The 71475-nt window shown below is 41.3% G+C and overlaps 6 protein-coding genes and 1 pseudogene across 8 annotated transcripts in view; 2 read left to right on the top strand and 5 right to left on the bottom strand.

Annotated features, from left to right (window-relative positions):
• Nucleotides 1–11505: 11505 nt before the first annotated feature.
• Nucleotides 11506–41084, bottom strand: LOC134034664 (zinc finger protein 208-like; annotated as a pseudogene).
• Nucleotides 26669–31202, bottom strand: LOC134034951 (uncharacterized). Of its 2 annotated transcripts, XM_062479693.1 has the most exons (3): nucleotides 30754–31202; nucleotides 27931–28396; nucleotides 26669–27825 (listed from the first exon to the last, which is right to left on the bottom strand). In XM_062479693.1, exons 2-3 carry the CDS (start codon nucleotides 28384–28386, stop codon nucleotides 27166–27168), a joined length of 1116 nt encoding a protein of 371 aa, XP_062335677.1. In that variant the 5' UTR covers nucleotides 28387–28396; nucleotides 30754–31202; the 3' UTR covers nucleotides 26669–27165. The 2 variants fall into 2 exon arrangements, with proteins under 2 accessions (XP_062335677.1, XP_062335670.1); XM_062479686.1 differs by lacking the exon at nucleotides 30754–31202 and having other exon boundaries at nucleotides 26670–27825; nucleotides 27931–28539.
• A 6158-nt stretch (nucleotides 41085–47242) lies between the features above and the next one.
• Nucleotides 47243–57450, bottom strand: LOC134037244 (zinc finger protein 271-like). Its single transcript, XM_062482537.1, has 2 exons — nucleotides 56277–57450; nucleotides 47243–48526 (listed from the first exon to the last, which is right to left on the bottom strand). Exons 1-2 carry the CDS (start codon nucleotides 57189–57191, stop codon nucleotides 47969–47971), a joined length of 1473 nt encoding a protein of 490 aa, XP_062338521.1. The 5' UTR covers nucleotides 57192–57450; the 3' UTR covers nucleotides 47243–47968.
• Nucleotides 57451–59154: 1704 nt separating this feature from the next.
• LOC134035131 (zinc finger protein 658B-like) lies at nucleotides 59155–65864 on the bottom strand (the record flags this gene model as incomplete). Its single annotated transcript, XM_062479988.1, has 2 exons — nucleotides 59155–59993; nucleotides 65247–65864. Coding segments are annotated over 2 exons (1326 nt in total), but the record flags the coding sequence as incomplete, so codon positions are not given.
• A 1820-nt stretch (nucleotides 65865–67684) lies between these two features.
• Nucleotides 67685–68543, top strand: LOC134035232 (cilia- and flagella-associated protein 70-like). The gene is made up of 2 exons (XM_062480168.1): nucleotides 67685–68122; nucleotides 68273–68543. Exons 1-2 carry the CDS (start codon nucleotides 67886–67888, stop codon nucleotides 68447–68449), a joined length of 414 nt encoding a protein of 137 aa, XP_062336152.1. The 5' UTR covers nucleotides 67685–67885; the 3' UTR covers nucleotides 68450–68543.
• Nucleotides 68544–68922: 379 nt separating this feature from the next.
• Nucleotides 68923–71475, bottom strand: part of LOC134035239 (galectin-2-like) — a 3532-nt gene continuing 979 nt past the window's right edge. Inside the window, exons 2-5 of one of the 2 annotated variants that reach the window (XM_062480191.1) lie at nucleotides 70235–70316; nucleotides 70046–70125; nucleotides 69689–69860; nucleotides 68923–69095 (exon numbers count right to left, since the gene is read on the bottom strand). In XM_062480191.1, coding sequence (XP_062336175.1) covers nucleotides 68952–69095; nucleotides 69689–69860; nucleotides 70046–70125; nucleotides 70235–70237 — 399 coding nt within the window. In that variant the 5' untranslated portion in view covers nucleotides 70238–70316 and the 3' untranslated portion in view covers nucleotides 68923–68951. Of the gene's footprint in view, nucleotides 69096–69688; nucleotides 69861–70045; nucleotides 70126–70234; nucleotides 70320–71475 lie in introns of both variants that reach the window. The other variant, XM_062480183.1, reaches the window with a different exon arrangement.
• The window catches only part of pick1 (protein interacting with prkca 1), a 6620-nt gene continuing 5893 nt past the window's right edge, over nucleotides 70749–71475 (top strand). The window contains exons 1-2 of the mRNA XM_062479612.1: nucleotides 70749–70935; nucleotides 71425–71475. The exon at nucleotides 71425–71475 is cut by the window's right edge and continues 14 nt beyond it. Coding sequence (XP_062335596.1) covers nucleotides 71449–71475 — 27 coding nt within the window. The 5' untranslated portion in view covers nucleotides 70749–70935; nucleotides 71425–71448. The remainder of the gene's footprint in view (nucleotides 70936–71424) is intronic.

The raw sequence follows: 71475 nt of genomic DNA, 5'->3' as shown, positions 1-71475 counted from the left end.
TCCTGCTGTGCTAATCAATGGGTGGTTTACGGAATTCACAAACTGTCAGATGTCTCTACTCAACATCTGAAAAGTTAATTGAGCTGGCAGATGCACAGATTGCTGTCAGTAAAAGTCTCCAGGATCTAGACCTTGGTATTGAAATCAATAAAACACTGAGGAAACTGTATCTGGAGATAAAGAAACTAGAAAAAGAAGTGACTTCAATCCACACTTAAGCATATCTGTAAAACAATGTATTAACCTCTCACGTCTGAAAGCACGTCTCAATGCTTCGTCATCCAAAACTTAGTTCAGAAATGGGCATGCCATGGTGCAGTAAAAACCACAGGTGAATGGGACTTTATACACTGCTCAAAAAAATAAAGGGAACACTAAAATAACACATCCTATATCTGAGTGAATTAAATAATCTAATTAGCCTAAATACGTTTTTCTTTACATAGGCCTAGTTGAATGTGCTGACAACAAAATCACACACAAATGATCAATTATCAATGGAATCAAAGAAAAAGTTTTTAATTAGATTATTTTATTCATTCAGATATAGGATGTGTTAATTTAGTGTTCCCTTTATTCTTTTAGCAGTGTATATCGCCCTCATTACTGACTTAATTGAAATCACCGTTGCAACTTCATCAACCATTTCTAAACAACTGCAATAGTAACAATAGTGCAATAGTGACAAGTAATGCATGTTAATAAAAATAAATAAGAACACATTCAGAAGACAACGGAATAACTGTTAAAAGCGATTATTTCGGATCAGCGCGGCAGCTGATTTAACACAGGAGACTCCAGGATTAATTTTAGCCTGGCTGTTAGCCAGCTGCAAAGAATAAATCTCCATGGTTACTTGGCTGGGTTTAATTCAACCTGTTTTCGTGCAACCAAGTCAAAGTTAAATTCATCCAGGATAATTTGAATATCCCGGCTTAATCCCTTATCCTGGTTTCGTGCAATAGCCCTCTGATGACTAACAGAACGGTAAAGGCTAGCGTAAGGGGTCCCATTATCGTCCACCTAGCTCTCGACGCTCGTTAGAAAGTTTACCAAAATGTCGATATAAAACAAATTAAAAACGTTATGTCACAACATTGTACTTTATATAGATACACACCTATAGTATAACATTACGATTTTAAAATCCAATAAGGATATGCCTAGAAATGTCATTTTCCTGATTTTAGCAGTTAGCCAAGGGGCCCCATTATCGTCCACCCAACCACTTTCAATGGAGAAATGTCAAGTTTGACGCTGCGGAAGGCACACATACGGTTTGAGATCGTATTTACAAGTAAGAAGCTGTAATTTTGTGTGCAGCATTATAAGATGTGTACTCATCGATGAGTTAATTAGGATTCCTCCCTTAGGAGGAAACCTGAACCAAGGGTTATGTGCTCCTGAGCTTAATTTAGCAGGGTATAGATCAAACTTCAAACATCAAACAGTATAAAAGTAATGAAGTAATTATTATCTTTAATTTTTGTAAACTGATCTGTGGTTTAAGGACAGACCTCTTCACTGCCCACAAACTCCTTCTGAAACCTAATAGGATGAGGACATCCTCTGACAAACTTCTCCTTTTCAGGAGGGGTACAAGACCTGTGTGCCCTGTGGGGCTCAGGCAGAACTTGGCTAGGCAGAACTCTCTCTAAGACTTCTGACAAGACTGTTCTCACAAAGGCCTTTGTCTTCTCTACCCTAGCGAGACTGGTAACATTGACTGGTATCGACAATCTAGATTGAGACACCATGGTGTATTGTGTTCATTGTTTGATTTGCATCATTTCTTATCTTATTTAACTATAAAGAACTTGGTCTGGCATTTAATCTTGTTTTCTTCTCCACCCAAATTAGAACCTCAACAAAATGATGACCTCCGACGTGTTTGGGGGAGAGAGATCTGGACGAGTAGGTCCCCGAGAAGGGGACCCAGCAGACAGAGTAAGGGAGCAGGGCGGCGGTGGTTGACTGACACTCACTCGGGCCCATCATAACAAGGTAAGCAGAGCCTGCTTAAACTAAATCTGCATAGCTTACGACCCAGTAACTTTAGGAGTGAGTGTCTGTAAACTGCTGTTAGGCCTGTGACCAAAGGCTGCTAGAACCAAATTGACCCTGTAAAGATACTTGGAGTTGACATAAACATTGATGCAAACTCAAAGATAGATCATAATAGATCCCTGATGTAATTTTTATTTTAAAGAACAGCATTTTTATTTAAGAGCAGCTGGCAGACAGCATTTTTATTTCAGAGCAGCTGTAGGAGTGTGAGTGTTGGAGCAATAGAGGATGGAATACTAGCCCATATGACTGGGGATACAAGCAATAAATAGGGTTGGTGGGGGTGAGAACCAGCTGGAAAGGTTTTCAGTAATCAGAGGGAAGCCTGTTAGGGATTGCAAACCAAAAAATGTGTAACCCTTGAAGAGGTCGGCGGTTGTCTTATGCCTGCATGGCCATAAATGAGTTATTTGTCAGGTGCGACTAGGAAATGCCTGTGACACTAGGGTAGGTCAGAGGTCACAATATTACTAAAGTGCATAATGCCATGCAACTTTAAACAAGGAAAATAGAAGGAATGTCAAGGTCATTTCTAGGAGCACTATCTAAAGACCAAAACAAAAGCTATCTAGCATGCAGTGTCCTTTTGTCTATGCTTGCGTTATGTAAATCTGACTTTGGAGGTAAAGGGTCAAAAATACAGATCCTTGATCGCTAATTTTCCTGGCAGGACTACGCCGTCTCTACAGTGATTCTAAAAAAAAAATGCTGTAATTCAATGCATTCTGTGTGAAAACAAGGAAAAAAGTATCCAAAGTTTAGTCCACAGACTTGCTGAGTTAAGTGTGTGCTAAGAGTTTTGTAATTTCAGAACGAACAAATGTGCTAAACCAATTGTAATGTTTTTGTTGTTGCTTGCCACACTGTTTTGCTAATCTTTTTTCGATAGGTCACCGATGTTGGTACAACACCTGTAATGTTTGCAGTCTCAGGCAAGGGCAGAGATAGTAGAATTCAACAACTGCCACAGGTAATATAACTTTATTTTCAATTTGACCAAAGACCACAGTGTTTTATTCTACATCATTCAATGTATTTTTCCTATACATAAATTAACCTCGCAATGTCATCGCAGATTAAAATTACCATTCGAAATATGTATTTCTTTCATGAGGAGGCAGCAGAACCACAAAGGCTCTATCGCTTATTACCTGATGTCCAGTGTCCTTGGCTTGAGCACTCACAACACCAGCGCAACGGGGCTGAAGGGGTGCATTGACGCTGAACAAACTTGATGGGTACGTTTTGGGGGTAGGTCTTGCCTCATAAAATCATTCACAGTTAGTACACTTAATGATTCTCTTAAAGGAGAGAACTCTAAAAGAGAGAATCATTAATGATTTGTGTATCTCAACACTTCAGTTGGCAAACTTAACAAAAAAGGATATTACATTGTACAACATTGTATCCATAGAGGGACTTGACTCTGAAAGTATGGTGTCCAAATGAAGACTTTAATTAGACAATCAATGACAACATGACCATAAAACTATAAACACTATAATATAGTAAACAATAATAAAAAAAGGTATAAATGACATATTTTTTCTTTCATAATGGGCCACTTTGCATATGTACCGTTGATCATTTGGTGAGAGGTGTATGTTTCTCAGTTTTATTTTTACTGGAGAAACACAAAACACTGTGACAAAACTTCTTTGGCATACAACTCCTCTTTATAGTAATTTGGTTTTCTTCAAAATTATAGGCTATATGATTAGACATGGTAAAAAAGAGACACATGTTCGTTTTACAGGGCAAATAAAACCACAGAGACATATCTGTCTGTGTTTGTAGTCTATTTATTCCATTACCTTCATGTATCTTTTTCATCCTGCAAATTTAATTCAATTCAATTCAACTTTATTTCGCCATGTATACAGATACTAGGAATTTGATTTGGTATTCTCCATGCACTCCTGCACGAGATCTCCACGGCCGCTACACAAGTGCCGCTACCTTTTACAAGTAACAAGGGGGTAGAACTTTCAGCATAACATGAGGAGAGGGAGGAGAAAAAAGGCAACCCCCAGACTATGCTCCTAGAGGAGTACAGTGTGGGAACAGGAAAAAAACACCTCATCACATAAGCACCTACATTTTACAACATTACAGAAACTCATGAGAGTAACAAGTCTCTAAGTAAGAGTCATTGTGATCCTGGAGGAAACTAACATCATGTCCAGCAAATCATTCCTAGGTACCGTTGTATTCCTGGAACAAGTGCATCTTGAGCCTTTTCTTGAAGGTGGGGAGACAGTCAGTGTCTCTGATGGAGGTGGGGAGTTGATTCCACCATTGGGGGGCCAGACAGGAGAAGAGCTTGTGTTGGGACCGGGTGCTCTTGAGCGGTGGGACCACCAGACGGTTGTCAGAAGAAGACCGTAGGTGGCGGGTGGGGGTGTAAGGCTGGAGGAGAGACTTGATGTAGTCGGGTGCAGTCCCGTTCACCGGTAGGAAGGTCAGTACCAGAGTCTTGAATCTGATGCGGGCCGTGATGGGAAATGTTCTGGTATACATGCCTCTGAGGACAACACAAGACTCCTCTTCTAGAACATTTTAAGCTGCTGCGACGGGACGTGTATCACTGCATTTCGTGGCCTCGGGTGGGGATTTCATAAACAATTTATTCCACACATGACATGGTACATGGTCTGGTTGCATGCATTACCACAGTCTACCACTAGAAAGCAGCGGTAGCCTGTATAGATGTGCAACAGATGCTTATGTACTCACTGTCAACTCATCGAGAATGTCTTCTGTGCTGTGAATTATATCCATAGGCAACACTCACACACCAATTCGTATTTTAAGTCTACATTGTGATCCTTGCAGGTGTGCGCCAGCCGCCAGACCGTTGTAAATCTGACTTTGGAGGTAAAGGGTCAACAACAATACAGATGCTCGATTGCTAATTTTCCTGGCAGGACTACGCTGTCTCACTCTACAGTGATTGTAAAAGTCATGGACAAACATTCAACTGTAACCCAAGCTATCTGCTATGATGATGTCATCATGGACCCCCATTGTGACATCATCAAACATAGGCAGGAGGAAGAAACAGAAATCCTTCTCACTGAAACTGTCAATCAATGGTCCAATAGTACAATAAGTCAAATGAAGTACCAATAAGGGTAATTAAAATGGCAAATGTCTTGCTCTAAATGTATAATGTAATATTTTGTATTCATTGAGATTTCTATGTAACTATTTTTGCAAATTAGAAAGGATCAACCCAGAATTTTTATTGTTGTATACTTATCAACAGTCTGATATGTAAATAAAAACATGCTTCAAAATATCTGCTGTTTCACCTTTATTATTGTTATAATTGTTATTATTGTTAATACTACTACTACTACTACTACTACTACTACTACTACTACTACTATTACTACTATTACTACTATTACTACTACTATTACTACTACTACTACTACTACTACTACTACTACTACTACTACTACTACTACTACTACTACTACTACTACTACTACTACTATTACTACTATTACTACTACTACTACTATTACTACTATTACTACTATTACTACTATTACTACTACTACTACTACTACTACTACTACTACTACTACTACTATTACTACTACTACTACTACTACTACTACTACAACACAACTTCTATAAAGGTTCTTCACAGAGCTTCAAAAAGTTCTTCAATGTGAAGGGGTTCTTCTAAGAACATTTTCTTGAAGGTTCCTCAAAGCACCATAAGAGGGTCCTCCACAGTTTCAAATTGAGGAACCTCCAAAGGTTCTTCAGGGGTCTTGTTCTTTCAACAATTGTTGAAAGTTGGTAAGTGTGCCAGTGATCCAAAGGACTGAGCAAAGGTGTAGATGTTTAACTTTCTTGTTTGGAAGGGTTAGCAGCACAAAAACCCTTGCTTACATGATGATGACAGAAAAGAGGGCAGTCCCTGATGCTTGTCAGGGTTGGTGTTACCGTAGATAGAAAGTCTCTCTTATCAGTGGAAATGAAAGGCCCTCTTTATCTTCTCGAAGAAGCCACGTTTTGGCAAAGACCCCATTTCCAGTTTTCTTTTTTCTGACCTTTTCTCTTCCTTTTCTTTCTTCTTCATTTCCTTGCTTTGCTCTTCTGCTAACCTTTGCATCTCTTTCCTTTCTAGATCTTTCATTTTGCGTCTCTCATTCTCCAGCTTTGTTTGAATCTCCATGTTTCTTTTTTCTGCCTGCTCCAGCTGCTTCCTCTGTTTCTTCTCCATCTTCTCCTGCGCCAGCTTTTCTGCTTTCTTCTGCTTTTCTATGAACTCCCTCTCTTTCTTTGCTGCTTTCCCCTCCTCAGCCTTTATCTCATTCTCAATTTTTGTCAGTATGTCACTGTTGGAACTCTCCTCAACAGATGCCTCCAGTACTTTCATCTTCGCCAATCCACTCTCTAATCCTTCCTCCTGGTTGGCCAAGTGGTGGGTGTAGATTTGGGTGTCCTCGGGAAGAGGTGTGCAGGTGGGATGCTTGACCCCGTGGGGGTGCCTGGCCTGAGCTTCCAGGGGTTTGGTGGTGGTGAGGCCCAAGTATGCTCCATCTTTACCCAGTGGCAGGGGTGTGGGGGTTGGGGAGACTGGCTGATGGATGGGGGACCTTGATGCAAGTTTGATATCTGCTGTCTGTGTTGGAGACAAGAAAATAGTTAGCACTGTAATGGAATACCCAACAAAAAAGGACATTTTCTGAAGTAAAAAACAAATGACATGTTGGCATATAGTCTTACCTCTTCAAGCAGTTCATCCAACATCTTCAACTCCTCCAAGATGGTAGGAGACTTAAGCACCTGTGTGTGAGGTGTCTTGGTCTCCTGCAGATCTTCAAGTTTCTTCTTGGAGGAGTTGAGCTCCTGCTCTTTCTGTCTCTGCTCTGCCTCCCACAGCTCTCGCTCCTTCTGCCTCCACTCTCTCCACCTCTCCTGCCTCTGCATGTCCAGACTGTCTTCTGCCAGCCTTTTCTCTGCCTCCCTTAGCTCTGCCAGCCTCTTTTCAGGAGGCTTCTGTAAGGTTTTTTTCAGGTCTACCCACCTTTTAATTATAAACCTTGTTTCAGCATCCTTCTTTGCTGCCTGCATCTTCCGGGCCCATCTCTGTTCAGCCAGTATCTGTGGCCCGCTTTTTACCACCGGTGTCCGTTCTTTCTTTTTCTTATCCATCCGCTTCTTATCTGGAAATCCGCTCATGTTCTCTGTTCTGTTTGGAATGGAAAGTGACTGCAGTGTTGACATAGACTTTTATAGTTATTTTACTCATTATGAGCACAACCTTTGTTCTCTCACATATATATTATTATTTTTTTTATTTTTTTATTTTTGCCCCCCTAAAACTCAGTCAATATTTGGCCTACATAGACAACGTAGGTGTCAAAAGTTTCGTCTTGGTAGCGATTGAGTTGCTTCTATTGGAATTTACGTTCCGTTGCATGGTTTAGGCTCAAGTTAAGTTTTTGTGGCGAAAAGTGAAGCTAACGGTGGCTAATTTGCTAGCCACAGTCACTGACGTTACTAACGTCACTACGTCACTAACGTCACGAAAACACGCGTGACTACCTTTGGCAGAACATTCATTTCGCATCTGTTAACTTGGGGGATAGCTAGGCTAACTATAGCTTTACTGCAAGGCAGCTGCAGAAACGCCACAAGCACAGAGGCCAGGGTGATAACTATTTACTCATTTTACTTTGTGATATGACACACAATTGTGATGTGTAATGTACAGTATAAGCTGATATTATTAAGGAAGTACATCTACTTTCGGAAACAGTAGTCTACTATTTCACTGAAGTATTAGCATCATGACATTAGCCTGTGTTGCCCGGGCAACACATACTACAGTGGTCTATGATGTAGCGTTATCTGTTTTCAATCGTTAAAATAAACATTCCTCACATATACATTTTCGTTGTAGGATTTATTCTGACATTAGTAAACGATTTGTTGGTGAAATGACCATTACCTGTGGTTTCAAACCAGTGTAGCTCACTGCAACGCTGTAGCTTACGCGAGACACACTACAAAAACATCTACACTACAGTACACAGCTGTTTAGGAAGTCAAACGGCGACAGAACATGTTCGGCACTCCCCTTACTTAAATCAAAAGTCTAACTACTAACCTGAACTTCATTGCCACAGCCTAAAAGTTGTCAATCTGTTCATGAAAATAATTAATTTCATCTTAAACCGTACAACGGAACGTTAAATCCAATTCAACCAACGCAATCGCTACCAAGACGAACACAGCAGTGGTCTAGTACTGTACTAGTACCTAGTAGTACAATTTACCGGGACAGCTTCTCCACACAGGGCTATATCGCATTTTGCGTTGTTACTGACAATGATCGCTACCAGTGAGCTTTTTATGAATGAGCGATTTCCCACTAAATAAATGTCAAGCTTATTTACGTTTTGGGGGGCATATTTTCAGTTAGCAGATGGTAGTGTTTGAATCGCGATTCCATCTTCTACTGCCGGGTAACGTCGTAGAATAATCTTCAAAGGGGGTTCTTTATTAATGAATGAATGCAATGAGTAGGCTAAATGCCTGAAAATATCATGAGAAGGGAAAAACTTAAAATGACGTTTAAGTCATAGAGATTAGGTCAATTTTTAAATGTATTCGTTTTGATTCAACGATGAGGCTGCCTCTTGCAGGGGAAATGAGAAGACATCTATTTCATTCTACACTTCACTCGTATTTTGAGTTGTAAATGAGCAGCAAAAAAAAGATGCTTTTAAATCTATGTAATATGTATACATAATAAGTAGGCCCTATGCATTTTTATATAAAATATACAGGAATATCAGTCGTAAAAATGGCATTAAAATCCTTGTACAACTGACGCAAGCAAGCAGACTCTACAATTTCCCCAGAAATTGTACCCTCTCTAGTTCTCCGATGTTTTTCTAACATAGGTCTATTTCATGGCAAAAGCATGGCGCATGTATCTTCAAGTAAGAAAATGACTTGGTTTACGGCATGTCCTGAAGTGCCCCAAAGGTTGATTTGTAATAAACAGCACAATATTCTCTAAAGCAAAATAACTGTGTAAATAGTAATTTTCTACAATATATTGCCGACATGCATCATTTTCTGGTCTTGTCACCTGAAGCTTGATAAAAAAAAAAAGGCTGGGCCTAATTAGCAATAATCTGAAACCAAAGCAACCGTAAAACCTAAAGCAGAGTAACGGAAAAGTTGAAACGTTGATGAATTCTAATCAGAAAAGTTGTCTGACAAGAAGGCCTATCGCTCCTTCGAATCAGTAGAGTAACGCAAATTACAAAAACTAAGACACTATCATCATATATACCGAAGGATGATTTCAACTTCTGGAACTTATTTTAAATATCGACTCAATAATTAATAGATTTTTGAGCACAACTCCTAAATATGTAGCATAAATAACAAGAGCACATGAAAAAGGTACTTACAGATTCAGGATAGCATTCTGCTAGTAAAAGTGTCAGTACAGATCGAGGTAGAAATCTAGAAAGGTCTTGCACAAACATTCAACTGTAACCCAAGCTATCTGCTATGATGATGTCATCATGGACCCCCATTGTGACATCATCAAACATAGGCAGGAGGAAGAAACAGAAATCTTTCTCACTGAAACTGTCAATCAATGGTCCAATAGTACAGTATAATAATTATCAATACTACTACTACTACTAATACCAAGCTGTTTTGGCTAAATCTCTCAGCAGTAAACACAGTGAACCTGTCAACCGGCATGATAACAGCTGATAGGAGTCACTATAAATGTTAAACATTGATGGTTGTGGCTTCAAAATAGCTGATGTGTGTCTGTGCAAAACCCTTGTGAACTTGGAGAGCCCCACCCGTAACCATTTAAATTAAAAAGCTGAATACAAAAATACACAAATGATACAGAAAACACTAGAAATGACTATGTTACTGCCCTGCTGTAATAAGAACATACTGTAAGTCAGTATTCCTCAACCCTGGTTCTCGGGACTCACTGTCCTGCCTGTTTCCCTGCTCCAACACACCTGATTCTAATGAATGGGTTGTTATGAAGCTCAGGAGAAGCCTGATAACAAACATTCATTTAAATCAGGTGTGTTTGACCAGGGAACATCTAAAACATGCTGGACTTGGGTCCCGAGCACCATCCCAATCATGGGAAACTTGCTGCCCTAAAATCCCATTCAATAAAATACAGACAAACACAAGCACACACACACAGAGAGAAGTTTCTGGCATTGAGATAGACTGTATATCTTCTGGTTTCTTCCTATGAGTCAACAGCTCTGGGACACTTAATGATTCTCTAAAAAGACAGAACTCTAAAATAAAGAATCATTAATGAGTTGTGTATCTCAACACTTCAGTTGCCAAACTTAACATACAATGATATAACATTGTACAACATTGTATCCATAGAGGAATTTGACTCTGGAAGTATGGTGTCAAAATGAAGACTTTAATTAGATAATCAATGACAACACGATCATGAAACTATAAACACTATAATATAGTAAACATCCATTAAAAAAGTAAGGTATTAATTATGCCTGTCTTAATTGTTCTGGTTCTTGATCTTCTGCTGTACTTTCTATGTGCACAATCTGGTGTATTTATAATGTAATGTCCTCAGACAGGTCTTTCCAAAGCCTAGGTGCTAATGCTAAAATCCTTGACGATACTTCAGTATTGACACAATTAGGCCAAGTGTGATTCATTTGCAAGACAAGGGAATATGTTAACACATGTTGGACCACTGCATGCACAATCTCTGTAAACCCTGTAAATATACATGTTACAACATTAAAAGTATTACTAGAATGTGATGCATAAAATAAGAAACAAAATCCTATCAAACAAGACATTAAAAGCTGTTTAGAACTATATTTACAAGAACACAACTTTTAATGATAATTTCAGAGTCTTCCTCAGTCCACCTTCCTCTTCGACTGTTGAGACCACCTTTCCAGAGGTGTGTCATTAAAGTGTGATTGTCATTTTAACATTCATGCAAATCAACGACTGTCTCAGATGAGTGTCTGGGTGACCAGTGACAAAGGGGCTGTATTATTCAGGTCTCTGCCAATACAGCCCTACAACACAATTATCCGTCTTTATCAGAACTACTAAGTATTGTATTCCTTAAAGTACAGATAAAGTTTCAAGAACAACCTGCATGAGCCTCAACAGCTCTTGTAATTAAAGAAATAATAAACCAACCAATCTTACTTAACAAATGGGTCAAATACACAGACACTCTGAAGGGCTGCAGAGATAAACAGAGGTCAACCAGAAATGAATATTAAGCACCTTGATGGTTTTTTTATGAAATTACAACTGTGTCCTTCAAAACTGAAAGGTTTTTAGTCAGTGTTTAGCAAGATTATATCCAGTTTGACAGAACTTCCCCTCCATTGTTACAGGGTATCTTCCCTGTGTTTTGTCATGTTGGACTGTAGATCTAGTGTTACTGCATGTGCTGTCCCAGTAGGTACAGGCCAGTAGTTCTTCCAGCTGTGGGTCCTACAGAAGTTCTTTCAGGTGGTGACTGCTGGGACAACTGCACCCTCTTGGTTTTTCTATCATAGATATGCATAAACTGTTCAATAGGTCATTTGTTTGACATAAGTAGTCAGTGTGTGCTGCTTAGATCTTCTCTCCTGTGTGGGTCCTGCAGTGAGCTCTGAGATTGCCAGCCTGGCTAAAGGTTTTATCACAGAGGTCACAGCTGTAGGGCTTCTCTCCAGTGTGGATTCTGCGGTGAGCTGTTAATTCCCCAGTCTGTCTAAAGGTTTTACCACAGAGGTCACAGCTGTAGGGCTTCTCTCCTGTGTGGATTCTGCGGTGAGCTGTCAATTCCCCATTCTGTTTGAAGGTTTTACCACAGAGGTCACAGCTGTAGGGTTTCTCTCCAGTGTGGATCCTGCTATGAACTCTGAAATGGGCAGCCTGACTAAAAGTTTTACCACAGAGGTCACAGCTGTAGAGCTTCTCTCCAGTGTGGATCCTGCGATGATCTGTGTAACTGCTAGCAAAGGGAGGGGTGCACGGGGTGATATGATTTGCTGCAGAGAATGTGGAAGTCAAGGCCGGTGAGAGGTACCGGATAGGAGAGGCGAGATGACCACACCATGACCACACCATGGGACAAGGAGAGGGTACAATGGGCCTTACAACTCTGGAGAATCAACAACAGGAGATCTTCCCTGTCTCCTCAGCCAAACTACGATCATCTGGAGAAGGAGGTGGAGAGGAGGAAGATGTTACTGCAGGAGGACAAGCTGAAGGCCAAGGGGCTGAATCCTGACGGGACCCCTGCACTGTCTGCCCTGGGGGGCTTCTCCCCCGGCTCCAAACCTTGTGAGGCTAACCTTTTATTCTTCATTCAACCTTTATGTAACAAGGAAAACCTGTTGAGACATAATCCCTTTTTCAAGGAGACCTGGCCACAAATGGCAGTAGAGCGATATTCAAAAGTTATATTGACCACATCTTCCTTGCTCGCCTCAGGGTCCTCGAGGTGTGCAATTTGCCTACTCTTGAGGACCTGCACACCTCGAGGACCCTGAGGCGAGCAAAGAAGATTGTGGCCGACTCCTCCCACCCTGGACACACTCTGTTCCAGCCACTCCCTTCCGGCAGAAGGCTGCAGTCCATCAGGACCAAAACCTCACGCCACAAGAACAGTTTCTTTCCATCTGCCTTTTCAACAAGGCCAAGGGCTCACACAGTATTTAAAACCACAGACTTTAAGAGTTTAAATATTTGCCATATATTGCACTCATGCCATCTTTGCACCCATGTCACTTTTGCACTAAGTACCCTTTGTATTTTTTTATTTATAGTGTACATTATAGCTATTTTATACTTTATATATAGATTTTTTTACATACCTGCCCCCTTAGTATTAGTTAGTATTAGTTAATTAGACTCTGCACCTTGTGTAGTATAGTTAGACTTGTATATTTATTTAAGATTTACTCCTATATGTTGAATGTATGCACCTTCCTGCCAGAGTAAATTCCTTGTCTGTGCAAACTTTCATGGCGATTAAAACCCTTTCTGATTCTGCACCAAATCAGTACGCACCTACTTCCTGTTTTAACCATTGCCTTCCTTGTTCAGCAGATTGGACTGCAGCTTTGTCCACTACCAGAGGATAATGCGTGTGTGTGTTCTCCCAGGTTCTCCTCATGTTGTGAAGTCAGAGGACAAGTCCCCAAACCCCCAGAACCTGAAACCTGTCAAGAAGGAGCCGGACAACCGAGCGCAGAGCTCCAAGAGCCCACGCAGCGGGTGAGACACACACACACACAAATACACACACCACTGCACACTTACTTCATACTCCCTCTAGGACCAGAGCCATGTGAAGCTCATCTCCTCTGAGTGTAACGTCTCTTCTCTGCCCCCCGTCTCTCAGGATGAGGAGGGAGGCCAGGATTGGCAGGAACAGCAGGAGTGGGAGTGGCTCCCGGTCCAGAACACGCTCTCCCTCGTGTTCCAGCTCTCCCCGCAGACATTAAGACACCTTTCCTGCATCTTTAACCTGGGGTTATTGGGAGTGGATGTAGATGAGTCTGGTGTAGGCCTGTCTAACCCCCGCCTCTCTCCTGTCTCCCCTTCTCTCTCTCTCTCTCTCTCTCTCTCTCTCTCTCTCTCTCTCTCTCTCTCTCTCTCTCTCTCTCTCTCTGTCTCTCTCTCTCTCTCTCTCTCTCTCTCTCTCTCTCTCTCTCTCTCTGTCTCTCTCTCTCTCTCTCTCTCTCTCTCTCTCTCTCTCTCTCTCTCTCTCTCTCTCTCTCTCTCTCTCTCTCTCTCTCCCCTCTCTCTCTCTCCCCTCTCTCTCTCTCCCCCCCTCTCTCTCTCTCTCTCTCTCTCTCCCTCTCTCCTCCACCGTAGTTACAACAGCAGACGCAGACGCTCGGGGACCTACAGCTCCCGCTTCCGCTCTCGTTCCCACAGCCGTAGCCCATCGCCACGGCGACACCCGGTCTAGCTGCTGCTACCCTACCTCAAGCCAAAGCCCAGTCAACACGGCAACAGTGAGCCCAAGCCACCGGGTCGCCGGAGCAATAGATGATTTGGACAAGTGTGCGTTCTTCTAAAGCCGTATTCTGTACAGAAGCAAAGATTAACCGGGGGTCTCTGTTAACAGGTAGGCTTATACCTTCTGCCTACCTGCACAGCGGAATAATGATTCAGAGGAATGAACGGACATTTAGACGTTTATCTCTTTAGCCATCAATGCGTGGCATTATTTATTAAAAGTACAACATGCTGCTCTCCGTGAGAGTCAGGTAACAAGTGAATGAGAGAGAGGGTGAACATCCCCCTTTATAAGATCATCAGTCACACGTGACTGATGTCATATGAGGCGCAACAGTGCCTCCTCCTGGACAAATATAATTACATACATACATTCATACACTTATCCACTCTCAACAGTCTCCAGAATGATAGAGGCCATATTTTTGTGAAACTGTATGCAGACTCTTGATTTCCAAACCTTTTAGGATTGTGTTGAATTTGTTACACTGGTTTTTAGTCTGCACGTGTTCCTGTCAGATTTTTACTCAATAAAAAAAACAAAAACTATGACAGCAGCGTCACTTGGTTGTGTCTATGAAGCTGGATGAACAAAGGTTCCTTTAAAGTCATACCCTTCAGGAGGTGATTCAGGCTTCTTTCTGTGTGAAAGTAAATGCAACATGAAGAATGATAACATGCCTTAGTTTCATGTTCTGGTATACATGCCTCTGAGGCCGACACAAGACCCCTCTTCTAGAACATTTTAAGGTGCTGTTACTGGACATGTATCACTGCATTTCGTGGCCTCGGGTGGGGATTTCATAAACAATTTATTCCACACACACGGCCTGGTTGCGTGCATTACCACAGTCTACCACTAGATGGCAGTGGTAGCCTATGCAGATGTGCAACAGATGCTCATGTACTCACTGTCAACTCATCGAGAATGTCTTCTGTGCTGTGAATTATATTCATAGACAACACTCACACACCAATTCGTATTGTAAGTCTACATTGTGATCCTCTCAGGTGTGTGCCAGCCGCCAGGCCGTTATGTAAATCTGACTTTGGAGGTAAAGGGTCGACAACAATACAGATCCTCGATTGCTAATTTTCCTGGCAGGACTACGCTGTCTCTACAGTGAAAACAATGTCATTCAATGCATTCAGTGTGAAAGCAAGGAAAAAAGTATCCAACTTTTAGTACACAGACCTGTTGTGTTAAGTGTGTGCTAAGAGTTTTGTAATTTCAGTACGTCATGTTTGCAGTCTCAGGCAAGGGCAGAGATAGTCAAATTCAAGCGACAAACAACTGCCACATGTAAGTTTTTTTTCAATTTGACCAAAGACCACAATGTTTTATTCTCATCATTTCATGTATTTTGCCTATACATTAATGTCATCGCAGATTAAAATTACCATTCGAAATATTTATTCCTTTTATGAGGAGGCGACAGACCATCAAGGCTCTATCGCTTATTACCTGATGTCCAGTGTCTTTGGTTGAGCACTCAGGACATCAGCATAACGGGGGTGCAAATGCTGAAGGGGTGACGTTGACGCTGAACAAACTTGATGGGTACGTTTTGGGGGGTAACTCTTGCCTCATAAAATCATTCACAGCTGGGACACATAATGATTCTCTAAAAAGAGATAACTCTAAAAGATAGACTCATTAATGAGTTGTGTATCTCAACGCTTCAGTTGCCAAACTTAACAAAAAATGATATTACATTGTACAACATTGTATCCATAGAGGAACCTGACTCTGAAAGTATGGTGTCAAAATGAAGACTTTAATTAGACAATCAATGACAACAGGACCATAAAACTATAAAAACTATAATATAGTCGACAACAACAATGAAAAAGTAAGGTATTCATTATGCCTGTCTTGCTTGTTCTGGTTCTTGATCTTCTGCTGTACTTTCTATGTGCACAATCTGGTGTATTTATAATGTAATGTCCTCAGACAGGTGTTTCCAAAGCCTAGGTGCTAATGTTAAAATCCTTAACAATCCTTCAGGATTGACACAATTAGGCCAAGTGTGATTCCTTTGCAAGGCAAGGGAATAAGTTAACACATGTTGGACCACTGCATGCACAATCTCTGTAAATCCTGTAAATATACATGTTACAACATTAAAAATATTACTAGAATGTGATGCATAAAATAAGAAACAAAATCCTATCAAACACGACATTAAAAGCTGTGTAGAACTATATTTACAAGAACAGAACTTTTAATGATAATTTCAGAGTCTTCCTCGGTCCACCTTCCTCTTCGACTGTTGAGACCACCTTTCCAGAGGTGTGTCATTTCAAGTGTGATTGTCATTTCAGTATTCATGCAAATCAACGACTGTCCCAGACGAGTTTCTGGGTGACCAGTGACAAAGGGGCTGTATTATTCAGGTCTCTGCCAATACAGCCCTACAACACAATTATCCGTCTTCATCAGAACTACTAAGTAATGTATTCCTTAAAGTACAGATACAACCTGCATGAGCCTCAACAGCTCTTGTAATTAAAACAATAACAAACCAACCAATCTTACTCAATAAATGGGTCAAATACACAGACACTCTGAAGAGTGTCACAGAGGTAAAGAGTGACTGCGTGCATTACCACAGTCTACCACTAGATGGCAGTGGTAGCCTATGCAGATGTGCAACAGATGCTCATGTACTCACTGTCAACTCATCGAGAATGTCTTCTGTGCTGTGAATTATATTCATAGACAACACTCACACACCAATTCGTATTGTAAGTCTACATTGTGATCCTCTCAGGTGTGTGCCAGCCGCCAGGCCGTTATGTAAATCTGACTTTGGAGGTAAAGGGTCGACAACAATACAGATCCTCGATTGCTAATTTTCCTGGCAGGACTACGCTGTCTCTACAGTGAAAACAATGTCATTCAATGCATTCAGTGTGAAAGCAAGGAAAAAAGTATCCAACTTTTAGTACACAGACCTGTTGTGTTAAGTGTGTGCTAAGAGTTTTGTAATTTCAGTACGTCATGTTTGCAGTCTCAGGCAAGGGCAGAGATAGTAAAATTCAAGCGACAAACAACTGCCACATGTAAGTTTTTTTTCAATTTGACCAAAGACCACAATGTTTTATTCTCATCATTTCATGTATTTTTCCTATACATTAATGTCATCGCAGATTAAAATTACCATTCGAAATATTTATTCCTTTTATGAGGAGGCGACAGACCATCAAGGCTCTATCGCTTATTACCTGATGTCCAGTGTCTTTGGTTGAGCACTCAGGACATCAGCATAATGGGGGGTGCAAATGCTGAAGGGGTGACGTTGACGCTGAACAAACTTGATGGGTACGTTTTGGGGGGTAACTCTTGCCTCATAAAATCATTCACAGCTGGGACACATAATGATTCTCTAAAAAGAGATAACTCTAAAAGATAGACTCATTAATGAGTTGTGTATCTCAACGCTTCAGTTGCCAAACTTAACAAAAAATGATATTACATTGTACAACATTGTATCCATAGAGGAACCTGACTCTGAAAGTATGGTGTCAAAATGAAGACTTTAATTAGACAATCAATGACAACAGGACCATAAAACTATAAAAACTATAATATAGTCGACAACAACAATGAAAAAGTAAGGTATTCATTATGCCTGTCTTGCTTGTTCTGGTTCTTGATCTTCTGCTGTACTTTCTATGTGCACAATCTGGTGTATTTATAATGTAATGTCCTCAGACAGGTGTTTCCAAAGCCTAGGTGCTAATGTTAAAATCCTTAACAATCCTTCAGGATTGACACAATTAGGCCAAGTGTGATTCCTTTGCAAGGCAAGGGAATAAGTTAACACATGTTGGACCACTGCATGCACAATCTCTGTAAATCCTGTAAATATACATGTTACAACATTAAAAATATTACTAGAATGTGATGCATAAAATAAGAAACAAAATCCTATCAAACACAACATTAAAAGCTGTGTAGAACTATATTTACAAGAACAGAACTTTTAATGATAATTTCAGAGTCTTCCTCGGTCCACCTTCCTCTTCGACTGTTGAGACCACCTTTCCAGAGGTGTGTCATTTCAAGTGTGATTGTCATTTCAGTATTCATGCAAATCAACGACTGTCCCAGACGAGTTTCTGGGTGACCAGTGACAAAGGGGCTGTATTATTCAGGTCTCTGCCAATACAGCCCTACAACACAATTATCCGTCTTCATCAGAACTACTAAGTAATGTATTCCTTAAAGTACAGATACAACCTGCATGAGCCTCAACAGCTCTTGTAATTAAAACAATAACAAACCAACCAATCTTACTCAATAAATGGGTCAAATACACAGACACTCTGAAGAGTGTCACAGAGGTAAAGAGTGGCTGCAGAGATAAACAGAGGTCAACCAGAAAATAATATGGAGCACCTTGATGGGTTTCTTATGAAATTACAAATGTATGCTTCAAAACTGAAAGGTGTCAGCCAGTGTTTACCAAGATCCTACCCAGTCTGACACAGCTTCCCCTCCATTATTACAGGGGTAGAGTATATTCCCTGTGTTCTGTCATGTTGGACTGTAGATCTGATGTTACTGCATGTGCTGTCCCAGTAGGTGGAGGCCAGTAGTTCTTCCAGCTGTTGGTCATACAGAAGTTCTCTCAGGTGGTGACTTCTGGGACAACTTCACCCCCTTGGTCTTTCTACCATAGATATGCATAAACTGTTCAATAGGTCATTTGTTTGACACAGTCAGTGTGGGCTGCTTAGATCTCTGCTGAGTGGGTCCGGCGGTGACGTCTGAGATTGCCAGCCTGGCTAAAGGTTTTACCACAGACGTCACAGCTGTAGGGCTTCTCTCCAGTGTGGATCCTGCTGTGAGCTGTCAATTCCCCATGCTGTTTAAAGGTTTTATCACAGAGGTCACAGATGTAGGGATTCTCTCCAGTGTGGATTCTGCTGTGAACTGTTAATTCCCCAGTCTGTCTAAAGGTTTTATCACAGAGGTCACAGCTGTAGGGCTTCTCTCCAGTGTGGATTCTGCTGTGAACTGTTAATTCCCCAGTCTGTCTAAAGGTTTTACCACAGAGGTCACAGCTGTAGGGTTTCTCTCCAGTGTGGATCCTGCTATGAGCTCTGAGATTGCTAGTCTGGCTAAAGGTTTTACCACAGAGGTCACAGCTGTAGGGCTTCTCTCCTGTGTGGATTCTGCGGTGAGCTGTCAATTCCCCATGCTGTTTAAAGGTTTTACCACAGAGTTCACAGCTGTAGGGTTTCTCTCCAGTGTGGATCCTGCTATGAGCTCTGAGATTGCTAGTGTGGCTAAAGGTTTTACCACAGAGGTCACAGCTGTAGGGCTTCTCTCCCGTGTGGATCCTGCTATGAAGTCTGAAATGGCCAGCCTGACTAAAGGTTTTACCACAGAGGTCACAGCTGTAGGGCTTCTCTCCAGTGTGGATCCTGTGATGAGCTGTTAATTCCCCACTCTGTCTAAAGGTTTTACCACAGAGGTCACAGCTGTAGGGCTTCTCTCCAGTGTGGATCCTGTGATGAGCTGTTAATTCCCCACTCTGTCTAAAGGTTTTACCACAGAGGTCACAGCTGTAGGGCTTCTCTCCAGTGTGGATCCTGCTATGCGCTCTGAAATGGCCAGCCTGGCTAAAGGTTTTACCACAGAGTTCACAGTTGTAGGGCTTCTCTCCATTGTGGATCCTCATGTGCCTCTTGAGGTTACTGGATGAGGAAAGGCTCTTCCCACATGTGTCACAGTGATGTGTCTCCATAACTCTCTCTCTTTGTTCTCTGTCTGGTCTCCCTGGATCCTGTATATAGCCTCTGGAAGCTTGTGTCTCTCTGGTTGATCCTCTGTCTGGTTACTGCTGTTTCTGATTGAGTCTCTCTCTGGTTGAGTCTCTCTCTGTAGTCTCTCTGGTTGAGTCTCTGTAGTCTCTCTGGTTGAGTCTCTGTAGTCTCTCTGGAGCCTTAAGGTGTCTCCTCTGTCTAGTTTCCGCCCATGATCAAGTATGATTGGCCAGTAGGGGATCTGCAGCTTTTACATATAAATGACATATTTTGTCTGTCATAATGTCCACTTTGCATATGTAAAGTTGATCATTTGGTAAGAGGTGTATGTTTCTCAGGTTTATTTTTACTGGAGAAACACAAAACACTTTGACAAAAACGTATTTGGCCTACAACTCCTCTTTATAGCAATTTGATTTTCTTCAAAATTATAGGCTATATAATTAGCCTACACAATACGCATTACATACACATTAACCATAAAATGACTTTGGATTGGAATGGCAAATGTTTAAATCCAATGATAATAATATACTCTGTCTATTGCATGTGTCTCAAGTTCTATTTAAAAACAGAGAATTTGTTGAGGAAAGTAATCTATGCTGCTATTTCATATGTTCAATGTCTCTGTTGAATGATTAATATAATCTAGGCTTCTGTTGAATAAAAATACAATCACAATGCCTCAGATAAAATAAGGAATGATTATGATTATGCACCAGGAAGTGACCGTGTCTGAGAGAGTGAGAAGAAGGTCATTATCAAGAGAATGTATCCTTTCTTGAGAAAAGGAATGCAATAAGTCAGCGTACTAGCAGGGAGGGGTAGTCCACCTAGGTCCTTGACGCTGAATACCACGGTAGATGGACAAAGGTTGCAAGCTGAGGTTGTGAAGGCTGAGGTTTTAGATGGGGGGGGGGCATTAATGAATGTAGGTCAAGTCTGTGTGGAGTGTGTTTGTGTGGGGGAGGGGTGCACGGGGTGGACAATGAGGAAAATAGAAGGAACGTCAAGGTAATTTCTAGGAGCCCTATCTAAAGACCTAAACAAAAGCTATCTAGCATGCAGTATCCTTTTTTCTGTACTTGTGAAGGCTATGCTAATTGTCTTATATCCTCCCATATTGTGATACTATTTAAATCTATTTAACTCCCTTTATTTCCTGTATTCATTGTCCAGCTTTCTGAGATACTCAACTCGAGTGTATCAGACACCTGCACCTTACTGGATGTAGTCCACGGTATGGTAAGATGTCTCTGTGGTACAGCCCCGTGCCCCGACACACCAGTCCACTGGAAGTGCTTCTTATCTGTTGTGCATGGACGACCCCCACCCTACATGGAGGCACCTGAGAGAGAGAGAGAGAGAGAGAGAGAGAGAGAGAGAGAGGACAATGTTAACCTAGAGAGTCTCCGTTCCTTTTTCTGTGTTATGATTCTACTGTAGCTCGCGCTTGCCAGCCCGGCCTTGGTACAGCTTTGGCTTGCGACAGGCTTTGGCTCCAGCCCAGCTCCACCATCCCTCCCACACACCCGGCCTGAGAGCCAGGCTGTATAGGGTGGGCGTAAGGGCAGGTTGGTCAAGGCCTGGTACTGTCAGAAAAGCCTGCCTCAAGCCTAGGGCTCTCCCCTTTGGTCCTAGGCGGGCTTGGCGACCACAGCTGTGGATCAGTGTCCTTGGCTTGAGCAAACGTTTTTGGGGGGTATGTTTTGCTTCATAAAATCAGTCAAAGCTGGGAAACTTATTGATTCTCTAAAAAGAGAGAACTCTAAAAGATAGAATCATTAATGAGTTGTGTGTCTCAACACTTCAGTTGCCAAACTTAACAAAAAAGGATATTACATTGTACAACATTGTATCCATAGAGTAACTTGACTCTGAAAGTATGGTGTAAAAATGAAGACTTTGATTAGATAATCAATGACAACACAATCATGAAACTATAAACACTATAATATAGTAAACAACAATAAAAAATACGGTGTAATTTTTGCCTGTCTTGCTTGTTCTGGTTCTTGATCTTCTGCTGTACTTTCTATGTGCACAATCTGTTGTATTTAGCGTGATGTACAGTGAATTAAATATAATGTAATGTCCTCAGACAGGTCTTTCCAAAGCCTAGGGGTGCTAATGCTAAAATCCTTAACACTCCTTCAGTATTGACACAATTAGGCCAAGTGTGATTCATTTGCAAGACAACAGAATATGTTAACACATGTTGGACCACTGCATGCACAATCTCTGTAAACCCTGTAAATATACAGTACCAGTCAAATGTTTGGACGCATTTTCCCTTGAACATGTGTCCATACTTTTGACTGGTACCAAAAGTTGGACACATATTACCATTCTGTTACAACATTAAAAGTATTACTAGAATGTGATACATGAAATAAGAAACAAAATCCCATCAAACATGACATTAAAAGCTGTTTAGAACTATATTTACAAGAACACAACTTTTAATGATCATTTCAGAGTCTTCCTCTGTCCACCTTCCTCTTCAACTGTTGAGACCACCTTTCCAGAGGTGTGTCATTAAAGTGTGATTGTCATTTTAGCATTCATGCAAATCAACGACTGTCCCAGACGAGTGTCTGGGTGACCAGTGACAATGGGGCTGTATTAGGTTTCTGCCAATATAGCCCTACAACACAATTATCCGTCTTCATCAGAACTACTAAGTATTGTATTCCTTAAAGTACAGATACAGTTTCAATAACATGCATGTGCTGTCCCAGTAGGTGCAGGCAAGTAGTTCTTCCAGCTGTGGGTCATACAGAAGTTCTCTCAGGTGGTGACTGCTGGGACAACTTCACCTTCTTGGGTTTTCAATCATAGATATGCTGTTCAATAGGTCATTTGTTTGACATAGTCAGTGTGGATCCTGCTATGAGCTCTGAGATTGCTAGCCTGGCTAAAGGTTTTACCACAGAGGTCACAGCTGTAGGGCTTCTCTCCTGTGTGGATTCTGCGGTGAGCTGTCAATTCCCCAGTCTGTTTAAAGGTTTTATCACAGAGGTCGCAGCTGTAGGGCTTCTCTCCTGTGTGGATTCTGCGGTGAACTGTTAATTCCCCCGTCTGTCTAAACGTTTTACCACAGAGGTCACAGCTGTAGGGCCTCTCACCAGTGTGGATCCTGCTATGAGCTCTGAAATGGCCAGCCTGGCTAAAGGTTTTACCACAGAGGTCACAGCTGTACGGCTTCTCTCCAGTGTGGATCCTGCGGTGAGTTCTAAAATTGCAAGCCTGGCTAAAGATTTTACCACAGAGGTCACAGCTGTAGGGCTTTTCCTCAGTGTGGGTCCTGCGGTGAATTGTTAATTCCCCTGTCTGTCTAAAGGTTTTACCACAGAGGTCACAGCTGTAGGGCTTCTCTCCTGTGTGGATTCTGCGGTGAACTGTTAATTCCCCTGTCTGTCTAAAGGTTTTACCACAGAGGTCACAGCTGTAGGGCTTCTCTCCAGTGTGGATCCTGCTATGAGTTCTGAAATTGCAAGCCTGGCTAAAGGTTTTTACCACAGAGGTCACAGCTGTAGGGCTTCTCTCCAGTGTGGATCCTGCTATGAGTTCTGAAATTGCAAGCCTGGCTAAAGGTTTTACCACAGAGGTCACAGCTGTAGGGCTTCTCTCCAGTGTGGATCCTCATGTGCTTCTTGAGGTTACTGGATGAGGAAAGGCTCTTCCCACACGTGTCACAGTGATGTGTCTCCATAACTCAGCTCTCTCTTTGTTCTCTGTCTGGTCTCTCTGGATCCTGTATCTAGTCTCTGGAAGCTTGCTTCTCTCTGGTTGATTCTCTGTCTGGTTACTGCTGTTTCTGGTTGAGTCTCTCTTTGTAGTCTCTCTGGTTGAGTCTCTGTAGTCTCTCTGGTTGAGTCTCTGTAGTCTCTCTTGTTGAGTCTCTCTGGTTGATCCTCTGTCTGGTTACTGCTGTTTCTGGTTGAGTCTCTCTCTGTAGTCTCTCTGGTTGAGTGTCTGTAGTCTCTCTGGAGCCTTAAGGAGTCTTCTCTGTCTAGTCTCCGCCCATGATCAAATATGATTGGCCAGTAGGAGATCTGCAGCTTTCACATATAAATGACATATTTTTTCTTTCATAATGGGCCACTTTGCATATGTACCGTTGATCATTTGGTGAGAGGTGTATGTTTCTCAGTTTTATTTTTACTGGAGAAACACAAAACACTGTGACAAAACTTCTTTGGCATACAACTCCTCTTTATAGTAATTTGGTTTTCTTCAAAATTATAGGCTATATGATTAGACATGGTAAAAAGGAGACATGTGTTCGTTTTACAGGGCAAATAAAACCACAGAGACATATCTGTCTGTGTTTGTAGTCTATTTATTCCATTACCTTCATGTATCTTTTTCATCCTGCAAATTTAATTCAATTCAATTCAACTTTATTTCGCCATGTATACAGATACTAGGAATTTGATTTGGTATTCTCCATGCACTCCTGCACGAGATCTCCACGGCCGCTACACAAGCGCCGCTACCTTTTACAAGTAACAAGGGGGTAGAACTTTCAGCATAACATGAGGAGAGGGAGGAGAAAAAAGGCAACCCCCAGACTATGCTCCTAGAGGAGTACAGTGTGGGATGTCGTGGAAATTTTGGAATACAGTTATAATGTGTGTGTTTCATATATGAGGAACGGAAGTCTAAGAAGAGTCAACTCCATTTGGTAGAGATGCCATTTGCAGTTTATGACACCTGGGGGGAAGAAACGGCTGGTCTGGAGACAATGTGGATTCAACTGTATTGTTATTGTGATCTGCTGCTCTGACCCTTCCTGTTGCATTGGGTGGGGTTAATCAAATACTTGTTTGAAGTGCCCACACAAAGGACAGTTGACCATTTGACTGGTGAACCCCTGTGGTTTTACTATCTACTGGTTTGGGGAGAGAGGCCACATTAAAGAACCGTGGGAACTTGATATGAAGTCAAACTGTCACCAGAGATGTATTGTTTCAAACTGTCACTGAGCAGTGCTGACCAATCAACAGAGTTCAGAGGAATCATTTGATCTAAAGTTTATATAAGGCAGGGTTTTATGATTGTTCTTCATCACTCTGGCGAACGACCTGTGGCTAGCACCTCCTTCGTTATGACTGATCACAAAGTACTTTGTTAAATCTTGATTTGTACAAGCAAAATAAATTTATTGTAACCGCCATCTCTTGACTATTCAAATCTACACAGTGCCGCTAGAATTTTACCATATCAGGGAACAGGAAAAAAACACCTCATCACATAAGCAACTACATTTTACAACATTACAGAAACTCATGAGAGTAACAAGTCTCTAAGTAAGAGTCATTGTGATCCTGGAGGAAACTAACATCATGTCCAGCAAATCATTCCTAGGTACCGTTGTATTCCTGGAACAAGTGCATCTTGAGCCTTTTCTTGAAGGTGTGGAGACAGTCAGTGTCTCTGATGGAGGTGGGGAGTTGATTCCACCATTGGGGGGCCAGACAGGAGAAGAGCTTGTGTTGGGACCGGGTGCTCTTGAGCGGTGGGACCACCAGACGGTTGTCAGAAGAAGACCGTAGGTGGCGGGTGGGGGTGTAAGGCTGGAGGAGAGACTTGATGTAGTCGGGTGCAGTCCCGTTCACCGGTAGGAAGGTCAGTACCAGAGTCTTGAATCTGATGCGGGCCGTGATGGGAAATGTTCTGGTATACATGCCTCTGAGGACAACACAAGACTCCTCTTCTAGAACATTTTAAGCTGCTGCGACGGGACGTGTATCACTGCATTTCGTGGCCTCGGGTGGGGATTTCATAAACAATTTATTCCACACATGACATGGTACATGGTCTGGTTGCATGCATTACCACAGTCTACCACTAGAAAGCAGCGGTAGCCTGTATAGATGTGCAACAGATGCTTATGTACTCACTGTCAACTCATCGAGAATGTCTTCTGTGCTGTGAATTATATCCATAGGCAACACTCACACACCAATTCGTATTTTAAGTCTACGTTGTGATCCTTGCAGGTGTGCGCCAGCCGCCAGACCGTTGTAAATCTGACTTTGGAGGTAAAGGGTCAACAACAATACAGATGCTCGATTGCTAATTTTCCTGGCAGGACTACGCTGTCTCACTCTACAGTGATTGTAAAAGTCATGGACAAACATTCAAATGTAACCCAAGCTATCTGCTATGATGATGTCATCATGGACCCCCATTGTGACATCATCAAACATAGGCAGGAGGAAGAAACAGAAATCCTTCTCACTGAAACTGTCAATCAATGGTCCAATAGTACAATAAGTCAAATGAAGTACCAATAAGGGTAATTAAAATGGCAAATGTCTTGCTCTAAATGTATAATGTAATATTTTGTATTCATTGAGATTTCTATGTAACTATTTTTGCAAATTAGAAAGGATCAACCCAGAATTTTTATTGTTGTATACTTATCAACAGTCTGATATGTAAATAAAAACATGCTTCAAAATATCTGCTGTTTCACCTTTATTATTGTTATCATTGTTATTATTGTTAATACTACTACTACTACTACTACTACTACTACTACTACTACTACTACTACTACTACTACTACTACTATTACTACTATTACTACTACTACTACTACTACTACTATTACTACTACTACTACTACTACTACTACTACTACTACTACTACTACTACTACTACTATTACTACTATTACTACTATTACTACTACTACTACTACTACTACTACTACTACTACTACTACTACTACTACTACTACTATTACTACTATTACTACTACTACTACTATTACTACTACTACTACTACTACTACTACTACTACTACTACTACTACTACTACTACTACTATTACTACTACTACTACTACTACTACTACTACTACTACTACTATTACTACTACTACTACTACTACTACAACACAACTTCTATAAAGGTTCTTCACAGAGCTTCAAAAAGTTCTTCAATGTGAAGGGGTTCTTCTAAGAACATTTTCTTGAAGGTTCCTCAAAGCACCATAAGAGGGTCCTCCACAGTTTCAAATTGAGGAACCTCCAAAGGTTCTTCAGGGGTCTTGTTCTTTCAACAATTGTTGAAAGTTGGTAAGTGTGCCAGTGATCCAAAGGACTGAGCAAAGGTGTAGATGTTTAACTTTCTTGTTTGGAAGGGTTAGCAGCACAAAAACCCTTGCTTACATGATGATGACAGAAAAGAGGGCAGTCCCTGATGCTTGTCAGGGTTGGTGTTACCGTAGATAGAAAGTCTCTCTTATCAGTGGAAATGAAAGGCCCTCTTTATCTTCTCAAAGAAGCCACGTTTTGGCAAAGACCCCATTTCCAGTTTTCTTTTTTCTGACCTTTTCTCTTCCTTTTCTTTCTTCTTCATTTCCTTGCTTTGCTCTTCTGCTAACCTTTGCATCTCTTTCCTTTCTAGATCTTTCATTTTGCGTCTCTCATTCTCCAGCTTTGTTTGAATCTCCATGTTTCTTTTTTCTGCCTGCTCCAGCTGCTTCCTCTGTTTCTTCTCCATCTTCTCCTGCGCCAGCTTTTCTGCTTTCTTCTGCTTTTCTATGAACTCCCTCTCTTTCTTTGCTGCTTTCCCCTCCTCAGCCTTTATCTCATTCTCAATTTTTGTCAGTATGTCACTGTTGGAACTCTCCTCAACAGATGCCTCCAGTACTTTCATCTTCGCCAATCCACTCTCTAATCCTTCCTCCTGGTTGGCCAAGTGGTGGGTGTAGATTTGGGTGTCCTCGGGAAGAGGTGTGCAGGTGGGATGCTTGACCCCGTGGGGGTGCCTGGCCTGAGCTTCCAGGGGTTTGGTGGTGGTGAGGCCCAAGTATGCTCCATCTTTACCCAGTGGCAGGGGTGTGGGGGTTGGGGAGACTGGCTGATGGATGGGGGACCTTGATGCAAGTTTGATATCTGCTGTCTGTGTTGGAGACAAGAAAATAGTTAGCACTGTAATGGAATACCCAACAAAAAAGGAAATTTTTCTGAAGTAAAAAACAAATGACATGTTGGCATATAGTCTTACCTCCTCAAGCAGTTCATCCAACATCTTCAACTCCTCCAAGATGGTAGGAGACTTAAGCACCTGTGTGTGAGGTGTCTTGGTCTCCTGCAGATCTTCAAGTTTCTTCTTGGAGGAGTTGAGCTCCTGCTCTTTCTGTCTCTGCTCTGCCTCCCACAGCTCTCGCTCCTTCTGCCTCCACTCTCTCCACCTCTCCTGCCTCTGCATGTCCAGACTGTCTTCTGCCAGCCTTTTCTCTGCCTCCCTTAGCTCTGCCAGCCTCTTTTCAGGAGGCTTCTGTAAGGTTTTTTTCAGGTCTACCCACCTTTTAATTATAAACCTTGTTTCAGCATCCTTCTTTGCTGCCTGCATCTTCCGGGCCCATCTCTGTTCAGCCAGTATCTGTGGCCCGCTTTTTACCACCGGTGTCCGTTCTTTCTTTTTCTTATCCATCCGCTTCTTATCTGGAAATCCGCTCATGTTCTCTGTTCTGTTTGGAATGGAAAGTGACTGCAGTGTTGACATAGACTTTTATAGTTATTTTACTCATTATGACCAACAGATATGACACATTAGAAATGACACATTGCTTTGTGACTTCATAGCTATTGTGACAAAATTCTGACTCGCCCGCTGGACATTTCATTGGGTGTGCTCAAGCCTTCGGCGAGAGCACAACCTTTGTTCTCTCACATATATATTATTATTTTTTTTATTTTTTTTATTTTTGCCCCCCTAAAACTCAGTCAATATTTGGCCTACATAGACAACGTAGGTGTCAAAAGTTTCGTCTTGGTAGCGATTGAGTTGCTTCTATTGGAATTTACGTTCCGTTGCATGGTTTAGGCTCAAGTTAAGTTTTTGTGGCGAAAAGTGAAGCTAACGGTGGCTAATTTGCTAGCCACAGTCACTGACGTTACTAACGTCACTACGTCACTAACGTCACGAAAACACGCGTGACTACCTTTGGCAGAACATTCATTTCGCATCTGTTAACTTGGGGGATAGCTAGGCTAACTATAGCTTTACTGCAAGGCAGCTGCAGAAACGCCACAAGCACAGAGGCCAGGGTGATAACTATTTACTCATTTTACTTTGTGATATGACACACAATTGTGATGTGTAATGTACAGTATAAGCTGATATTATTAAGGAAGTACATCTACTTTCGGAAACAGTAGTCTACTATTTCACTGAAGTATTAGCATCATGACATTAGCCTGTGTTGCCCGGGCAACACATACTACAGTGGTCTATGATGTAGCGTTATCTGTTTTCAATCGTTAAAATAAACATTCCTCACATATACATTTTCGTTGTAGGATTTATTCTGACATTAGTAAACGATTTGTTGGTGAAATGACCATTACCTGTGGTTTCAAACCAGTGTAGCTCACTGCAACGCTGTAGCTTACGCGAGACACACTACAAAAACATCTACACTACAGTACACAGCTGTTTAGGAAGTCAAACGGCGACAGAACATGTTCGGCACTCCCCTTACTTAAATCAAAAGTCTAACTACTAACCTGAACTTCATTGCCACAGCCTAAAAGTTGTCAATCTGTTCATGAAAATAATTAATTTCATCTTAAACCGTACAACGGAACGTTAAATCCAATTCAACCAACGCAATCGCTACCAAGACGAACACAGCAGTGGTCTAGTACTGTACTAGTACCTAGTAGTACAATTTACCGGGACAGCTTCTCCACACAGGGCTATATCGCATTTTGCGTTGTTACTGACAATGATCGCTACCAGTGAGCTTTTTATGAATGAGCGATTTTCCACTAAATAAATGTCAAGCTTATTTACGTTTTGGGGGGCATATTTTCAGTTAGCAGATGGTAGTGTTTGAATCGCGATTCCATCTTCTACTGCCGGGTAACGTCGTAGAATAATCTTCAAAGGGGGTTCTTTATTAATGAATGAATGCAATGAGTAGGCTAAATGCCTGAAAATATCATGAGAAGGGAAAAACTTAAAATGACGTTTAAGTCATAGAGATTAGGTCAATTTTTAAATGTATTCGTTTTGATTCAACGATGAGGCTGCCTCTTGCAGGGGAAATGAGAAGACATCTATTTCATTCTACACTTCACTCGTATTTTGAGTTGTAAATGAGCAGCAAAAAAAAGATGCTTTTAAATCTATGTAATATGTATACATAATAAGTAGGCCCTATGCATTTTTATATAAAATATACAGGAATATCAGTCGTAAAAATGGCATTAAAATCCTTGTACAACTGACGCAAGCAAGCAGACTCTACAATTTCCCCAGAAATTGTACCCTCTCTAGTTCTCCGATGTTTTTCTAACATAGGTCTATTTCATGGCAAAAGCATGGCGCATGTATCTTCAAGTAAGAAAATGACTTGGTTTACGGCATGTCCTGAAGTGCCCCAAAGGTTGATTTGTAATAAACAGCACAATATTCTCTAAAGCAAAATAACTGTGTAAATAGTCATTTTCTACAATATATTGCCGACATGCATCATTTTCTGGTCTTGTCACCTGAAGCTTGATAAAAAAAAAAAGGCTGGGCCTAATTAGCAATAATCTGAAACCAAAGCAACCGTAAAACCTAAAGCAGAGTAACGGAAAAGTTGAAACGTTGATGAATTCTAATCAGAAAAGTTGTCTGACAAGAAGGCCTATCGCTCCTTCGAATCAGTAGAGTAACGCAAATTACAAAAACTAAGACACTATCATCATATATACCGAAGGATGATTTCAACTTCTGGAACTTATTTTAAATATCGACTCAATAATTAATCGATTTTTGAGCACAACTCCTAAATATGTAGCATAAATAACAAGAGCACATGAAAAAGGTACTTACAGATTCAGGATAGCATTCTGCTAGTAAAAGTGTCAGTACAGATCGAGGTAGAAATCTAGAAAGGTCATGCACAAACATTCAACTGTAACCCAAGCTATCTGCTATGATGATGTCATCATGGACCCCCATTGTGACATCATCAAACATAGGCAGGAGGAAGAAACAGAAATCTTTCTCACTGAAACTGTCAATCAATGGTCCAATAGTACAGTATAATAATTACCAATACTACTACTACTAATACCAAGCTGTTTTGGCTAAATCTCTCAGCAGTAAACACAGTGAACCTGTCAACCGGCATGATAACAGCTGATAGGAGTCACTATAAATGTTAAACATTGATGGTTGTGGCTTCAAAATAGCTGATGTGTGTCTGTGCAAAACCCTTGTGAACTTGGAGAGCCCCACCCGTAACCATTTAAATTAAAAAGCTGAATACAAAAATACACAAATGATACAGAAAACACTAGAAATGACTATGTTACTGCCCTGCTGTAATAAGAACATACTGTAAGTCAGTATTCCTCAACCCTGGTTCTCGGGACTCACTGTCCTGCCTGTTTCCCTGCTCCAACACACCTGATTCTAATGAATGGGTTGTTATGAAGCTCAGGAGAAGCCTGATAACAAACATTCATTTAAATCAGATGTGTTTGACCAGGGAACATCTAAAACATGCTGGACTTGGGTCCCGAGCACCATCCCAATCATGGGAAACTTGCTGCCCTAAAAGCCCATTCAATAAAATACAGACAAACACAAGCACACACACACAGAGAGAAGTTGCTGGCATTGAGATAGACTTTATATCTTCTGGTTTCTTCCTATGAGTCAACAGCTCTGGGACACTTAATGATTCTCTAAAAATAGAGAACTCTAAAAGAAAGAATCATTAATGAGTTGTGTATCTCAACACTTCAGTTGCCAAACTTAACATACAATGATATAACATTGTACAACATTGTATCCATAGAGGAATTTGACTCTGAAAGTATGGTGTCAAAATGAAGACTTTAATTAGATAATCAATGACAACACGATCATGAAACTATAAACACTATAATATAGTAAACATCCATAAAAAAAGTAAGGTATTAATTATGCCTGTCTTAATTGTTCTGGTTCTTGATCTTCTGCTGTACTTTCTATGTGCACAATCTGGTGTATTTATAATGTAATGTCCTCAGACTAGTCTTTCCAAAGCCTATGTGCTAATGCTAAAATCCTTAACAATCCTTCAGTATTGACACAAATAGGCCAAGTGTGATTCATTTGCAAGGCAAGGGAATAAGTTAACACATGTTGGACCACTGCATGCACAATCTCTGTAAATCCTGTAAATATACATGTTACAACATTAAAAGTATTACTAGAATGTGATGCATAAAATAAGAAACAAAATCCTATCAAACACGACATTAAAAGCTGTTTAGAACTATATTTACAAGAACACAACTTTTAATGATAATTTCAGAGTCCTCCTCAGTCCACCTTCCTCTTCGACTGTTGAGACCACCTTTCCAGAGGTGTGTCATTAAAGTGTGATTGTCATTTTAACATTCATGCAAATCAACGACTGTCTCAGACGAGTGTCTGAGTGACCAGTGACAAAGGGGCTGTATTATTCAGGTCTCTGCCAATACAGCCCTACAACACAATTATCCGTCTTTATCAGAACTACTAAGTATTGTATTCCTTAAAGTACAGATAAAGTTTCAAGAACAACCTGCATGAGCCTCAACAGCTCTTGTAATTAAAGAAATTACTGTGTCCTTCAAAACTGAAAGGTTTTTAGCCAGTGTTTACCAAGATTATATCCAGTCTGACAGAACTTCCCCTCCATTGTTACAGGGCTAGAGTATCTTCCCTGTGTTTTGGGACGAAACCCAGCGTCTGGTGATGTCTATGGGTTCCAGACTTCAGGCTGTCATTGACTGCAAAGGATTTGCAACCAAGTATTAAAAGTGACAATTAGATTTATGATTATGTTAGTTTGTCCAATTATTTTTGGTCCCTTAAAAAGGGGGGGGCCACATATAAAATGTGTTGTAATTCCTACACCGTTCACCTGATTTGGATGTAAATACCCTGAAATGAAAGCTGAAAGTCTGCACTTAAAGCACATCTTGATTGTTTCATTTCAAATCCATTGTGGTGGTATACAGAGCCAAAATGATGAAAATTGTGTCAATGTCCAAATATTTATGGACCTGACTGTACATGCGTTCCACACAGGTCTGACTTATCAGGGGTCTCAGCTGTGTCTCAGGGGAATGACAGCTGTTGAAGATTTAAACAAAGCCATATCTCTTTTCACAGTGTATTCGTCTGTAGTCATGTCAACAAGTCAACAACCTCCACCCCATTAATATCTAGGGGAAAATACAACATTGCAATGGAGATCAGTTGTTATTGACTATTGGTTCATCTTGTCAAAATTGTTAGAAACTGAATTATTTGAATAAACTCATTCTTCTTAGAATCCAATAAATACACATTTCTATTTATGACAGTAGGAACATTATAATAACCAATCAGAAATGGCACTTGCACTGATCTGATCCAGTTCTAACAATGTAGTCTCATTCTACCTTACTGGATCAACACAAACACATGTTTTTTTTCTCCATAGCAGAGCTCTGTAGCTTCTCCTAGCAGATCTTGAAGGACTTGAGCTGAAAGTCCCCTTTGATCCGAACGTAGCAGATATCCAGGCTCTCGTGGTTGGGGAACTGAATCTCATGACCATCAGGAAGTTCCACCTCAAACATGTCTCTGGGTGAAGACATATTAGTACATTGTTAGAATGATTACCAGTTTCAGACTGGTTTTCAGATGTCATGGCTCATAGTTTTCTTCAGGTATCCACCCTCTGATGATGACCTCTGTATTAGTTTGGTTTACTACTACTACTACTCAGTTAGCACATCATCACACAGTGTAGGCTCATTCTTTTATACACACACCTAATGTGATTAGCGTGATATACTGCAGAATTTCCTCTGCTGAATAACCTCAATGTTATCATAACATAGTTCCACTAGAGTAATTCCATTGTTTTGTAACCAAACTTCCTATGCAAGCACTTCCTCTTCCTTCCGCCATTCTCTCCACAGATCCTCCTCCCTCTGCTCACTTTGACAGTAGAGCCCTTCTGCAAAGGGTTGTGGGTCTCCCTCTTTTCGTCTTCCCAGCAGCCTGCAATCTTCGAGTTGCACACGAGCACAGAGCCATCGGTGTCGTCATGGAAACGGGGGTTAAAGTGCAAAGCCAGGTGATCAGAATCAAAGCCGAGGTCATTCTGGAACCTGAATGGACAGAAGAGCCCATGTTTTCCGGGGTACATTCGTTCAGTATGGTGCATTTCACGCAAAGTATCAAAGATACAAACTGCCATTGTGTTGTTTTAGAATACAATACTGTATTGGTAGAAGTTTGTTGTTGTTGATAAACTCTCAGTGAGGTTTAAAAGTATTGGTTGAGTTGCACCTACCTCTCAGCCATATCCAGAATCTTCCCTTTCACCTTCAGCATGTCCCCAGCTCTCAGCTCTACATTCTTCAGCTCAAGTTCCTGAAAACAGGCTAATCATGATTGCGGTCATTTTCTGTTGTAGATCTAGCATCTTCACCAGTGCTTTATAAATATCACGTGTAGGCATACAACTTGAATATACAATGATTAAAACCTTACCATAGCTATGATTTAATTTATTAATTTCATGCATAGAATTTGTTGTAGGATCTTTGCTATTGATTACACTGGTCACTGATTAATGATGATTGAATCCAGTAGGATTGCTTCATGGTTAGTTGCAGTGTAAAGTTGGTGAAAATTGATGATTGTTGATCCTTTTTGATTCTCAGAAGTCTAATCAGTAACAATCAGTCATGTTGATTATTAATACTTCAGCCAAAACCAACTCTAAACAACGGCGGCACAGTGTTGTCAGACTGTGAACATCGACCAGTGTCAAGCATAGTATTCGGTTCTCAAGTTAAAATCATAAAAGTACGCTTTTATCAGGATCTAATGCAAAAATTATCTATCCGTCTGCTAGATTCTGCTAAATTGTCGGAAGTGACGTGTCTAAATAAACAGTGGCCTGACTGAGGCCCAATCTCAATGTCCCTCCTAAGCCCTGAACCCTACGGTGTTATATTTGTGCCACATTCCTGAGGAGCAAAGGAAGACATTTTGCAAGCAAACTTCTATTCTGTGCTCAATAAATGTATTTAACATGGACACGCAGACTACTCCACACTCACTCACGTTTTCTTTCACTCACACTCTTTCACTTGCTCAATTGTACCTGCTATATGCGCACAAACGGAATGTTATATGGATCAAATATGTGAATATTTACCTTTGTTTTATCAGGGGAAAATACAACATTGCAAAGAAGATCGGTTGTTATTGACTTTTGTTTTATTGAAATTGTTAAAATAACATGTCTCTAAATATTTGATGTGAATTGATTCATGATGTGGTTCATCTTGTTCAAATTATTAGAAACTCTGAACTATTTGAATAAACTCATTCTTCTTTGAACCCAATAAATACACCTTTCTATTTATGACAATGGGAACATTATAATAACCAATCAGAAATGGACAGATCTGATCCAGTTCTAACAATGTAGTCTCATTCTACCTTATGAAGCTTGCGCCAGTTCAGTCAGGCAAGACCGATCCCTGCACTCGGGCTTAATCGTAGTGTACACTACTCACTCCCCCGCTAAGAACGCCCTACCTTCCCCCGTTCCCTGGTCGGGCGGTCACTTGGGTTCAGGTCGATTCGCGCTCCCGCTATCAATTAATGGCGTCACATGATCCGTGCCTTTAAATATGATTCTCTCCCTGTGTAGTTTGTCCATGCTATCAAGTGCGCGACCCTCCACCACCCCGTCGCCACCCGTTTCCTGTCTCAGTCTTCGGCTCGATTGGTCGTCGGCTGCCGCCACCACCACCAGTGTCTGGACTCCGTGGGGGATTCTTCTTCGGGCGTTGGGCAGGCGCCTGTTGATCTATATAATTCCCTGTGGGGTTCAAGCTCCAAACACCATAGTATATTTATTAGTCTGTAATAAACATCTTTCACTCATCCCAGGTCTCTCCTGATTGAAATGTAAGCGTCTGGGCCTCTAGGTTCGTAGGAGCTGTGAGTATAGCAATAACCAGATGGACACAGAAAATTGTATTTGACTGTAAACTTTAGTTTGAGCAATATTACAATAGTGCACAATACAACCTATGGGCCCAAATAAGTAATAAATAAAAAAAAACTGTCCTTTTAGAAAATGTTCTTTCCGGAAAGTGTTGCTTTGCGCCGTGCCAGTGGTCTGTCTTAGATCAGAGCCGGATTTCCCATCTGATTGAATCCGGTTCCATCTATATGAGTATCTGACAGGGCAGATGGCTGCCAGACAAATAACAAACTCCCACTCGCATAGACTCACATGCGCACACAAGGTGGCATGCGCGTGCATGTGAAGACTCACATGCACACACTCTAATGAATAGAAACAGCTGAGAAAAAAAATACGTTTGGCTTTGGCTTTTGGGCTGATGGATTTGTAAAGAAATCAGATATTCTTTCCTGACTTGCCATAGTTATCTGAGTTTGTTTTCTTGAATATTCTAATTTGAGCATAGTGTAACGGTGTGAAAACCGTGAAACTCACTCCTCAGGTATGTAGCAGACCACCCGCTTCAACGAAGAGCTAGCTTTTCCATAGAGTTAATATAACTAGAGGTAGCAACTTTTGTCTGAGATGGCGTCCCCAATCATTTCTATGAAAAGTGATGGCGTCCCCATTCATTTCTATGAAAAGTGCTCAGTGGCGCCGTGAGTACGAAACTGGACCGCGCCATCTTTCCACTTCCGACTCTTCCGGTCTAGCTTTAAACAGTGTCTCTTTTTTTCCCTAGCTCCGAGACCTCGTGCACGCTTGCAACTAGCTGTACACGTCATACTTTGCGACCAGTCGTGAGCATAGATTTATATGGTTGCGAGCGTGTGAGCTAAGGCATTGCAGTGGCAGAATGGGGTACAAGTCCGATAAGAATCAGAGACATGATGCAAACTTTACGGAAATGTATGCTGTCACTGTATAGTATTCCTTTCACTTGTTTTTTAGAAATAAGCTATAGGGCTAAATATAGGGTTATTCTAGATGGAACTCATCACATGTTGTTGTTTTTCTTCGTGATTTGAGTATGATTTCCAACGCATTGTATCGGATTAAATAAAGTGTTAACATGAACACTTAGCTCCGTAGTTGTTCTCGCCAGGCAAAGAAAGCTTAATAGTTATTTTTGTAACAGAAATCTTCCATAATGCAGACTTACCATAGCTTACTGTCAACTTTATATTCAAACGAAATGCCCCGAAAATCACACTGCCTTCAATTTAACATCAGTGTAGTAATGTGGCTTGTGTTTTATATGTTCAACCAAACGCCTATTAATGGATATAACGTGATCTAACAAGACTTGGTAATAATGTAATAAATTGAGAAGTGTGTCTAAAATATAATCTACTTTATTGAACGTGCCTTTGAAAGGGGCATATTAACAGAACTATATAAGACGTTTCCATCAGATATAAGTGGGGGTAAAACATAGTCACTGAGGACCTTCATTGTCCCACAAAAGCAGTCTGGCTTTGACACGATCAAAAAAAGAATAATGAGTGTGTTTAACAAAAGCTTCTGAAGGCAAGACTAATATTATTTAAATATATATATCATTTCCTATTGTGGTTATCAGTACTATTAATCTTCGTCTTTGCTCCAGATAGACATGTCAACAATCTATGCTCACGCTTAACATAATATAATATTTGCCATCATGTCATGAACGTTTTTACGAAAAATAAAATCTATTTTAAAATAACGGGAGTAAACTATATTAACAACATGTGACAACCATTTGCTAAACTTGCTACAACAGGGCAGGCAACTTAAGCCATTTCTTTCAGCTCCAGGTAATTTGGCTATCGGCCAATGTGAACTTTTGTGCTCGTGCCCTGTTAGTATCTGCGAGCACATTTGCAGGCAACTTTTATTGACGTAATCAAATAAATGGGGTGCTAGTTTACCCATTTCGGATTGGTTTCAAACTTAGCAAAAATCTGGAAAAATTATTCTATGAAAAAGCTAGTAGTATGAGCCAGGTTCGAGAATCGAACAAAAATTACTGGGGGAGATAGTTTTGTAAATGTTGACTGGAGTTAATGGAATAAGAACGACCGGAAGAGTCGGAAGTCAAACACGAAATGCAATACCACCTACATCCACCGGGGCCGTTGCTTCAAGCCGAGGGGCGAGGGGTGGGGGCTTGAGCTTTTCTTTGGCGTAGTTGGTAGTGGTCACGCTTGGAAAGTCGGAGGTCGACATCTGACAGCGCCACCTAGCGAATTGGATAACCATGGACCGGAACAAGATAATCAATATTTTCCTGCTATTGAGTTCAGCACCCCTAGTTCCCGCGGCCATGCGCCTATATACCTTTATAAGAATATGTTATTTATAACATCTGCCCACTGCGCGGTTGGACGTTTCAGATGGGCTCTTAAAATGAGATTCCGATAGGCGGCGCTATGAAGTCGCACACATGCACGCACACGCATCCTCGATTACCTAGTGTTCTGCGCTGCTGCCACCCACCACCATCCCCTTCTCCCCCATGTTGTCTGTCTGTACTCCCCATTGGGGGATTTAACTCATTACTCCCTGCCTGGATGTTGCAGTTAAAGCAGGAAGCGCTTCCCCATGTACATCCATTCCGCCAAAGTTAAACCTATTCTCATGTATATGAATACATTGTGAAATCAATCACGTGAGTGTCTTGACTGAACTCGCGTTGTCTGCCAAGTCTATTACGCCACTCTCGCGCTGTCTTGTGGTCGTTGTGACCCACCGCAGTGTCACAGCGACTTTTCCTAATACAAAAATACACATTTTCTTTCATAGCATTACAAAGTAAAGGTCTCCGAAAAAGATTCTAAGGTCTAAGGATGAAGTACAGTTTAAGGTCTAAGGATGAAGTACAGTTTATTAGACTCAGTGTGACCTGTTTTAGGCTGAAATCTAAGCACTGTCATGTAATGTGAACTTCTACAATGCATTCGATATTATTGACTAGTAACACAATTTCTACACCAAAACCCATTCCCATGCATTGTTGCCCCCGACGACACAGGGGGTGTACAGAAGACAACAACTGAGTAAATTGGAGAGGATTTTGCTGCAGTCAGACAGCGCCACCTGGAGAACATGGGCTGCCTATACAGACAACGAGGACAGCGTGACGGTTAAAGTACAGATACAGTTTCAAGAACAACCTGCATGACTCAACAGGTCTTGTAGTTAAAACAATAACAAACCAACCAATCGTACTCAACAAATGGGTGAAATACACAGACACTCTAAAGGGCTGCAGAGATAAACAGAGGTCAACCAGAAATTAATATTGAGCACCTTGATGGGTTTCTTTCAATTTCAAATTACAAATGTGTGCATCAAAACTGAAAAGGTGTCAGCCAGTGTTTACCAAGATTCTATCCAGTCTGACACAGCTTCCCCTCCATTGTTACAGGGGTAGAGTATCTTCCCTGTGTTCTGTCATGTTGGACTGTAGATCTGGTGTTACTGCATGTGCTGTCCCAGTAGGTGCTGGCCAGTAGTTCTTCCAGCTGTGGGTCATAAAGAAGTTCTCTCAGGTTGGGACTGCTGGGACAACCTCACCCCCTTGGTTTTTGTATCATAGATGTGCAAGAAACCTTTCAATATGCCCCCCCCCGCAAGTTTTCACGGCTGTTTGCACGTCAATGTTTCGTTCGTCCGTTACTGTTAGCTTGGCTACTTGGTTGGCGTTGCATTTTCAGGCATGAGAGCGTGTGAAATGGTTGAAATGCGTGTCTCACGGCCAATGCATGAGAGTTGGCAGCCCTGGTGTGTGCTGCTTAGATCTTCTCTTCTGTGTGGGCCCTGCAGTGAGCTCTGAAATGGCCAGGGTGGCTAAAGGTTTTATAACAAAGGTCACAGCTGTAGGGCTTCTCTCCAGTGTGGATCCTGCTATGAGTTCTGAAATTGCCAGCATTGCTAAAGGTTTTACCACAGAGGTCACAGCTGTAGGGATTCTCTCCAATGTGGATTCTGCGGTGAACCGTGACACTGCACGCATGGCTAAATGTTTTACCACAGAGGTCACAGCTGTAGGGCTTCTCTCCAGTGTGGATCCTGCTATGAACTCTGAGATTGCTAGCGTGGCTAAAGGTTTTACCACAGAGGTCACAGCTGTAGGGCTTCCGTCCAGTGTGGATTCTGCTGTGAACTGTGAAACTGCTAGCACTGCTAAAGGTTTTACCACAGAGGTCACAGCTGTAGGGCTTATCTCCAGTGTGGATTCTGCGTTGAACTGTCAATTGCCCAGTCAGTCTAAAGGTTTTACCACAGAGGTCACAGCTGTAGGGCTTCTCTCCAGTGTGGATCCTGCGGTGATCTGTGACATTGTTAGCACTGCTAAAGGTTTTATCACAGAGGTCACAGCTGTAGGGCTTCTCTCCAGTGTGGATCCTGCTGTGAACTGGAAATTGTTAGCATGCCTAAAGGTTTACCACAGAGGTCACAGCTGTAGGGCTTCTCTCCAGTGTGGATTCTGTGGTGAACTGTTAAACTGCTATACCTGGTAAAGGTTTCACCACAGATGTCACAGCTGTAGGGCTTCTCTCCAGTGTGGATCCTCATGTGCTTCTTGAGGTTACTGGATGAGGAAAGGCTCTTCCCACATGTGTCACAGCGATGTGTCTCCATAACTCAGCTCTCTCTTAGTTCTCTGTCTGGTCTCTCTGGATCCTGTATCTAGTCTCTGTAAGCTTGTTTCTCTCTTGTGGATCCTCTGTCTGGTTACTGCTGTTTCTGGTTAAGTCTCTCTATGTATTCTCTCTGGTTGAGTCTCTGTAGTGTCTCTGGAGCCTTAAGATGTGTTCTCTGTCTATGATCAAGTAAGATTGGCCAGTAGGGGATCTGGAAGAAACAGTTACAAGTTAATGAGAACTCAGCTTTCACATATGAAGGAAACTTATTGTCCACTTTGCGTATGTAATGTTGATCATTTGGTTACAGGTGTATGTTTCTCAGCTTTATATTTACTGGAGAAACACAACACTGATAAAAACGTAATATCTGGCATACAACTCCTCATAGTAATTTGGTTTTCTTCAAAATAATAATAATCTATATGATTAATTACTACACAATAAGCATTACATGTAAATTAACAATAAAAGGACTTTGGATTGGAATTGCAAAGTTTTAAATCCAATAACACTATTGCATGTGTCTCATTTTTTATTTAAAACGGATAGTTACAACATAGAAATGAAATCACGGAATGTTTATGAGCAGTCAATATTAGCTCCACTGCAGCAATACAGAACAATCTTTAAATACATTAGGTCTCAAAATAAATGTTAAAACGTAGGGAAACTTAATTTTACGTATGACAAACTACATTGATTTAGAGCTCACGTAACCGTGGATACAAACCAATGACTGTAAAAAGTCAAGGATGCAAACACTCAAGATGCAGTTGCACATTTGAAACACCAGGGGGCTATTGCACAAAAGTAGAATAAAGAAATCCAGGATAACTGAAAAAGCGCAGCTTGACTGTTATCCGCTCATCGCGGTTTATTCGGTTGCACGTTTGCCAAACCAGGATGAGAAGGTGCCGCTATGTCAATCCAGATGTACATAGTTGGGATAAGTGCACCTTCACGGCTTTCTTAAATAGACCATGGTATCGATCACAGATTTACTGATGCAGAAATGTAAAAGACGCGTGTGGCATATTTTTCCCCCGCTGAGCAGCAACTAATTATGGAAATTGAAGCATAGTGAAGCATATAATATGCAAAAAAGGAAATACGGCTGCTGTTATTAAACAGAGAGAAAAGCCTGGCAGACAATCGCGGACCGACTGAATGCGTAAGGATTGAAAAATATCTAATTGGAAAGTTGTACACTCTGTTTTAATTGCTTTTAATATACTTGTTTTATGTGTTGGTTGTATTGCTGTATCTGTGTTTATGTGCTAAATGTGCTGGTTTTACTGTAAAGTGTCTTTGAGCAGCCTACCGTGTAAAGCACTATGTAAATAAAATGTATTATTATTTAGCCTACTTTGCCTTAAAAGTGAGCAGAGGGAATTAATTTTCGTCCGGAAATTTACCCTAAAAACTAGGCCTAATTTCAAACCCTTATTCACAATGCAAGAACATGTTTTACCATATGCACAAATCTCGAATCTCTAATTCTAAATATCTTTCTACAATTAATGTTCATACAGAACAAACATGACTGGACAAAAAAGATCCTGGCAACAAGTCAAGATAAAATATAAAAACATTTAGCAGGTTGGTAAGTGCCTTAACAGTTTGCAAGTGTAGAAATTACTTACAAGATGCCTGCTCACATATTTGATCTAGGGGGGGAGGGGGGGGGGGGGGGGTTAATCGTATGGAAATGCATAGGCTATTTAGCCCATAATGGATGAGAAGTCATTTCAGTTTATTCTTTGCTCCAGAAGGGCAATTTGTATGCAGCAAGAAGGCATCACATGAGAATATACAACACAAACCACACAACAATTAACACAATAAAAGTCAGTTATATAGCACTCATAATATATATTTGTAACAGGATCCAAACGCAGTAGGCTACAGCCTGACAGCCAGCCTGGCAACATAGTAAGTATGGGCTAAAGGAAATCTAAATCATGCACAATTCCTGCTGTGCTAATCAATGGGTGGTTTACGGAATTCACAAACTGTCAGATGTCTCTACTTGAGCTGGCAGATGCACAGATTGCTGTCAGTAAAAGTCTCCAGGATCTAGACCTTGGTATTGAAATCAATAAAACACTGAGGAAACTGTATCTGGAGATAAAGAAACTAGAAAAAGAAGTGACTTCAATCCACACTTAAGCATATCTGTAAAACAATGTATTAACCTCTCACGTCTGAAAGCACGTCTCAATGCTTCGTCATCCAAAACTTAGTTCAGAAATGGGCATGCCATGGTGCAGTAAAAACCACAGGTGAATGGGACTTTATACACTGCTCAAAAAAATAAAGGGAACACTAAAATAACACATCCTAGATCTGAGTGAATTAAATAATCTAATTAGCCTAAATACGTTTTTCTTTACATAGGCCTAGTTGAATGTGCTGACAACAAAATCACACACAAATGATCAATTATCAATGGAATCAAAGAAAAAGTTTTTAATTAGATTATTTTATTCATTCAGATATAGGATGTGTTAATTTAGTGTTCCCTTTATTCTTTTAGCAGTGTATATCGCCCTCATTACTGACTTAATTGAAATCACCGTTGCAACTTCATCAACCATTTCTAAACAACTGCAATAGTAACAATAGTGCAATAGTGACAAGTAATGCATGTTAATAAAAATAAATAAGAACACATTCAGAAGACAACGGAATAACTGTTAAAAACGATTATTTCGGATCAGCGCGGCAGCTGATTTAACACAGGAGACTCCAGGATTAATTTTAGCCTGGCTGTTAGCCAGCTGCAAAGAATAAATCTCCATGGTTACTTGGCTGGGTTTAATTCAACCTGTTTTCGTGCAACCAAGTCAAAGTTAAATTCATCCAGGATAATTTGAATATCTCGGCTTAATCCCTTATCCTGGTTTCGTGCAATAGCCCTCTGATGACTAACAGAACGGTAAAGGCTAGCGTAAGGGGTCCAATTATCGTCCACCTAGCTCTCGACGCTCGTTAGAAAGTTTACCAAAATGTCGATATAAAACAAATTAAAAACGTTATGTCACAACATTGTACTTTATATAGATACACACCTATAGTATAACATTACGATTTTAAAATCCAATAAGGATATGCCTAGAAATGTCATTTTCCTGATTTTAGCAGTTAGCCAAGGGGCCCCATTATCGTCCACCCAACCACTTTCAATGGAGAAATGTCAAGTTTGACGCTGCGGAAGGCACACATACGGTTTGAGATCGTATTTACAAGTAAGAAGCTGTAATTTTGTGTGCAGCATTATAAGATGTGTACTCATCGATGAGTTAATTAGGATTCCTCCCTTAGGAGGAAACCTGAACCAAGGGTTATGTGCTCCTGAGCTTAATTTAGCAGGGTATAGATCAAACTTCAAACATCAAACAGTATAAAAGTAATGAAGTAATTATTATCTTTAATTTTTGTAAACTGATCTGTGGTTTAAGGACAGACCTCTTCACTGCCCACAAACTCCTTCTGAAACCTAATAGGATGAGGACATCCTCTGACAAACTTCTCCTTCTCAGGAGGGGTACAAGACCTGTGTGCCCTGTGGGGCTCAGGCAGAACTTGGCTAGGCAGAACTCTCTCTAAGACTTCTGACAAGACTGTTCTCACAAAGGCCTTTGTCTTCTCTACCCTAGCGAGACTGGTAACATTGACTGGTATCGACAATCTAGATTGAGACACCATGGTGTATTGTGTTCATTGTTTGATTTGCATCATTTCTTATCTTATTTAACTATAAAGAACTTGGTCTGGCATTTAATCTTGTTTTCTTCTCCACCCAAATTAGAACCTCAACAAAATGATGACCTCCAACGTGTTTGGGGGAGAGAGATCTGGACGAGTAGGTCCCCGAGAAGGGGACCCAGCAGACAGAGTAAGGGAGCAGGGCGGCGGTGGTTGACTGACACTCACTCGGGCCCATCATAACAAGGTAAGCAGAGCCTGCTTAAACTAAATCTGCATAGCTTACGACCCAGTAACTTTAGGAGTGAGTGTCTGTAAACTGCTGTTAGGCCTGTGACCAAAGGCTGCTAGAACCAAATTGACCCTGTAAAGATACTTGGAGTTGACATAAACATTGATGCAAACTCAAAGATAGATCATAATAGATCCCTGATGTAATTTTTATTTTAAAGAACAGCATTTTTATTTAAGAGCAGCTGGCAGACAGCGTTTTTATTTCAGAGCAGCTGTAGGAGTGTGAGTGTTGGAGCAATAGAGGATGGAATACTAGCCCATATGACTGGGGATACAAGCAATAAATAGGGTTGGTGGGGGTGAGAACCAGCTGGAAAGGTTTTCAGTAATCAGAGGGAAGCCTGTTAGGGATTGCAAACCAAAAAATGTGTAACCCTTGAAGAGGTCGGCGGTTGTCTTATGCCTGCATGGCCATAAATGAGTTATTTGTCAGGTGCGACTAGGAAATGCCTGTGACACTAGGGTAGGTCAGAGGTCACAATATTACTAAAGTGCATAATGCCATGCAACTTTAAACAAGGAAAATAGAAGGAATGTCAAGGTCATTTCTAGGAGCACTATCTAAAGACCTAAACAAAAGCTATCTAGCATGCAGTGTCCTTTTGTCTATGCTTGCGTTATGTAAATCTGACTTTGGAGGTAAAGGGTCAAAAATACAGATCCTTGATCGCTAATTTTCCTGGCAGGACTACGCCGTCTCTACAGTGATTCTAACAACAACAAAAAATGCTGTCATTCAATGCATTCTGTGTGAAAACAAGGAAAAAAGTATCCAAAGTTTAGTCCACAGACTTGTTGTGTTAAGTATGTGCTAAGAGTTTTGTAATTTCAGAACGAACAAATGTGCTAAACCAATTGTAATGTTTTTGTTGTTGCTTGCCACACTGTTTTGCTAATCTTTTTTCGATAGGTCGCCGATGTTGGTACAACACCTGTAATGTTTGCAGTCTCAGGCAAGGGCAGAGATAGTAGAATTCAACAACTGCCAAAGGTAATATAACTTTATTTTCAATTTGACCAAAGTGTTTTATTCTACATCATTCAATGTATTTTGCCTATACATAAATTAACCTCGCAATGTCATCGCAGATTAAAATTACCATTCGAAATATGTATTTCTTTCATGAGGAGGCAGCAGAACCACAAAGGCTCTATCGCTTATTACCTGATGTCCAGTGTCCTTGGCTTGAGCACTCACGACACCAGCGCAACGGGGCTGAAGGGTGCATTGACGCTGAACAAACTTGATGGGTACGTTTTGGGGGTAAGTCTTGCCTCATAAAATCATTCACAGTTGCTACACTTAATGACTCTCTGAAAAGAGAGAACTCTAAAAGAGAGAATCATTAATGAGTTGTGTATCTCAACACTTCAGTTGGCAAACTTAACAAAAAAGGATATTACATTGTACAACATTGTATCCATAGAGGGACTTGACTCTGAAAGTATGGTGTCAAAATGAAGACTTTAATTAGACAATCAATGACAACATCACCATGAAACTATAAACACTATAATATAGTAAACAATAATAAAAAAAGGTAAGGAATAAATTGTGTCTGTCTTGCTTGTTCTGGTTCTTGATCTTCTGCTTTAATTTCTATGTGCACAATCTGATGTATTTAGCGTGACGTACAGTGAATGATATATAATGTAATGTCCTCAGACAGGTCTTTCCAAAGCCTAGGAGTGCTAATGCTAAAATCCTTAACAATCCTTCAGTATTGACACAATTAGGCCAAATGTGATTCCTTTGCAAGACAAGGGAATATGTTAACACATGTTGGACCACTACATGCACAATCTCTGTAAACCCTGTAAATACACATGTTTCAACATTAAAAGTATTACTCGAATGGGATACATAAAATAAGAAACAAAATCCTATCAAACATGACATTAAAAGCTGTTTAGAACTATATTTACAAGAACACAACTTTTATTGATCATTTCAGTCTTCCTCTGTCCACTTTCGTCTTCAACTGTTGAGACCACCTTTCCAGGGGTGTGTCATTAAAGTGTGATCAGCGCCTAATCCAATCAGCAAAAGCCTGTAATCATAGTTCCGAATAGGTAGATGTCTTCAATGTCCTCCACGGAAAGTGCCGCTAGGCACACGACGCGTCCATCGAGTAGCCAGCTGCGAACGTCCCGTCAGGACAGTCAGGTTCCCCCGAACCCAAATGGTGTCAATTGCATTAAGAGACCAGCTGATCAAATCCATGATTTTTAGTTCGGAGAGTGGTGCGGAGAGAGTCTCTCAGTATAGGACACAAGACACAAGACTAGACAATAGAAGCCAAGCAGGGAAGGTCGGGGGGGAGAGGTAGAAAATGTGACCGCCTTCGTTGAGAGCAAGAATGAAATATAATGTAAAGTCCTCAGACAGGTCTTTCCAAAGCCTAGGGGTGCTAATGCTAAAATCCTTAACAATCAGTATTGACACAATTAGGCCAAGTGTGATTCCTTTGCAAGACAAGGGAATATGTTAACACATGTTGGGCCACTGCATGCACAATCTCTGTAAACCCTGTAAATATACATGTTACAACATTAAAAGTATTACTAGAATGTGATACATGAAAAAATAAACAAAATCATATCAAACATGACATTCAAAGCTGTTTATAACTATATTTACAAGAACACAACTTTTAATGATAATTTCTTGGTCCACCTTCCTCTTCAACTGTTGAGACCACCTTTCCAGAGGTGTGTCATTAAAGTGTGATTGTCATTTTAGCATTCATGCAAATCAACGACTGTCCCAGACGAGTGTCTGTGTGACCAGTGACAAAGGGGCTGTATTATTCAGGTCTCTGCCAATACAGCCCTACAACACAATTATCCGTCTTCATCAGAACTACTAAGTATTGTATTCCTTAAAGTACAGATACAGTTTCAAGAACAACCCGCATGAGTCTCAACAGCTCGTGTAATTAAAACAATAACAAACCAACCAATCTTACTCAACAAATGGGTCAAATACACAGACACTCTGAAGGGCTGCAGAGATAAACAGAGGTCAACCAGAAATTAATATGGAGCACCTTGATGGGTTTCTTATGAAATTACAAATGTGTGCTTCAAAACTGAAAGGTGTCAGCCAGTGTTTACCAAGATTCTACCCAGTCTGACACAGCTTCCCCTCCATTGTTACAGGGGTAGAGTATCTTCCCTGTGTCCGGTCATGTTGGACTGTAGATCTGGTGTTACTGCATGTGCTGTCCCAGTAGGTGCAGGGCAGTAGTTCTTCCAACTGTGGGTCATAAAGAAGTTCTCTCAGGTGGTGACTTCTGGGACAACTTCACCCCCTTGGTTTTTCTATTATAGATATGCATAAACTGTTCAATAGGTCATTTGTTTGACATAAATAGTCAGTGTGGGCTGCTTAGATCTTCTCTGCTGTGTGGGTCCGGCGGTGACGTCTGAGATTGCCAGCCTGGCTAAAGGTTGTATCACAGAGGTCACAGCTGTAGGGCTTCTTTCCAGTGTGGATCCTGCTATGAGCTTTGAAATGGTCAACACGCCTAAAGGTTTTACCACAGAGGTCACAGGTGTAGGGCTTCTCTCCAGTGTGGATCCTGCAGTGATCTGTGTAACTGCTAGCACGGCTAAAGGTTTTACCACAGAGGTCACAGGTGTAGGGCTTCTCTCCAGTGTGGATCCTGCTATGAGCTCTGAAATTGGCAGCATGGCTAACGGTTTGACCACAGAGGTCACAGATGTAGGGCTTCTCTCCAGTGTGGATTCTGTGGTGAGCTATCAAATCCCCAGTCAGTCTAAAGGTTTTACCACAGAGGTCACAGCTGTAGGGCTTCTCTCCAATGTGGATTCTGCGGTGAGCTGTGAAACTGCTTGCATGGCTAAAGGTTTTACCACAGAGGTCACAACTGTAGGGATTCTCTCCAGTGTGGATGCTGCAGTGAGCGTCAATTCCCCAGTCCATCTAAAGGTTTTACCACAGAGGTCACAGCTGTAGGGCTTCTCTCCAGTATGGATCCTTGTAATGGTAGAAATTCAAGCGGCACTGTGTAGATTTGAATAGTCAAGAGATGGCGGTTACAATAAATGTATTTTGCTTATACAGATCATGATTTAACAAAGTACTTTGTGATCAGTCATAACGAAGGAGGTGCTAGCCACAGGTCGTTCGCCAGAGTGATCCAGAACAACCCTAAAACCCTGCCTTATATAAACTTTAGATCAAATGGTTTTTCTGAACTCTGTGATTGGTCAGCACTGCTCAGTGACAGTTAAGACAATATAACCCCCCAGGTCAAGTGACCAAAGTCTTTTGATGTCACGACTCTTTCTCTAAATGAGGACAGTAAAGATACCCTTAATGAAACACAAACAGGACACAGGACACAATCTCCTCGGCCAAAAGGTCAGGGCTGCTAGATCAACTGACCCATCTCCCTTTAGGCCACAGAACTCAAACATCCCCCAACCTCCGTGCCCCTAGCTTCTCAATCAGGCATCATAACCCAACACCATAAATACCTTAAGACCAACTGCAACATCCATTTGTTTAAACACAACCTCAGTCTATTAAAAATACATTCTTAGTAACTATATCAAAAAATGCCATCACATTCCTTACTTTTTCTTTTTAAACAACAAAGGCATACAAAAGCATACTGTTATTAAAATACAAAAGCGAAAATACGTTAAGAGCAATAAGAAATGCCATTCCCAAGACAAAACCCACTGCACCCCGTATACCACAAAGTCCAGGTTGTCGGAACTGATGCCATGGTCGTGCATCCGTAGTGGCCATCTTCAGTTGAATGTAGGCAAACTTCTGTCAGGCGGTGTAGTCTAGTCGAATCGATTGCAAACGACGATCAAATTGCTCAGGGCAACTTTCAACGACACTGCACTTCGCGTACAGCTCGGAAATTTCCTTGGTACTACGCAGAACGCGTATCCTCTGCTTCCGTCTCCAGACAAGGTGCACGCTTGCAATGGTTAGCGTGTATCCACGTTGCTCTCCTCTCCGATCTTAACCACCGGATTAGTCGTCAGGAGAATCTGGTATGGCCCCGTCCACCTTGGGTTCCTCCAGGCGTTTCAGGTCCTTCACCACGATCCAGTCATCTGGTATCAAATCATGCAGCGGTCCAGTCATAGGAATAGCCTCCTTCACCTGCCTGTGAATCTCACACAAAATAGACTCCAAAAAGGTTGCACAGTGATAAACAAGCACATTCTCACAGAGGTCAGTTAAAGGTAACTGACTTCTTGTCGTCTGACTTAGTCTTCAAAGTTCTGTTCTCTCATTCAACTGAAGTGTTTAACACAATGTTGAATCCTATCAACACCAAAATAACTTACTTAAACAAGTGTGACCCATTATCATTACATAACCTCAAAGAAAAATCCCATCGAAAATAATCTAAATTAACAAAAGCTTGATCACTGAGCCCCTGAGAAGTCTAAAACTTCTTCCCATCAACAATCATTAAACAGTATCACTTCTCCAAAAATTGAACTCTACAAAATCCATCTATCAATACCCAAATAGTTTCTCTAACCTTAACTGTGAAGCTTATCGTGTTTAAATTCCTTTTCTCATAATACTTGTCCCACATATGAAGTATTAACAAAATGACCATGCATCCATTACAAATCCTCTTGTATGCTAAAATAATGCATTCTTCTTGATATCACACAAACTGTAGAGGCATGATCTTTCCATGTGTTAACTTAGCAAAATCTCAAGATAAATGTTTTATGCAGACCATACAACCTCCATTTTTTATTCTCATATCCTTCCTTTTTCCAAAACGCATTTTCTTGTGGATTTGTCCAAGTTCGAATCTCCATTCCACCATTCCTTTCTCCATCTGTCCGCTGTATTCTGTAATTCTTATCAAATGTACTCAAACAAAACAAAATTCTCACTCTGGGTTAAACACAGTCCAATATTTTCAACTCAGCAATATCATATCAAACCCTCACAATCCTATCACAAATCCAAACTACTGAAGCTAAATTCATAAAACCATAAAACCCCCATAGTCACTCTCTGTTTAGATCAGTCAGTCATCAGTCAGTCATAAATTCCTAAACGTCATCTCTTCCTCTCTAAGAAGCCTGCGCTTCCCTTAAAGAATCCATAACAAATGTTGTATCAAGGTCACACAACAATTTTCCTCAAAAGAGTCCTGTAAGCCCAAATTTGTCAAGTTAGGCTCATCCGGACATAGCAACATCATCTCATCACTTCCTGTAAACATATCAACATCAAAAACATATTCTAGTTAGTTCATCAATGCATTCAGGCAATCTAGAAACTGCTCCAGCTAGTATCAGCACTAGCATTTTCCCTGTGGAATAATCATAATTGTTAGAGTGAATTCCACATTTGCATACAGCAAGTTGTGTCCCAGATCAAACTAAGAAACTTCCTGTTTCCATACCTTTCCCAAAATCATATGTAACACCAATGATGTATTTAACTATCAGTAAAAATATTTTAACTCTTTTCCCTTTTATGAATTAACAAGCTTACACTGAAGCAACCAACTTTTGAACCAATTTGTATAAAATAAAACTATTTTAGAAAACATCCAAATTACGAATAACCTCAACTTTTAGTCTCTTATTATCTTTTCTTCAAAAAACCTTTAGGAACAGTTCAAATGAATACCTTTATATTTCAGATTCCCTTTTAATTTTTTGTATTTAAATTCACCAAATCAAATCTCTCTTTTTCCAAGACATTGTAGAAAACTAGCATCACTACCCTAAACCAGAATTTAACCTGTATGATTCCAAAATAAAACATAGACCATAAAATGTTCTTAATGTAACCATTAGCCAAACTTATACCCCATCTATATTTCTATATAGGTTAGATAGGTAGAACTTCATAACATGCTTTGGCTGCAGTCCAGAACAAGCTACTTAGCACAACCATCACACCACAATTTATCAGACTTAATGAGTCTTCCCAAATTATTTCAAAACCAAATTATCATAACCCTCTTTATGAACCAATACCATAATGATACAACCTCATCACAGCCTAACTGTTTATCCCAAAACATTGTACCATGCCCTTAAGACAAAAAGAAAATATAAACTCTCCCTTTTTCTTTTAAACCTTTAAATTCACAATTTAACATAAACCCGTAAAACAAAACCTTATTCTTTAACTCCTCAAAAGTTTTATCAAAGCATGTAATGTATACATCTTTGAATATTCCTATATTTACCAGCTATCTCAATTACTCTTTGTTAGTGTATCAACTCAAATAAACCATCGCGCATTTCAAAACTCGAATCAAACAAACAGCGCCCTCTGGAACAAAGCAAAAAACTCTCAACCTTTTTTCTCTTTTAAACAACACAGATGGTTGGCGTTTACCATCTATTCACTTAATTTTGCTAAAGTATAACTTTTCCAATCCAATTAGAACTAATTTATGAACCAGGGTCTAATTTCTGCATTTTTATGGATACCATCACACACCACAGATTTTCCGCTCGTAAATACAAGTCCTGGTCTGAAAGGATTCTACCTCCCTGTTTGGCTAGGATTTAGAACAAATGTTAAATCATACATTCGTAAACCACCAAACTTCGAATTCATCTAAACGGACACATCTTTCACCATTAATACTCACATAAGTATGCAGAATTACACCCTCTGGGATCACCTTTGTAAAACTCATCGTAACGGGACTTTTTTTTTTTTTGTAGCCCCCACCTTTCCTCGGAATTTCTGAAACTCATTTAAAATGTCCTCAAACAAACAAAAACCTTGTTAGCAAATGTCTCAAAATACTCATCACCCAACATATTTCAAAAATAACCAAATTAATATGTAAATTCGCTTCAAATTTATCTATTTCTCTAAATTTTCGTCTTGGTCAATTTCTCAATTTCCATCTGCGCATGCGTCATGCGGTTACTCATCCTGGATCTCAAATATCAAGCTGCAATTCCTTTACTAGCCTGTACCCGCCTGTCGGTGTGCTAGTTTGTTAGCCAATGTCGTTGCCATAGTTGCAAATTCAACTTCCTGGACTCTCCTTTGTCTCAGGACAGAAAAAAATGCACTTCCTCCACGTTTTCACCATTAGCCATTAACCAACAGTCACAGCCTAGATTTTCTTTACAATTACAACCTTTACAATTCTATCAACCATTAGTACTATTTTATTTTCAACATAAAAATTTGGCTCCGAAATCTACATATGCACCTAATATCACTCGCCAGAGAATGACAGTTTACCCATGTATTAGCATTCTGGTTGGACAAAGCTTCAACTTCAAGTCCATTTAAATAGGTAAATATGAATACCACCAAACCCAACACATTTCAACAAATCATCTCAGCAGCAATAAACACACATATGTAGTACCTTTGCTCTTGACAACAATCGCAATTCAGTCTCTCTAACTAGTTCCCCTTGTATACACTTAAGTCCCTCGGACTGGCTCAATCTTTCTAATCACTTCTTCATAACCCTTTACATATTTCTTTAAACAACAGTAACATCTGTGAACTTCCACAAAATTAAAAATAAAACCATCGAACATTTCCAGACATAAACAAAAATATTCCTTAAACAACATAACATTTCCGTTTGAACACATACCTTTCTATAAAAGTTTCAATAACCCCGGGATTGTAATTCTTCAAATGAATACCGCTTTTATTGCCAAAACTGGCCTTTTACCAATTATCCTACCCAAACACTAAATTTCCAGCGCGTTATTCAATAACGAATCAAGCTCATAATATAGAAAATCGGTCTGTACATAATTTCCAAATCAAGAGTATGGCAACTCACAATAATTTCTTAAGTTCGACAAAGAAACAGAAACACACATCTGTTTTCCCAACCAATATACTTCTCAATTCAACGTCAAATTCTCAATAAAATTAGTGTTTTTTTTTTTTTTTTTTTTTTTTTTTGCACTCATGTGTGGGCACTGCACGCAGAATGAACTTCACTGAAAGAATCAACTTCCGCTAGGCTCAAGCGCATGCGCCTCTTTTCAAGTGGAGAATTCAGTCAAAGAATTAACATTAGCATTTTCAAAACAGAATGTCTCCGTCTTCAAAAACAAATGCCTTCTGGCGGTAATCAGACCGATGTAAAGTCTAACATCAAACATATAACGGTTAACACAGAGTTGTAAAACAATCGTCTCTCCTCTACCAACAGTGTCAACCGATAAACATTGTACGTCACCAGTTCGGAACTCAACTTCTGGTCACGAACCCCTCTGATTTGAGAGTTCGCTCACAATTTCCCAAAAAAAAACTTTATGACACATCTCCGGACATTCACGTACATTTTTCTCAAATTCCCACAGTTAAAGCACGCATTTTGGATTGACCATACCTAGCAATTCGTGTTGGCCTACATGTTTTTTCAACAGCATGTCAACACGCTCTGCATCAGCTTTGACCATAGCCCACAACACGCTTATTCCAAACACAACAGGGACTCAAACCCTTTGTTCCAGAGAGGACTTTAACCTTTCCTTCTTGGAAACACAATGGAAATTGCAAGTCAAGGCACAAGCTTCAATCTTTGCGGGAATCCAAAGCAAATCTATAAAAAACATTCCAGGATCCTACTTTCTTGACTTTTCCTAGATATAACCGGCTGTCAGAAGAAATGGCAAATGTCTGACCTCTTCGTATTCTGTTCTCGCATTCCCGCAAACCCTCATGCGCCGGCGCATCCTGCCGCAACACCCCTGGCTGCGGATGAGGCGAAATTTGTTTGCGGAACAGCCAGAAAATCTCAATCGTGAATCTGTGGGGAAATAGATGAAAAATTCCCCACACTATTCTGTCCTAATATTTCTTTATCCCTCTACCTATCTCCATCCAATCAGAAAAAAAGCTCTCCAATCAGGCTAAAATCTATTCTTTTCTCCACTTCAAAAAAAATCGTGTATCTATTTCTCTCCACGAACCCATTTCGCAATACAATAAGGTCCTTAAAACAAAACGACTCCACACTAGAAAATCCACATTTATCAATCCATATTTGCATTTGCAATAAACTATCGTTACCATACTTTTGCTTCATGTAATCGATGTTTGGACAGGTCAATTCTGCCTCCAGACCATTCATTTTCAGAATTACAATCCATAAACGATAACCAACGACGGAAAATAAAGACACAATTACTCCTTTTCGTTTCTAAAAACAATTAAATTCCGACTTCCCAACTTTCAATGAAAATAACTGCACAATCATAAATTACAAATATTCAAACCGAAAAAATAATTAAAATTTCGAAAAGTAATTAAAATTTTGATTTTTGTAATTTGTATATAGCTTGAATAATAGACACCATTAGTTACTCATACTTCTTTTAACCTCAAAAAACATATAAAACAAAAATGAACACGTGTGTAAAAAACTCAAAACCTCTACTTTGAAATTTCACAGGCCTATACTCCCTAACTTTTGTTCTCCACCTTCAGGGACTCAAACCCTTTCTAAACACTCACTCACACAGCTGATTTCCTCACAAGTATACTTTTCTCTCGGGACTTAGAATCACGTTTAGGTCGTTAATAAATAAGAACTGCACCAATGCCAATACAATTTCTCAAACTATCACTAACCCAACATATTCTAATCCTTAGGGTCTCAAAAAGACACATAACACGATATAACATGTGAATTTATCTCCCTCTATGTGTTTGTTCGTCAACAACACTACCTCTGTGTGTGTCCGTCGACACACTTCTGCAGACATTTTTTTTACGACTTTCACGTAAAAGGTAGGTTCAACAACCTTACCTTATTAATTCGTACGACTTTACACGTACAGGACAGTTTTACCTCTGCCCAATTACTTACTTAACCGAATTATTGACAATAGCCTAAAAAACACACATTTAGACAACTCAATATCACACAGTAACCAAAAGAATATCTCACCGGTTCTTTTGAAGACCCCGCGTCAGCCACAAAACGTCCAACGGGCGCCCCCCCTGGCCCTGCTGTCTCACGCATGGCGGAAGGAAAGGCGGCTTTTTGCCGGAAGATCAATTCGCCAAGGGGAGCCGCCTGCTGAACGCCGTAGACCAATGAGGATCCCCCTACTGGCCACCAAGTGTAATGGTAGAAATTCAAGCGGCACTGTGTAGATTTGAATAGTCAAGAGATGGCGGTTACAATAAATGTATTTTGCTTATACAGATCATGATTTAACAAAGTACTTTGTGATCAGTCATAACGAAGGAGGTGCTAGCCACAGGTCGTTCGCCAGAGTGATCCAGAACAACCCTAAAACCCTGCCTTATATAAACTTTAGATCAAATGGTTTTTCTGAACTCTGTGATTGGTCAGCACTGCTCAGTGACAGTTAAGACAATATAACCCCCCAGGTCAAGTGACCAAAGTCTTTTGATGTCACGACTCTTTCTCTAAATGAGGACAGTAAAGATACCCTTAATGAAACACAAACAGGACACAGGACACAATCTCCTCGGCCAAAAGGTCAGGGCTGCTAGATCAACTGACCCATCTCCCTTTAGGCCACAGAACTCAAACATCCCCCAACCTCCGTGCCCCTAGCTTCTCAATCAGGCATCATAACCCAACACCATAAATACCTTAAGACCAACTGCAACATCCATTTGTTTAAACACAACCTCAGTCTATTAAAAATACATTCTTAGTAACTATATCAAAAAATGCCATCACAATCCTGCAGTGAGATGTTAAATGGCCAGCCTGCCTAAAGGTTTGACCACAGAGGTCACAGCTGTAGGGCTTCTCTCCAGTGTGGATTCTGCGGTGAGCTGTCAAATCCCCAGTCAGTCTAAAGGTTTTACCACAGAGGTCACAACTGTAGGGCTTCTCTCCAGTGTGGATTCTGCGGTGAGCTGTCAAATCCCCAGCCCGCCTAAAGGTTTTACCACAGAGGTCACAGCTGTAGGGCTTCTCTCCAGTGTGGATTCTGCGGTGAGCTGTGAAACTGCTTGCATGGCTAAAGGTTTTATCACAGAGGTCACAGCCGTAGGGCTTCTCTCCAGTGTGGATCCTGCGGTGATCTGTGTAATTGCTAGCACGGCTAAAGGTTTTACCACAGAGGTCACAGCTGTAGGGCTTCTCTCCAGTGTGGATCCTGCTATGAGCTCTGAAATGGCCAGCCTGGTTAAATGTTTTACCACAGAGGTCACAGTTGTAGGGCTTCTCTCCAGTGTGGATTCTGCGGTGAGCTGTGAAACTGCTTGCATGGCTAAAGGTTTTATCACAGAGGTCACAGCCGTAGGGCTTCTCTCCAGTGTGGATCCTGCGGTGATCTGTGTAATTGCTAGTACGGCTAAAGGTTTTACCACAGAGGTCACAGCTGTAGGGCTTCTCTCCAGTGTGGATCCTGCTATGAGCTCTGAAATGGCCAGCCTGGCTAAATGTTTTACCACAGAGGTCACAGTTGTAGGGCTTCTCTTCAGTGTGGATTCTTCGGTGAGCTGTTAATTCCCCAGTCTGTCTAAAGGTTTTACCACAGAGTTCACAGTTGTAGGGCTTCTCTCCATTGTGGATCCTCATGTGCCTCTTGAGGTTACTAGGTGAGGAAAGGCTCTTCCCCCCTGTGTCACAGTGATGTGTCTCCATAACTCTCTCTCTTTGTTCTCTGTCTGGTCTCTCTGGATCCTGTATATAGTCTCTGGAAGCTTGTGTCTCTCTGGTTGATCCTCTGTCTGGTTACTGCTGTTTCTGGTTGAGTCTCTCTCTGGTTGAGTCTCTCTCTGTAGTCTCTCTGGTTGAGTCTCTGTAGTCTCTCTGGTTGAGTCTCTGTAGTCTCTCTGGAGCCTTAAGGTGTCTCCTTTGTCTAGTCTCCACCCATGATCAAGTATGATTGGCCAGTAGAAGATCTGCAGCTTTCACATATAAATGAAATCTTTTGTCTGTCATAATGTCCACTTTGCATATGTAATGTTGATCATTTGGTGAGAGGTGTATGTCTCTCAGGTTTATTTTTACTGGAGAAACACAAAACACTGTGAAAAAAATGTATTTGTCCTACAACTCCTCTTTATAGTAATTTGGTTTTCTTCAAAATTTTAGTCTATATGATTAGCCTACAAAATACGCATTACATGCAAATTAACCATAAAATGAATTTGGATTGGTATTGCAAAGTTTTAAATCCAATGATAACTAGAGAGGGTACAATTTCTGGGGAAATTGTAGGGTGTGCTTGCTTGCGTCGGTTGCACAGGGGTCCGTTTTGTAATGAAATTTTTACAACTGATATTTCTGTATATTTTATATAAAAATGCATAGCCTACTTATTATTTATAACGATTACATAGATTTAAAAGCATCTTTTTTTTGCTGCTCATTTACAACTCAAAATACAAGTGAAGTGTAGAATAAAATAGATGTCTTCTCATTTCCCCTGCAAGAGGCAGCCTCATAGCTGAATCAAAACGAATACATTTGGCAGACCGGTGTAAAAATTTACCTAATCTCTATGACTTAAACGTCCTTTTAAGTTTTTCCCTTCTCGTGATATTTTCAGGCATTTAGCCTACTCATATTGCATTCATTCATTAATAAAGAACCCCCTTTGAAGATTATTCTACTACGTTACAGGCACTAGAAGATGGAATCGAGATTGACAAAGTTTAGGCTGTGGCAATGAAGTTCAGGTTAGTAGTCAGATAGTTTCACCAATTGAAAGACTTGATTTAAGTAAGGGGAGTGCCGAACATGTTCTGTCGCCGTTTGACTTCCTTAACAGCTGTGTAGATGTTTTTGTAGTGTGTCTCGCGTAGGCTACAGCGTTGCAGTGAGAAACACTGGTTTGAAACCACAGGTAATGCTAATTTCCCCAACAAATCGTTTACTTGTAATGTAATGTCATAATAAATCCTACAACGAAAATGTATTTGTGAGGAATGTTTATTTTAACGATTGAAAACAGATGCATCATAGACCACTGTAGACCACCGGGCAACAGAGGCTAATATAGAACTATATTTACAAGAACACAACTTTTAATGATAATTTCAGAGTCCTCCTCAGTCCACCTTCCTCTTCGACTGTTGAGACCACCTTTCCAGGTGTGTCATTAAAGTGTGATTGTCATTTTAGCATTCATGCAAATCAACGACTGTCCCAGACGAGTGTTTGGGTGACCAGTGACAAAGGGGCTGTATTATTCAGGTCTCTGCCAATACAGCCCTACAACACAATTATCCGTCTTCATCAGAACTACTAAGTATTGTATTCCTTAAAGTACAAATACAGTTTCAAGAACAACCTGCATGAGCCTCAACAGCTCTTGTAATTAAAACAATAACAAACCAACCAATCTTACTCAACAAATGGGTCAAATACACAGACACTCTAAAGGGCTGCAGAGATAAAGAGGTCAACCAGAAATTAATATTGAGCACCTTGATGGTTTTTTAATGAAATTATGTGTGCTTCAAAACTGAAAAGGTGTCAGCCAGTTCGGTCATGTTGGACTGTAGATCTGGTGTTACTACATCTGCTGTCCCAGTAGGTGCAGGCCAGTAGTTCTTTGTCAGGAATATTAATCTATCAAGCATTGCACAGTCAGTCCAGCTGTGAGTCATACATAAGTTCTCTCAAGTGGTGACTGCTGGCACAACTTCACCCTCTTGGTTTTTCTATAAAAGATATGCATACATTGTTCAATAGGTCATTTGTTTGACATAAATAGTCAGTGTGGGCTGCTTAGATCTTCTCTCCTGTGTGGGTCCTGCAGTGAGATCTGAGATTGCCAGCCTGGCTAAAGGTTTTATCACAGAGATCACAGCTGTAGGGCTTCTCTCCAGTGTGGATTCTGCGGTGAGTTGTCAATACCCCAGTCTGTCTAAAGGTTTTACCACAGAGGTCACAGCTGTAGGGCTTCTCTCCAGTTTGGATCCTGCAGTGACCTCTTAAGCTGCCAGCATGGCTAAAGGTTTTATCACAGAAGTCACAGCTGTAGGACTTCTCTCCAGTGTGGATCCTGCGGTGATCTGTGTAATTGCCATCCTGGCTAAAGGTTTTACCACAGACGTCACAGCTGTAGGGCTTCTCTCCAGTGTGGATCCTGCTGTGAACTGTAAAAATGCTATACCTGCTAAAGGTTTTATCACAGAGGTCACAGCTGTAGGGTTTCTCTCCAGTGTGGATCCTGCAGTGAGCTGTGAAATGGCCAGCCTGCCTAAATGTTTTACCACATAGGTCACAGCTGTACGGCTTCTCTCCAGTGTGGATCCTGCAGTGAAATCTGAAACTGTTAGCATGTCTAAAGGTTTTACCACAGAGGTCACAGCTGTAGGGCTTCTCTCCCGTATGGATCCTGCTATGAACTCTGAAATGGCCAGCATGGCTAAAGGTTTTACCACAGAGGTCACAGCTGTAGGGCTTCTCTCCTGTGTGGATCCTCATTTGCCTCTTGAGGCTACTGGATGAAGAAAGGCTCTTCCCACATGTGTCACAGTGATGTGTCTCCATATCTCAGCTCTCTCTTCGTTCTCTGTCTGGTCTCTCTGGATCCTGGATCTAATCTCTGGAAGCTTGTTTTTCTCTGGTTGATCCTCTGTCTGGTTACTGCTGTTTCTAGTTGAGTCTCTCTATGGTTGAGTCTCTGTAGTCTCTCTGGTTGAGTCTCTGTAGTTTCTCTGGTTGAGTCTCTGTAGTCTATCTATGGTTGAGTCTCTCTCTGTATTTCTCTCTATGGTTGAGTCTCTCTCTGTAGTCTCTCTGGTTGAGTCTCTGTAGTCTCTTTGGAGCCTTAAGGAGTCTTCTCCGTCTAGTGTCCGCCCATGATCAAATATGATTGGCTAGTAAAAGATCTGCAGCTTTCACATATAAATAACATCTTTTGTCTGTCATGATGAGCCACTTTGCCTATTTAATGTTGATCATTCGGTGAGAGGTGTATGTTTCTCAGGTTTATTTTTACTGGAGAAACACAAAACACTGTGACAAAACTTCTTTGGCATACAAATCCTCTTCATAGTAATTTGGTTTTCTTCAAAATTATAGGCTATATGATTAGACATGGTAAAAAAGAGACACGTGTTTGTTTTAGGGCAAATAAAACCACAGACATATCAGTCTGTGTTTGTATTCCATTTATTCCATTATCTTTATTCATCTTTTTCATCCTGCATATTTACTGATCATTGGTCTAAGATGATTCATATGAAATGTTCCAATAAAGGTAAACATTTTTTTTAACACAAAGTCCAAGTTTGCAAAATACTAATTTATAAAAGGAACGTTAAGGTTCTTACATTTATCATCCAGGTAGAGAGGGCCTTTCTCCAAAACCAGACTCTGGGCTCTTTTCCCATTTACCAACTATTATGAAGATAGGCTCACAAAAATACTGCCCCTCCTCAGATTTGTACAAAAAAAAAAACCATGTCACTACATGGTTTTGCCATGCACACCGCCAGCACAACGGCGACCCACAAGGCAGGCAAACAGCTAGACCTCATCCTGACACGTAACTGTATCACTGACTTAACCTCTGTAACCCCACTGCACATTTCTGATCACTACTTTATCCAAGTCTCTGTCTCTCTCCCTCCAACTCCTCCTACCTCCCCTCCCCTCGTAACTTTCCGGCGCAACCTCCGCTCCCTATCCCCCTCCCATTTCTCCTCTATTGTAACAGCCTCCCTCCCTCCCATCGACGAGTTCTCGTCCCACCCCACTAACACTGCCACCAACACCTTGTTAACTGCATCACTTGACTCTCTCTGTCCCCTGTCAACCAGGCCTGTACGATCTTCTCCCTCCTGCCCGTGGCTTACGGATGTTATCCGTGAAGAACGGTCCACCCTTCGGGCAGCTGAGAGGAGATGGCGCAAGTCCAAAGGCGGTCTGGACCTATCAAGGTCCCTAACCCTCCTTAAATCCTTCTCTTCTCACTTAACTGGTGCTAAAACCCACTACTTTCTGAACAAAATTAACTCTGCTTCAAACCCCCACAAACTTTTCTCTACCTTCTCCACCCTTCTTAACCCCCCTCCCCCACCCACCCCCCCTCCACCCTGACAGCAGACGACTTCTCCTCCTTCTTTGAGAAAAAAGTCACCGACATTAGCAGTCGGTGCCCTAAACCCACCTTTCTTACCCTCTCACCCTCCATGACTGACCCAACTAAATGTCTAAACTCTTTCTCTTCCCTGTCCGAGGCAGAGATCTCTGACCTCATTCTCTCTCATCGCCCCACCTCCTGTCCCCTTGATCCTATCCCCTCCCCTCTCTTTCAAACCATCTCCCCCTCCATCATAACTTTTCTTCTCCATGTCCTAAACTCCTCTCTTACCTCTGGCACCTTCCCCTCTGCCTTCAAACAGGCTAGAGTTACCCCTCTACTCAAAAAACCCTCCCTTAACCCTGCCGTCCTCCAGAACTACAGACCGGTATCACTGTTACCCTTCCTTTCAAAAACAATTGAACGTGCTGTATCTAACCAACTGTCTAACTTTCTCTCTCAGAACAACCTGCTTGACCCCAACCAATCGGGCTTCAAGACTGGCCACTCCACAGAGACTGCCCTCATGTGGAGCGGCTTCAAGGTCATCCGTCATCATTCTGCTGGACCTTTCTGCAGCGTTTGATACGGTTAACCACCAGATCCTGCTCTCCAGACTTTCTGAGATGGGCATCACTGGCACTGCACTCCAGTGGATCTCATCCTACCTGTCGGGAAGATCCTACCAGGTCTCCTGGGGAGGTAAACTGTCAGGCCCTCGCCAGCTCTCCACTGGTGTCCCACAGGGCTCCGTCCTTGGACCCCTCCTCTTCTCTCTGTACACCACCTCACTTGGACCAATCATCACCTCCCATGGCTTCTCCTACCACTGCTATGCTGACGACACGCAGCTGTACCTGTCGTTCCCCCCGACCGATCCGGGATCTCAGCTAGGATTGAGGCCTGCCTCACAGACATCTCCGCCTGGATGACCGAGCACCACCTCCAGCTGAATCTCGCCAAAACAGAACTCCTCATCATCCCGACCAAACCCTCCATCTCCCATGATCTCTCAATCACCCTGGGATCTGCGACGGTGACCCCTTCATCCTCTGCCAGGAACCTTGGGGTTGCCATGGATGACGAGCTCTCCCTCATAGCCCACATTGTTGCGGTCTCCCGGTCGTGTAGATTCACCCTCTACAACATCCGGAAGATCAGGAGATACCTGTCTGAGCACTCCACCCAGCTGCTAGTCCAAGCACTTGTCCTCTCCAAGTTGGACTACTGCAACTCGCTGCTTGCCGGTCTCCCAGCATGCGCAACCTGCCCTCTCCAGAGGATTCAGAACGCGGCGGCCCGCCTGGTCTACAATCTACCCAGACGCTCACATGTTACCCCGCTCCTCATCTCCCTCCACTGGCTACCCTTCACGGCCCGCATCAGATTTAAGACCCTGGTACTGACCTTCCGAGCAGTGAACGGGACTGCACCCGACTACATCAAGTCTCTCCTGCAGCCTTACACCCCCACCCGCCACCTACGGTCTTCTTCAGACAACCGCCTGGTGGTCCCACCGCTCAAGAGAGCCCGGTCCCAACACAAGCTCTTCTCCTGTCTGGCCCCCCAGTGGTGGAACCAACTCCCCACATCCATCAGAGACACTGACTGTCTCCCCACCTTCAAGAAAAGGCTCAAGACGCACTTGTTCCGGGAGTACAACGGTACTTAGGAATGGTTTGCTGGACCCCATGTTAGTTTCCTCAAGGATCACAATGACTCTTGCTTAGAGCCTTGCTGCTCTTGTTGGTTAGTGGTAACTGATGTAAATTGTTGAAATATTTTTTACTGTTGCTTGCTTTCTACAGGTACACTTGCACTTATAGCGATTCATGTTGTTTAATTGTAACTTGTTTAAATACATGCAACATAAGCTCATGTAGGCCTACTCACTGACAACTCATTGATAATCTCTTCTGTGCTGTGAATTATATTCATAGGCAACACTCACACACCAATTCATATTGTAAGTCTACATTATAACGATTCATGTTGTTCAATTGAAACTTGTTTAACTACATGCTCTTATGGTTCTTCCCTTTGGCACTTATTTTGGTTGTTCACAATATGTGCTTCATGTTTTGGCTACCCACTATGTTTTGGGGGCTATCTTGTTGTTATTATCAGTGACCTATTCACTTTGTAAAGCTCTCTCTTGGAAGTCGCTTTGGATAAAAGCGTCTGCTAAATGAATACATGTAAATGTGATCCTTGCAGGTGTGCGCCAGCCGCCATGTAAATCTGACTTTTGAGGTAAAGGGTCAACAACAATACAGATCCTCCATAGTTAATTTCCTGGCAGGACTACGCTGTCTCACAAAATTTAACTAATATAACTTTATTTTCAATTTGACCAATGACCACAATGTTTTATTCTCCATCATTCAATGTATTTTGCCTCTACATAAATGAACCTCGCAATGTCCAGTGTCCTTGGCTCAGGCACTCACTACACCAGCATAACAGGGCTGAAGGGGTGCATTGACGCTGAACAAACTTGATGGGTACGTTTTGGGGGGTACTCTTGCCTCATAAAATCATTCACAGCTGGGACACATAATGATTCTCTTAAAAGAGAGAACTCTCAAAGAGAGAATCATTAATGAGTTGTGTATCTCAACACTGCAGTTGCCAAACTTAACAAAAAATGATATTACATTGTACAATATTGTATCCATAGAGGAACTTGACTCTGAAAGTATGGTGTCAAAATGAAGACTTTAATTAGACAATCAATGACAACAGGACCATAAAACTATAAACACTATAATATAGTCAACAACAATAAAAAAGTAAGGTGTAAGTTTTGCCTGTTTTGCTTGTTCTGGTTGTACATCTGGTGTATTTAGCGTGACATACGGTGAATGAAATATAATGTAATGACACAATTAGGCCAAGTGTGATTCCTTTGCAAGACAAGGGAATATGTTAACACATGTTGGACCACTGCATGCACAATCTCTGTAAACCCTGTAAATATACAGTACCAGTCAAATGTTTGGACGCATTTTCCCTTGAACATGTGTCCATACTTTTGACTGGTACCAAAAGTTTGGACACATTTTACCATTCTGTTACAACATTAAAAGTATTACTAGAATGTGATATGTGAAATAAGAAACAAAATCCTATCAAACATGACATTAAAAGCTGATTTGAACTATATTTACAAGAATACAACTTTTAATGATTATTTCAGAGTCGTCCTCGGTCCACCTTCCTCTTCAACTGTTGAGACCACCTTTCCAGAGGTGTGTCATTAAAGTGTGATTGTCATTTTAGCATTCATGCAAATCAACGACTGTCCCAGACGAGTGTCTGGGTGACCAGTGACAAAGGGGCTGTATTAGGTTTCTGCCAATACAGCCCTACAACACAATTATCCGTCTTCATCAGAACTACTAAGTATTGTATTCCTTAAAGTACAGAAACAGTTTCAATAACATGCATGTGCTGTCCCAGTAGGTGCAGGCAAGTAGTTCTTCCAGCTTTGGGTCATACAGAAGTTCTCTCGGGTGGTGACTGCTGGGACAACTTCACCCTCTTGGGTTTTCAATTATAGATATGCATAAACTGTTCAATAGGTCATTTGTTTGACATAAATAGTCAGTATGTGCTGCTTAGATCTTCTCTCCTGTGTGTGTCCTGCAGTGAGCTCTGAGATATCCAGCCTGGCTAAAGGTTTTACCACAGAGGTCACAGCTGTAGGGCTTCTGTCCAGTGTGGATCCTGCGGTGAGTTCTCAAAGTGGAAGCATGGTTAAAGGTTTTACCACAGAGGTCACAGCTATAGGGCTTCTCTCCAGTGTGGATTCTGCGGTGAGCTGTCAAATCCCCCGTCAGTCTAAAGGTTTTACCACAGAGGTCACAGCTGTAGGGCTTCTCTCCAGTGTGGACTCTGCGGTGAGCTGTCAAATGCCCAGTCATTCTAAAGGTTTTATCACAGAGGTCACAGCTGTAGGGCTTCTCTCCAGTGTGGATCCTGCAGTGATATCTGAAACTGTTAGCATGTCTAAAGGTTTTACCACAGAGGTCACAGCTGTGGGGCTTCTCTCCAGTGTGGATCTTGCAGTGAAATCTGAAACTGTTAGCATGTCTAAAGGTTTTACCACAGAGGTCACAGCTGTAGGGCTTCTCTCCAGTGTGGATTCTGCGGTGAACTGTTAATTTCTCAGTCTGTCTAAAGGTTTTACCACAGAGGTCACAGCTGTAGCGCTTCTCTCCTGTGTGGATCATCATGTGCTTCTTGAGGCTACTGGATGAGGAAAGGCTCTTCCCACATGTGTCACAGTGATGTGTCTCCATAACTCAGCTCTTTGTTCTCTGTCTGGTCCCTCTGGATCCTGTATATAGTCTCTGGAAGCTTGTTTCTCTAGTCTAGTGGATCCTTTGTCTGGTTACTGCGTTTCTGGTTGGTCTCTCTCTGTAGTCTCTCTGGTTGAGTCTCTTTAGTCTCTTTGGAGCCTTAAGGTGTTTCCTCGGTCTAGTCTCCGCCCATGATCAGGTATGATTGGCCAGTAGAAGATCTGCAGCTTTCAAATGTAAATGAAATCTTTTGTCTGTCATAATGTCCACTTTGCATATGTAATGTTGATCATTTGGTGAGAGGTGTATGTTTCTTAGGTTTATTTTTGCTGGAGAAACACAAAACACTGTGACAAAAACTCCTCTTTATAGCAATTTGGTTTTCTTAAAAATTATAGGCTATATGATCAGCCTTCACAATACGCAATACATGCAAATTAACCCTAAAATGACTGGATTGGGATTGCAAAGTTTTAAATCCATTGATAATAATATACTCTGTGTCTATTGCATGTGTCTCAAGTTCTATTTAAAAATTGAGAATTTGTTGAGGAAAGTAATCTATGGTGCTATTTCATATGTTCAATGTCTCTGTTGAATGATGAATATAATCTATGCTTCTGTTTAATAAAAATACAATCAATGCTTCAAATATACCAATTTGACCATTTGACATCATATAAAAACGAAATTATATTTTGAAAAATGTTTTGAATAAATGTGGAAAATTTAAAACCTGTTGAAAAACCAAAACTTTTTTGCAAGTCATATCATTTTAAATTCTCGTCCTGTCAGCAGGGGGTGCGGCAGCACCTTCAGGACCCCCAGTTCCCGCGGCCATGGCCACAGGTCAACGTGGAGGGCCAGGTGAGTGGGATCGACGCCACTGTCACTGAGAAGGATGTCACTACAGGTCCAGTTTCAGTATCACATAACCCTCCACACTCCTTATGTGTGCAGATGTATGCAGACTCCAGAACCTACATAATCATCGAAATAGCTCTGGAAAAGCCCTTGGTGCCCAAGAGACTGCCTGAGGAGCTAGCTCCAAGGTACAGTACTGTAACTGTACAGACTGAGATTTAAAGGATTGAGGGGTGTAGGAGGTCATAAGTGTTTAGAATTTTTTTGTAACTGCCTTGTTACTGTACTCAAAACAGTAACTGTGAGTATGGAAGGGAAGTGAGTAATAGTCAGAAGAGAGACAATGTGTTTCTGTCTGTCTATTGACAGGGTGAAGGAGCTGCTTATTCCCAGACCCCCCCTGCCTCGCAGATCTGCTGGAGCAGAGAGAGTAATCACAACACACACTTTACAATAACACAATCCCACAATCACCATGACGCTAGCACACTTCTCCATTCACTTTGCTGTGTCGACCCCTTGTGGCCATTTACCAGCCACTACATGTCTTCCTACTTCCTCCTGCTGGTGGGCAGTAGTGACCAGTGCTGACTGCAGTTGTGTCGGGACAGGTTCTGGAGCAGTACAAGCAGCTGTTTGGACCTGCCTTCCTGCCTGGAGGCAAGCCGCTGGATCCAAACGCACAGGAAGAGCGCAAGACTCAGCTCCTGGGAGAGCTCAACCACTCTGGGAAGTTCTTTGCTTTCAAAGAGCAGATGTAGGTGAGAGATATGGGGATGTTTTTTTCCCACTCTTTTGGCTTTTCTAAGCCACCCTTAAAAAGCAGGGTTTAATTATAGACTCTTATGTTTAAATATAGGTTCAATCATGAACATTTTTTATGAAATTAAAGAAACATAGTGGAAGCGTTTCTTTCATTGTCTCTTACTGTTTGTGTGTCCGTTTGTGTTTCTCAGTACTCTGTGGTGAAGATCGTATGGGAGAAGAGGCTGAGGACTGAGGCCTTCACTGACCCTGAGCAGCTCCAGACCTTCCTCAGCCAGCTCCATGTGTTCCTGGTGGATGAGATGCACGTGGCTCTCAACAAGACAAAACACACCTAGTCACCACCTTAGAAGTGTCTGGAGATGTGTCCACAGAGACAGCAGCAAACCAGCCTTGTGCCATGTCATGTTTGTCATCCATTGAGTTCTTTCTCTCTCAATGTTTTCCTTGCTCTCTTATTTCCCCCTATCCAGACCCTATCAGTGGATGCCCAGGAGAGCCAGCCTCGCCCGCTGCTAGACTGTGCCCAGCTGGGGCACTTTGCCAGGGAGGCTCAGCTGAGAGGAGACTACCAGCTGGCTTCTCAGTACTACCAGGAGGTGCACTACCACTGACCCTGGCATGAACACGCTGCCAACACCCTCTTCAAACCTATTCATCATAATACCACTGAATGTGAATGGACCAATGTGGGCATTTTCTGCCATTTTTCCTCACCTGAATGATGTCGTCTTCTGGGTGTTTTGCAGACTGTACAGCGGCTGACTCGAGAGCGCAATAACCCATCCCACTGGTTTGACTACGGGGCGTTCTACATGCTGAGGGCTGACTACCTGACGGCTCAGGAGTGCTTCCACTATGCTGTGTCCGAAGACCAGGCACACCGGGACCTACATATAATATGCTGTATTTGCCTTGAAACCTAAGCCTGACTATACATGCGTTCCACGCAGGTCTGACTTATCAGGGGTCTCAGCTGTGTCTCAGGGGAATGACAGCTGTTGAAGCTTTAAACAAAGCCATATCTCTTTTCACAGATTATTCGTCTGTAGTCATGTCAACAAGTCAACAACCTCCACCCCATAAATATCTAGGGGAAAATACAACATTGCAATGGAGATCAGCTGTTATTGACTATTGTTTTATTGAAAATGTTTAAAAGAAATGTCTCTAAATATTTCATGTGAATTGATTCATGATGTGGTTCATCTTGTCAAAATTGTTAGAAACCCTGAATTATTTGAATAAACTCATTCTTCTTAGAATCCAATAAATACACATTTCTATTTATGACAGTAGGAACATTATAATAACCAATCAGAAATGGCACTTGCACTGATCTGATCCAGTTGTAACAATGTAGTCTCAATCTACCTTACTGGATCAACACAAACAAATGTTTTCCATAGCAGAGATCTGTAGCTTCTCCTAGCAGATCTTGAAGGACTTGAGCTGAAAGTCCCCTTTGATCCGAACGTAGCAGATATCCAGGCTCTCATGGTTCGGGAACTGAATCTCATGTCCATCAGGAAGTTCCACCTCAAACATGTCTCCTGCCATCTTCAGAACAATCTGGGTGAAGACATGTTAGTCATTATTGGAATGATTACACATTTAGTTTTAGACTGGTTTTCAGATAACATGGCTCATAGTTGTCTTCAGGTATCCACCCCATATCCATATCAATTAATGCGTTAACCTCTGATGATGACCTGGTGTGGCTCAAGCTCTGTAGTTTGGTTTACTACTACTCAGTTAGCACAGCATCACACAGTGTAGGCTCATTCCTTTATTACATTTAGTCATTTAGCAGACGCTCTTATCCAGAGCGACTTACAGTAAGTACAGGGACATTCCCCCCGAGGCAAGTAGGGTGAAGTGCCTTGCCCAAGGACACAACGTCATTTGGCACAGCCAGGAATCGAACCGGTAACCTTAAGATTACTAGCCTGACTCCCTAACCGCTCAGCCACCTGACTCCCCTTATACGCGCACCTAATGTGATTAGCGTGATATACTGCAGAATTTCCTCTGCTGAATAACCTCAATGTTATCATAACATAGTTCCACTAGAGTAATTCCATTGTTTTGTAACCAAACTTCCTATGCAAGCACTTCCTCTTCCTTCCGCCATTCTCTCCACAGATCCTCCTCCCTCTGCTCACCTTGACAGTAGAGCCCTTCTGCAAAGGGTTGTGGGTCTCCCTCTTTTCGTCTCCCCAGCAGCCTGCAATCTTCGAGTTGCACACAAGCACAGAGCCATCGGTGTCGTCATGGAAACGGGGGTTAAAGTGCAAAGCCAGGTGATCAGCATCACAGCCCAGGTCAATCTGGAATCTGACAGGACAGAAGGTCCCATGTTTTCAGTTGTACATTCACTCAGTATGGTGCATTTCACGCAAAGTATCAAAGATACAAACTGCTGGTGTGTTGTTTTAGAATACAATCATGTAATGGTAGAAGTTTGTTTTTGTTGTTAAACCCTCAGTGAGGTTTAAAAGTATTGGTTGAGTTGCACCTACCTCTCAGCCATATCCAGAATCTTCCCTTTCACCTTCAGCGTGTCCCCAGCTCTCAGCTCTACATTCTTCAGCTCAAGTTCCTGAAAACAGGCAAATCATGATTGAGGTTATTCTCTGTTGTAGATCTAGCATCTTTATAAATATCATGTGTAGGCCTACAACTTGAATACAGAACGTTTAAAACCTTACCATAGCTACGATTTCGCTTGTGTGAGGTGTCTTAGATCCAGGGTGAGTTAGCCGGTGGTCTGAATCGAGAAAAGTATCCTCTCTCCTGCAACATACAATGAGTAGAATGTGCTGTGTGATCTTTGCTATTGATTGCATTGGTCACTGATTAATGATGATTGAATCCAGTAGGATTGCTTTATGGTTAGTTGCAGGGTCAAATTGATTAAATGTAATGATTAAGTTGTAGGCCTGCTTTGATCCATACATTCTCAAAAGTCTAATCAGTAACAATCAGGAATGTTGGCTTTTTTCAATAAACCAGCCAAAACCAACTCTAAACAACGGCGGCAGTGTTGGCAGAATGTAAACACCGACCAGTGCCAATCATGGTACTCGGTTCTCAAGTTTCAACTTTATGATTTCAACTTTATGATTTCAACGCTTTTATCAGGATCTAACACAAAAAGGATCTAGAAATATTATATTTTTCTCTGACAGATTCCGCTAAATTGTCGGAAGTGACGTGTCTAAATAAACAGTATAGCCTGGCTGAGTCTGATCAAGCAGGTTGAGATAGCCGAGTGGTGCAAAGATGAATCATTCTCTAATAAAGTATACATTTTGAGGAACGATTTGATTCTAGACTTGTTATACAGCTCCACACGTGTTTATGTGAGGATAATAACAGGCGTGTTATTTATTGCATTGGACCGTGAAAGGTAATTTATTTCCCATCTTTATCAGCAAAGAACCTGCTGCTAGCTAGCTTCGTCAGTCATTAGCCAACTGAAATAGCCAGCTTCTTCCTTGCTGTAAGCATCATCATTTTGATCGCTACTATAGTGTATTACCTCAAAAGTTATATTTTGTATTGTTTTGTAAAGGAACTAGCCACAATATATAGTCCACACTTTTACATTGGAAGCTACAGAAGCCTAGCTAAAACTACTATATTTGGCAAGCTAATCAGCTTTTTGCTGATATTATTTGATTGGTTGGCTGACAGTGACACACAGGCTTGGTTTGGAAAATAAGATGGCATCAGAAATAGAGGAAGGAGTGACTAGCTAATCTTTCTACTGTGCCAGCGCTTAAACGCATTGTGGCTGATGTAGTCACTGGAAAAGGTCGTTACGTAAAGGTAGTTTAATGTATCTCCCGAAATACGTTTATCGGTTTTGAACTTTTCCCCTCAATTAATTTAACAGATTATAAAGAATAAATACAGCCAGATGTTCACAGACATGGACTATGAGCTG

The sequence above is a fragment of the Osmerus eperlanus genome, chromosome 2 (assembly GCF_963692335.1).
Source record: "Osmerus eperlanus chromosome 2, fOsmEpe2.1, whole genome shotgun sequence".
Taxonomy (NCBI): domain Eukaryota; kingdom Metazoa; phylum Chordata; class Actinopteri; order Osmeriformes; family Osmeridae; genus Osmerus; species Osmerus eperlanus.
This window is presented reverse-complemented; position numbering and strand designations above follow the sequence as displayed.

What these genes read in the sequence shown, in the direction of transcription:
- LOC134034951 (XM_062479686.1), bottom strand. Translation starts at nt 28,431, where the DNA reads ATGTCAACACTGCAGTCACTTTCCATTCCAAACAGAACAGAGAACATG. An exon ending in TGGATGAACTGCTTGAGGAG is followed by an intron (nt 27,826 to 27,930) that starts GTAAGACTATAT and finishes TCTCCAACACAG; the next exon opens with ACAGCAGATATCAAACTTGC.
- LOC134037244 (XM_062482537.1), bottom strand. Translation starts at nt 57,191, where the DNA reads ATGGAGACACATCACTGTGACACAGGGGGGAAGAGCCTTTCCTCACCT. An exon ending in TAACATCTCACTGCAGGATT is followed by an intron (nt 48,527 to 56,276) that starts GTGATGGCATTT and finishes TAAAACCTTTAG; the next exon opens with ATGGACTGGGGAATTGACGC.
- LOC134035232 (XM_062480168.1), top strand. Translation starts at nt 67,886, where the DNA reads ATGTGTCCACAGAGACAGCAGCAAACCAGCCTTGTGCCATGTCATGTT. An exon ending in CTTCTCAGTACTACCAGGAG is followed by an intron (nt 68,123 to 68,272) that starts GTGCACTACCAC and finishes GGTGTTTTGCAG; the next exon opens with ACTGTACAGCGGCTGACTCG.